The sequence below is a fragment of the Camelina sativa genome, chromosome 14, assembly GCF_030686135.1.
Source record: "Camelina sativa cultivar CO46 ecotype springtype chromosome 14, ASM3068613v1".
NCBI lineage: Eukaryota > Viridiplantae > Streptophyta > Magnoliopsida > Brassicales > Brassicaceae > Camelina > Camelina sativa.
Window position 1 is genome coordinate 15,996,156 of NC_141893.1, and position 69,332 is coordinate 16,065,487.

At 36.6% G+C, this 69,332-nt stretch overlaps 7 protein-coding genes, 2 long non-coding RNA genes and 3 pseudogenes across 13 annotated transcripts in view; 5 read left to right on the plus strand and 7 right to left on the minus strand.

Annotated features, from left to right (window-relative positions):
- The first annotated feature begins 1,182 nt into the window (after positions 1–1,182).
- LOC147928285 (calcium-permeable cation-selective channel WeiTsing pseudogene) lies at positions 1,183–1,626 on the plus strand (annotated as a pseudogene).
- A 3,940-nt stretch (positions 1,627–5,566) lies between these two features.
- Positions 5,567–7,837, minus strand: LOC104741799 (uncharacterized). Of its 2 annotated transcripts, XR_015579493.1 has the most exons (6): positions 7,406–7,837; positions 6,721–7,303; positions 6,554–6,614; positions 6,334–6,454; positions 6,156–6,231; positions 5,567–6,046 (listed from the first exon to the last, which is right to left on the minus strand). It is a non-coding gene; the product is annotated as an uncharacterized LOC104741799 (long non-coding RNA). The 2 variants fall into 2 exon arrangements; XR_015579494.1 differs by lacking the exon at positions 7,406–7,837 and having other exon boundaries at positions 6,554–6,609; positions 6,721–6,851.
- A 5,033-nt stretch (positions 7,838–12,870) lies between these two features.
- Positions 12,871–15,869, plus strand: LOC104741800 (secretory carrier-associated membrane protein 4). The gene is made up of 12 exons (XM_010462722.3): positions 12,871–13,150; positions 13,661–13,753; positions 13,836–13,898; positions 14,001–14,034; positions 14,159–14,281; positions 14,381–14,443; positions 14,543–14,636; positions 14,754–14,799; positions 14,897–14,964; positions 15,259–15,307; positions 15,387–15,452; positions 15,556–15,869. Exons 1-12 carry the CDS (start codon positions 13,085–13,087, stop codon positions 15,586–15,588), a joined length of 798 nt encoding a protein of 265 aa, XP_010461024.1. The 5' UTR covers positions 12,871–13,084; the 3' UTR covers positions 15,589–15,869.
- Positions 15,870–16,907: 1,038 nt separating this feature from the next.
- Positions 16,908–19,570, plus strand: LOC147928286 (uncharacterized; annotated as a pseudogene).
- Positions 19,571–22,622: 3,052 nt separating this feature from the next.
- LOC104743714 (phosphoribulokinase, chloroplastic) lies at positions 22,623–25,351 on the plus strand. The gene is made up of 5 exons (XM_010464760.2): positions 22,623–23,753; positions 24,018–24,102; positions 24,186–24,270; positions 24,353–24,597; positions 24,865–25,351. Exons 1-5 carry the CDS (start codon positions 23,230–23,232, stop codon positions 25,114–25,116), a joined length of 1,191 nt encoding a protein of 396 aa, XP_010463062.2. The 5' UTR covers positions 22,623–23,229; the 3' UTR covers positions 25,117–25,351.
- Positions 25,352–25,431: 80 nt separating this feature from the next.
- LOC104741802 (GCN5-related N-acetyltransferase 2, chloroplastic-like) lies at positions 25,432–27,160 on the minus strand. 4 transcript variants are annotated; one of them, XR_015580478.1, is made up of 8 exons: positions 27,010–27,160; positions 26,832–26,923; positions 26,652–26,712; positions 26,372–26,561; positions 26,167–26,284; positions 25,931–26,074; positions 25,749–25,842; positions 25,432–25,669 (listed from the first exon to the last, which is right to left on the minus strand). XR_015580478.1 is itself a non-coding variant. In XM_087485560.1 (8 exons), exons 1-8 carry the CDS (start codon positions 27,042–27,044, stop codon positions 25,593–25,595), a joined length of 780 nt encoding a protein of 259 aa, XP_087341686.1. In that variant the 5' UTR covers positions 27,045–27,160; the 3' UTR covers positions 25,432–25,592. The 4 variants fall into 4 exon arrangements, 2 of the variants coding, with proteins under 2 accessions (XP_087341686.1, XP_087341685.1); XR_015580479.1 differs by having other exon boundaries at positions 25,931–26,059; positions 27,010–27,159; XM_087485560.1 differs by having other exon boundaries at positions 25,931–26,043.
- Positions 27,161–29,126: 1,966 nt separating this feature from the next.
- Positions 29,127–31,795, minus strand: LOC104741803 (plastidal glycolate/glycerate translocator 1, chloroplastic). Its single transcript, XM_010462725.3, has 8 exons — positions 31,298–31,795; positions 30,888–31,203; positions 30,474–30,735; positions 30,270–30,385; positions 30,070–30,179; positions 29,813–29,990; positions 29,598–29,727; positions 29,127–29,480 (listed from the first exon to the last, which is right to left on the minus strand). Exons 1-8 carry the CDS (start codon positions 31,571–31,573, stop codon positions 29,330–29,332), a joined length of 1,539 nt encoding a protein of 512 aa, XP_010461027.2. The 5' UTR covers positions 31,574–31,795; the 3' UTR covers positions 29,127–29,329.
- A 1,142-nt stretch (positions 31,796–32,937) lies between these two features.
- On the plus strand, positions 32,938–33,453 carry LOC147928287 (putative FBD-associated F-box protein At3g50710 pseudogene; annotated as a pseudogene).
- A 229-nt stretch (positions 33,454–33,682) lies between these two features.
- Positions 33,683–37,973, minus strand: LOC104741804 (hyperosmolality-gated Ca2+ permeable channel 1.8). The gene is made up of 11 exons (XM_010462726.3): positions 37,507–37,973; positions 36,791–36,943; positions 36,576–36,711; positions 36,388–36,489; positions 36,160–36,276; positions 35,991–36,071; positions 35,552–35,892; positions 35,224–35,469; positions 34,801–35,125; positions 34,484–34,717; positions 33,683–34,390 (listed from the first exon to the last, which is right to left on the minus strand). The coding sequence occupies exons 1-11, from the start codon at positions 37,821–37,823 to the stop codon at positions 33,995–33,997; spliced, it is 2,448 nt and encodes an 815-aa protein (XP_010461028.1). The 5' UTR covers positions 37,824–37,973; the 3' UTR covers positions 33,683–33,994.
- Positions 37,974–44,145: 6,172 nt separating this feature from the next.
- On the minus strand, positions 44,146–47,217 carry LOC147928288 (uncharacterized). Its single transcript, XM_087486574.1, has 2 exons — positions 46,044–47,217; positions 44,146–45,884 (listed from the first exon to the last, which is right to left on the minus strand). The coding sequence occupies exons 1-2, from the start codon at positions 47,052–47,054 to the stop codon at positions 45,690–45,692; spliced, it is 1,206 nt and encodes a 401-aa protein (XP_087342700.1). The 5' UTR covers positions 47,055–47,217; the 3' UTR covers positions 44,146–45,689.
- A 2,974-nt stretch (positions 47,218–50,191) lies between these two features.
- On the minus strand, positions 50,192–51,924 carry LOC104741806 (pinoresinol reductase 1). The gene is made up of 4 exons (XM_010462727.3): positions 51,388–51,924; positions 50,853–51,093; positions 50,557–50,760; positions 50,192–50,411 (listed from the first exon to the last, which is right to left on the minus strand). Exons 1-4 carry the CDS (start codon positions 51,790–51,792, stop codon positions 50,251–50,253), a joined length of 1,011 nt encoding a protein of 336 aa, XP_010461029.1. The 5' UTR covers positions 51,793–51,924; the 3' UTR covers positions 50,192–50,250.
- Positions 51,925–62,292: 10,368 nt separating this feature from the next.
- The window catches only part of LOC147928289 (uncharacterized), a 13,003-nt gene continuing 5,963 nt past the window's right edge, over positions 62,293–69,332 (minus strand). Inside the window, exon 2 of the long non-coding RNA XR_015580481.1 lies at positions 62,293–62,546. This is a non-coding gene — a long non-coding RNA (uncharacterized LOC147928289). The remainder of the gene's footprint in view (positions 62,547–69,332) is intronic.

A 69,332-nucleotide genomic window follows, 5' to 3' on the forward strand; every position in this document is an offset into this window, starting at 1 on the left:
AAGCGGCCACCAGAATATGGAGACGATAGATATAATTTTGATATCAAGTGTGCCAGTTGTCCTCACGCGATCACATTTAGTATTTGTAAAAATTTAGGTTTTCATTCTCACTAAACGAAACTTTCACATTTATATGAAACGGGTAAACACACTCTAAAATGAAACAAAACGAGCTCGACATTGAAAAAGTACCGCAAAAAGAGAGAGAGACTTGATATGAAATTTGCTTGCAGAAATCAAATATGAAATTTGCTTGCTAGCTAAGAGATCTTTGGGGAAAAAGAAAAAAATGATTGACGATAGGGATCCACTTGACTTTGACCAAATGTATAAAAAATATATAATATGACTTAGTAACTGTAAAACATGTATCGTGTGTGGCTGTGTGCTATGTATTATGAGTATAGGTAAATATATATATATTCATTTAATGAAATTTATGATAGATTCAGAAAACATAAAATCATCTCTTTCCAATCATAATACTATTACTCGAGTTCAAGAACACTAGAACTTTGCTTACCGCTTCAGCTAACCAAGTTTTGCTTAGAGGTTTTAGTTGTGATTAATCTTTACCATCAATTAATTTATAGGATAAAATATCATAATTTGGATTACAGAAAATCTAATTGCTTACGTTGTTCTGTGTGTGTCTGAACTGAAACTATATGAGAACGACAATTCAAAGCATATTCTAGTCTCGATCGGCACATGGGTGTCTGTGCCCCACATCAGATTATAGAGTGATTGACAAACCAATACGAAATAGGGCACACATTAACACATCACATTTTAAAATAATAACATTATTAAAGTGTATAATCAATTTAATATTAAAATACGTGAACAGAATTATCAACTTTATAAAAACTTATGAAATTTATAGATGTATTATATTGGAGATGAGCTGAATAGCTGATGACTGGGACTCGAACCCAGTTCTGCAACAACCCCTGTTCCTGTCCTTTCTTTGTATTGTTGATCAAGTAACCAAATCGGTTTTATCTTGAATTAGAAAGATATTCTACAATACCATTATTGAAATATAGATTTCTTTTACTTTGAAATTAGTGAAAAGAACGATATTATTCACTAGATTCCAATACCTGTTCATGATATATTGATATACTGTACTATTTATATCTACGTGGACCGCATTATTTCTTTCAGTAACCATTAGTGATGTCTTTTCAAATCACACAGTACCGGAGTTCTGATAATGAGATCAGGGAAAAGGAGGAGGTGGATGACGGTGCTTACTCCTCCACCGTACACAAGCTTATCATCCTTATCAATGGCGGAGCTTTAGGGTTGCTTCAGGTGGGCACAAACCAATCATCAATCAACGCAGAAGACCGTAGAGCCATAATCTTCTGTTTCTTGGTCATCACTCTTATCTACACCATCCTTCGTGTCTGCGAAGTAAAGCTTCGAAGCAAACCTGATATCGGTAACTTTGTTGGGCACATCAGCCATCTCTTTGGGGCTCTCGCAGCTCTCCTACTCATTTTTCTTATTTCGCCAACTTTCACTTTGATCGTGGTTCCTCTCTGGCTTGTTTGGTTCTTCGTTGTTATGTATGTCTCTCTCTCTCCAGAGGATACCGCCGGAGATAAACCGGTTTAAAGTAATATCAAGTAGATCGAGTTCAGATCTCCAACTCCCGCCACCGGGTAGCTAAGTATCTCGATCTTTATATGTGTTTGTATTTCTCACTACTATGGTCGGGTATCTGATTTAAGAGCTCCAAATAAAATAAGATTTTATGTTTTTGCGTTCGGACATATTTGTTGAATTGGTTCTTTTGGAAAATTTCGATTATTAAATGCTCTACCACAAACTCTATTATCAGTTACTTGCGTTCCTTTTGTTGACCAAATATATGTCCTATATAAGATCTCTTAGGTTTTGTTTTCTTTCTATTTTTATAGTTTCATTCGATTTTTCAGCTGCGGAAGGATTAGATTATTCGGGAATTCGTTGTTTACCAGACAAAAAAACACTCTGTTACTTGTTTCCCAGACAAAGAAATACTCTGTTACTTGTTTGCCAGACAAAGAAAACACCATTTTTTCGTTTACGAATTATATTATCTTTGAGTTTAACAAGTCAGGGGTTTTATTTTTCTTTTCTCAAAAAAGCCAATATATATGAGAAGCTGTATAAGGGTAGCTAAACAAGATTTTTGATACACGCTTATTTTTTTTCTTTAATCCACCACGTCTGTTAATGGCTACTATCAGTAAAAAACGGATTATATAAAATAATTGGTACCTTTTTCTAATAGCAAGAAAGAAAAAGAATAAGATCAAACAGAATTTCTACAGTTGTATTGTATGGTGTCTTCAAGGCTTGCATGCTCTCCCACATTACATCGTGTGAAGTTTGGTTCGACTGTCATAGTGTCATGCAGCGGTAGCAGCTATAGAGAATCTTCTGACTCCTCTCAATCCACGGGTCTCGTTGTTCTACATGTACTTGTTGTTCTTTCTGTTTTCTTTTGTTCTTTTATTCTTTTGTTAGGAATTTCTTTATAAATTTTATTTTCTAGCGAGAGCTTTGATGATTTTTTAAAACTCTCGAACAATTTGTTTCTAAATTGAGTCAGAATTAGTTACAGGCATACATTAGCTCGATATTTCGTATTTGTAATTATATATTGATTTAATTTATTTTGTTTTGCATATTCGAGATTATATATATATTTAAATTTAAATTAAACTTAAGAAAAAAAAAATGAAATTGTCTTTCGAATTATCATGTAATTAAATGTGAACACCGAGCAGCGACCCCACCTAATCAGCTATCATGGAGAAGGTGTATGCCCTACAAAAGCTTTTAATTTTTAAGCACCTATGTAACATTCATGTTCTATTGGCCATAATCACTAGACTTTTACTATGACTCCAATTTCGAAATTCTCCAATCCCCACCTGACTTAATTTGGTTCGATCCTATACAAGCATGCTGCATCCTCACCACATTGGAGTATCCCTACCTAACTTTTCGCCATGAGTCTATGGCTATATTGCCAATATAAAATAATATAATAGCTAGTGTGATCAACGTGAGATATTTCTTTTTGTTAACAAATCAACTCTAAGAATTTAAAAATCTACAAAAAAATACTTGATGGTTTTCTCGGAGGCAAACTCCGGGCGTCGTTTCAAGTAACACGTGTGATTTGTTCTTTCCTTTAAACTAAAAACTAGGATATGATCGTGCTAGAGCACGAGTTTAAATTCCTTTCTTTTGTTTATTTGGTAATTTTTATTTAAAACATTTTTATATGTGATTATTCATTATTTTATTTGTTTTAAAAGATTTTTTTTGGATGGAATACTAGGTCTGGGCAAAATACCCGACCCGGAATATCCGTATTAAAACCGAACCGAAAAACTCTAGTTCAGATCGGGTATGGATCTTCCCAAATATATTAGTTGGATCTTAATTGTAAATACTCTTGGGTATCGGGTATTATCTGATCTGAACCGATACCTAATTAGTACCATGTATATCCGACCCTATGTTGTTTATCATTTCACATATGTAATCCTTATGTATGTTTATCAGTTGAAATTGCATTGAAGAAGAAGAATCATATATATCAGTTTGTCTCCACTCTCCATTACCTATATGGCTATACCTGCAAAAGATTTGATTTTCTTTGTAAATCTATAACCCTAATCCATAATTTGAATCTGGATTCTTTAATTTTTTTTCGCTTTTTCTCCTGAATCTCCTCTTTCAGAGACGTTAAAGACTCATTCAAAGGTAAATCCCATTGCTTAGTGAATTTAGTTCATCAATTGACACTTATATTGTATATAGAGTTAACAACGAGAGTTTGATGCATTTAACCACGAGTGTTTGGTACTTTAGTTCATCGATTGATTCTTTAGACTGTATATAGAATTGGTTTAGTTATTTTGGTATGATTTTTTTAGTTATAGCTTCATGAAATTTGATATAGTTATTCAATTTATATATAGGGTATTTTAGCTATATATAGGTATTTTGGTTCTAAATGGGTAAAAAATACTTATACCGAACCGAACCTAAAACATATCAGAAATATTTTGGTATTCCAAAAAAATATCCAAACCGACCCGAACCCAAAAAATCCGAACCGAACCCGAACCAAAATTTCCATAATACCTATATGATTCTATAAATTATAAACCCGAATTACCCGAAACCCAAATTACCCGAACCAATACCCAAATGCCCACCACTATGGAATACTATGAAATGAAATCATATACTGAATATGACTTATGAAAATAACATCTATTCTCTAGAAGTATATTCTAGTATATCTAGATTTTGACCTGCGATATAAAGTGAATTAAGTTGTGTGATGAAAAAATTAATTTTTGTTTGTTAATTTTATTTGATTTGTTTAGTGTTTAAAATTATATATTGTATTTTGATTGTTAATTATATGATTTAACCTATAGTATAGCGCATATTAATTTTAGGACCAAATATGTAACATATGTTTGTCAAAATCATCGTGACCGAAATAGCTTACCAAACAACATTATTCCAAACTTAAATTTAATCCGAGAAATCATATTTTTGAAATTTTAACCCGTGCTCTAGCAAGAAATCATATTTATTGAATTTTTTCATATTATAGTGACATATTATTGACCCGTGCTATAACAAATCAAATTAGAGTGCTTCTAATTTTTAACTTTTTGATCTATCATATATTTATGATATTCTTAAAACTATCAAATTAAACTATTTTTAAAGATTCCAAATTAAATTCTTTAAAAAGTTTATTATAGTATATAAAACTATATAATTTAACAAAAGAAATATATGAAATGAATTTAAATATTCAAATTTTGACCCGATAAAGTTAGGTAAGATTTTATTAATTTACGGAAGAGTGATTAATTTCTATTAATTTCTGAGGTTTTTTTGTCTATATATGGTTAGTTAAATATTCTTTGAGATTTTATTTTATTCTTTGGAATATCTTCTTTAAGAAGATCATAATCCTAAATCTATATAACCTATCAAACAATTAATCCATATAACCTACCAAATAATAAATTTTAGTTATAGTTTATATTAATATTATCTGGTCTACCAATTTGAAATCGTGTACTTCGGTTTTGTTAAAAAAGGATGTTTACAAAGTACGTAGTTTCACAAATATTTTATGTGGACATATGAATTTTTAAAAAGTTTTAAGGAGGGGAACTCTTGAGAACAATTGTACATATTTATTTTAACAGGGCTGATTAATTTTTCTTTTAGATGTAGAAAAAAACAAAAACTACAAATGTTATTAACAAAAAGCCAAACTTGTTCATTTTTAAATGATATTAATATTCTTAGCAAAAAAAAATACTACAAATGTTGACCTTGACTTACTTTTAAGCTTGAGAGACTATATGTACATCCATATGTATATTATATCGATCCAGTCTTTTTTTGAATAAAATGTTCAAAACTAGATTTATTAATTAATCTTTTTTTTGGAAAAAACTAGGTTTATTAATTAATCTCTAATGTAATTTTAATCCCAAATCTTCATATAGACACGTGATGTTTTGATTTTTTTCTTTATGTCTAAAACGTGATACTTTTGATACAAAGAGTTAGTGAGAAATGGACACATGACATAGTTTATGTAACTTAGGTATTTATAAAGAGGGTGGAAAACTCTGCCAGGTACAGTTCCAAAGGACTAAGATGCAAGCCTTTAACCAAATCTCACTTACTCTTTTTTGCTAAAAAAGGTAGCATATACTGGTCTTTATCCAACCGTTAGAAATTTATTTAATGGTTTCTTCGTTCCATCCTCTTACTCAAACCTTCAAACCCTGCTTCCGCCCCTGAAGAACAACAAGATTAATTTCCTTTGTAATTCCGTTCAACCATCTCTACTGTTAGCTACCTTTCTCTTATGTTTGCGACGCCAGAACCTACTCTCACATATTTGGCTCCTTCTCTCTGCATCTTTAACTCCCCACCCTTGCCTTTAATTTGTCTAACCAATACCCTGAAAGTATGAACAACAGAATCCCTACGTACCAGAAAGGTAAAGGAAAAGCACGAGGTTACTCCCCACCACCAAGAAAGAAATAAGCCCCTGAACTCGATTGTTCTGCCCTAATCGAAGAGAAGTTGCTCACCCTCATTGGGCGCCTCACAAATCCATCTGGACAACATCTATGGGCCATCCTGCCTTTCCTGGTGAACCGCTGGAATCTAAAAGGAAAAGCGAGAGGCTCAGACCTAGGATATGGTGTTTTTCAGTTCCGCTTTAACTATGAGGAAGATCTCCAAAAAGTTTTAGAAGAGAGACCATACCACTTTAACCAGTGGATAGTCATTCTGCAAAGGTGGGAAACAGTTATCTCCGAAGCCTTCCTATCAAAAATCCCTTTATGGGTGCAGGTTCAGGGTCTTCCCAAGCATTTCTGGCAGCCGACTATGCTTCAAACAATAGGAGAAGATTTAGGTGAGGTCATGGAGATGGATATCTCCCCGAACTATGCAAATATTAGAGTCATGCTAGATGGGCTCCAACCTTTAATCAAAGAGTCAGTGGTAGAGTTTTCTACTGGCTCGGAGACCCTTGTCTACCTGAACTACAAAAAGTTGAAAAACCATTGCCAATATTGCTTAAGGCTTACCCATGAAAATAAGAATTGTCCAGGTTTAAGAATCCAGAGGAGCCGCAAGGAGGCTCACTACCTGCTCAGTCTGCCTCAAACCCTGTCTCCCATGGTACTGTTAAAAATTACTATACTCCGGAAGATACCCAAGAGCTCAATCTCACAGCCCTGCAAGAAGTATCAACTCTCATAGAAGCTCAATCCCACAGAAGAGACCCTATGAGAGAATGGAATTTGAATCCAACTGTAGAAATGAAGATGATAACCGTAGGAACTACTTACCCCCCCCCCCCCCCGAAAAATTTCTCTAGATCCCAGGCTTCATTCTGAAGATCCTCCAATAAGGGTCAATACAACGGGCATCGCAATAGAGAGAGAATTCCCACAGAAGCCCAACCAAGGAACTTGTAGTGGAGAGAAAGATCCCACTCCTCCCTACACCCCCTAAATGAGAACTCTGAATCATCTATGCCTCGATAACCACCACTCGAACAAAACCAAAGAGATTATAATCTCTCACAACCTCCTTCCCTTTCAAAGTCCCTGAGGTGAGGAAAATCTTGACTACCAATGTTGAAAGAACCCCACCTTCTATGGTCCCAACCAGAGACCAGGTGACTTGAGGGAGATTACCGTTCAATACAATTCCTGTGTAAATCCTACTGAAAGCGCAGATCGTAAACTCAGAGTCATCCAAGGCGAATCAAAAAACTTAATGGAGGAGACGACTGCAAGAATCATTGCCTCTACACTTAAAAATGCACCTGATTCCACCCCCAACCGTAGATGGTTGAGAACCCCCGCATATCGAGTCAAGTCCCCACCGATGTTCTCCCTATTTTGGGTATTGAAGCTGGATTGTGTGTTAAACGAGGAAGAGGGCACCCCCACTACATAAAACAGGAGAATATCAACCTTATCAGTACCAGGTGCTAAATTACAGAAAATAAATCTTACAGAATGGTCTCCTAAAAAAATAAACTTAGGAAAAGATACTCTTGCAAGAGATAGTTCAAGCAAAACCAGAGCCTCTAAATCTGCTTCCTCACCCTCCATCCCCTAATATTAGTTTGATACCTTCATTAAAGAACAAGAGAGTGGATTTTCATAATCCACTACCCCCTCTTCCTTAAGAATGGTGAGCTGAAACTGTTGTGGGCTGGAGAACCCCATAAAAGTACAGAGAGTAAAGGAACATAAAGAAAAAGATTTTTCCTGGCCTGATTTTCCTTATGGAGAAAAAAAACCTTATTGAGTTTGTCCTAAATAAATTGCAGCGTTTTGGAGTATCCAAAAAGCTTCTTAGTTCCCCCTCTATTCCCAGCTTCTCGTAGGTTAGCACTATTGTGGAAAGATAACCTAGAGATAGAGATCATCAACTATTGTCAAAATTACATCAAAGCCAAGATTAAAGCAAAAGGAAAACAATTTTTTGCTATCTTTGTTTATGGAGAACCAAATAGAACCAAAAGAACAAAGATTTGAAACTCTTTACACGCTCAAGCAGAAGATAGAGATGAACAATGGATCCTAATGGGCGATTTAAACGACATCATCCATAGAGATGAAAAGCAGGTGGACCGTCTAGGTCAGTAGAATCTTTCTCTGACCTTAGATCCTTCATGTCAGCATGTGACCTCTATGACCTGAAGCATACATGTAACTTCCTATCTTGGAGAGGCAAGAGATACACGCACCTTGTTAAGTGTAGACTTGATAGAGTTATGGCAAATAGTGCATGGGCCATAGCTTATCCGACGGGACGTAGTGAGTACCTCAAGTTTGAAGGGTCAGATCATAGACCGGTGGTAACCTCCTTTGAACCTATCAAAAAGAAAAGGAGATGTTTATTTAGATACGACAAGCGCTTAAGGGATAATGAGGAGGTTAAAAGTTTGATAGTCTAGGTTTGGAACTCCCTCCCAAATGCAAAGGTTGAAGAGAGACTTTGTTAGCGCCGCCTAGCCATCATCAACTAGTCTAAACAACATCACAATAACAGTCAAGCTATTATACTGGAACTGATAGAACAACTGGAGGAAGCAATGAGTGATTCTACCTGTAGATAAGATGAAATTGACTCCATAAATCATATTTTGATCCAGGCATACCAAAAAGAGGAAGAGTTTTGGAAGCAGTGAAGTTGTCAACTATAAATAGCCCTGCGAGACAAAAATATCAGCTATTTCCACGCTGCAACCAAAGGACAAAGAGGAATAAACAACATTTCTATTATTGAAAAAGAACATGACCAACCTGTGTTCGAGCAAAAAGAGATAGTATCACTTATATCCTCTTATTTCCAGGACATTTTCACCTCCACCTATGGAAAAAGAACCCCTACAGTCTATGAAGCCATGAATTCGTGTGTCATACCTGAAATGAATGAACATCTTATCAAAATGCCTATCCCAAGCAAAATCAAACATGCGTGCTTCTCCATTCATCCGGATAAAGCACCGAGCCCATATGGCTTTTCTGCCAGTTTCTTTCAATCTAATTGGGTTTCAGTGACTGATAAAGTTTTTGCGGAAGTTCAAGCTTTCTTTATCTCTGGCACCCTTCCTCGGAATATAAACCATACCCATGTAAGGCACATACAAAATATTACTAGCCCCAAAAAAGTCTCTGATTATAGACCCATTGCGCTTTGCTCCATCTACTACAAGATCATTGCAAAGCTCTTGGCAAACCGTCTCCAACTGATCCTGTCAGCGTGTATATCAGAAAATCAGTCAGCTTTTGTCCCTCAAAGGCCAGTATCAGACAATGTACTGATTACACATGAAGCCCTTTCTTGTTTAAAGACATCGGATGCAAAATTATGGCAGTCAAAAATGACTGAGCAAGGCTTATGACATATTAGAATGAGACTTTACTAAAGCTGCCTTTGACAGAATGGACTTTCATCACCAACAGATTCATTGATCATGAAATGCATAACTACAGTGTCATATTCATACCTTCTCAATGGGCAGGCTAAGGGTTTGGTGAATCCCTAACGGAGTATTCGGCAAGGCGATCCACTCTCTCCATACATCTTCATAATCTGCAGTGAGGTCCTTTCTGGTCTCTGCAATAACGCGCAAGCTCACGGGAGCCTAGTGGGTTTGCATGTCTCTAAAAGAAGTCCCCGGGTGAATCACCTCCTATTTGCGGATGACATTATGTTCTTTTATCATTGGCATCAACAAAGTTGCAGGCCCCTGATAAATATTCTAAAGAGGTATGAGGAGGCGTCTGGTCAACAGATAAACCATGCTAAATCCTCTATAGCTTTCTCCTCCAATACTGGTAATGAAGTGAGAAGTAGAGTAAAAAGGGAACTCTGTATATCAAAAGAGGGAGGTCAAGGCAAATACCTAGGTCTACCGGAGCTTTTTGGGCGCAAGAAAAAAGATATGTTAAGTGGCATAGTAGAAAATATCAAACATAGAGCACTCACTTGGTCCTCTAGATTCCTCTCCTCGTCTGGCAAGTTAACTTCACTCAAGTCTGTGTTGGTTGCTCATATACCATGTCCTGCTTCAAGCTCCCCAATTCATTATAGAAACGCTTTCAATCCGCACTAACTCGCTTATGGTGAGATTCTATAGATGGGAAAAAGAAAATGTGTTGGTTATCTTGGAAAAAATGACTAAATCGTTCAAAGATGGAGGTTTAGGATTTAGAGATATCCAAATCTTTAATGATGCTATGTTGGCTAAGAACAGTCAGAAACTCCTTTCTACCCCAACATGCCTCTTGGCTTGAGTTCTTCTAGGCAAATATTGTAGAAATACCCTCTATATGGATTACTCCGCCCCAGCCTCTGCTTCCCATGTTTGGCGAAGCATCTGTATTGAAAGGGACCTGCTTAAACCCCACTTGGGACGCCTGATAGGGAGTGGAGTATCCATACCATTATGGAGGACCCCATGGATGTCCATCTCACTAGCTTTATCATCGATTAGCCCACCCATTGAAGCTCACCAGAACCTCACTGTCTCAATTTTTTTACTACCAAATTCTACGACCTGGAACAGAGATCTTCTACGTCAGGTCCTTCCTCAATATAAGGTAGATATCTTAAAACTAAGACCAAGTAGGAACTGGGGAACATATAGTTGGGGCTGGTTATCTTCAAATGACGGACAATACTCTACTAAGTCAAGATACTATGAAGCCCTGCTTTTGAAGAAGCAAGTTGAGAAAAAGGAGGATGACTCTGACTGTCCTGATCAACCCCAACAAATCTCAACTGAGCCATTCATGTTGAAATCCAGCATCTGGTCCACCTAGTGCTCCCCCAAGGCAAAACTCCTCCTGTGGAAAGCATCACAGAACGCCCTTTCTATGGGTGAGAATCTCTTGGATAGACAAATTAATGATTCATTTAAGTGCCCACATTGTGGGAACTCAGAGACTGTACTTCACCTCTTCTTCCATTGCCCTTTTGCCTCTTAGATTTGGAAACTAGCACCATTTAAAGAACCTCTCCATCCTGAGCTCATCCAGAGTGTTAAAACGGGAAATACATTCGGATCTAAGCTGATTAGCCTCCCACCTACTGGTGTGGGTCAAGGCCCTTTATTCCCTTGGATCTTTTGGACTATATGGACCGCTCGTAATCGCTTGATTTTTAGCAAGCAACAAATCCAGGCAGATGAAGCAATCCTATTAGCAATTACCAAAGCTAAAGAGTGGCAGAAAGCTCAAGTAAAAGAAAATCGAACAAGTACCTCTTACCTTGGTGAGGATCGAGAACCACTGCACCCACACACACAGTTTTTTGCTACACGCATGCTGCTTGGACGGTGAACTCAGAGGCGGGGTTTGGATGGATCTTCAGAGACCAAGCTGATCTCCCGTTTAGTTAAGGCTCATTGTCTTCCTACCATGTCAGTTCCCCTTGATAGTCGAAGCAATATCAACTCTCACAGCTGTTGGAGTTGCGATTGAATCGGGTTTTACCCATCGAAGCAATAACAACTCTCACAGTAGTTGGAGCAATTCTCACAACAGTTGGAGTTGCGATTGAATCAGACTTGCAAACAATGATCAAAGCTCTCAATTTGAAGATCCATTCTAAGGAACTTCACAAGATTATACTAGATATCCTTCATTTACCTCTTTGCTCTCTGTTTGTACCTTTAATTTGTCCCTAAGAGACAGGAGTCGCACCGCCGATGCTGTTGCAAAAAGGGCACTTCTGCTTTGTAATGAACCCTAATCACATTTTTAACGAAAGTAGTTGGTTGTTAAAAAAAAAAGGTAGTGAGGTTGTTTGACAAGAAAAACAAAAAGAGTTCGTGAAGTTTTTACAAAATTAGAAATTTTAAAAGTTTGAAACAAAAACAATTAAGGTAATCATACACTGATACACGCATTATAATTTGATCATAATTTTTATGGAAAAAAAAATTATACCCAAAATTTTTTGTAGTCCCCTAATTATACTGCTTCTAGCCTCCATACTATGCACAAGTTTGTCTAGTTCGGTCCGTACATACGTTCGGAAGATAAAATGTAGAACCAACCAGTCAATTACTCAATAGAAAAGAAAAAGATAGAATTCACCAATATGCATGTAAAGTACCACAGGACAGTGGCAGATCCAAGATATACATATGATAAAAATATGCTACAAAAAGATACAAAAAGATTAAAAAAAACGGTTAACAGGAAGCATCAAACACTACACCTGCCCTTTAAACTACTAATCATTATTACCAACTGATCCAACAGATATTTATTGTGCATAATTACTAAATGAAACATAATAATTAGTGTGTGGCACGTGCCCCACCTACTTACACTGTGGATCTGCCATACCCACAGGGTGGCATCCGGCCTACATTACTTTTTATAAAATAAGTTTTACGATGACAAAAAAAATATTTGTTTGATTATGTGGATAATAGAGTGAGGTGTATATAATATGTTTGGTAATAAAGATAATATAGACATTTTTATTTTTATTCTTTAATAATTTCATGATATTTTAAAATTTATTATTGTATTTTAAAGATTTATTTTCTTTTTCTAATAAAAATTTCAATTCTTTATAATATATAAAAGATTACTTATGTATGTGACTGATGATATTTTGTTTTAACTCTCTCTCTCTCTCTACTAGACCTAATACTGAAAATTGTGAAAATAATATAGCGATATAAGAAGATAATGAGTTGGGCCTACTAAATAAAATCCAGAACAAATAACCTAAACGGCCCAGGGGTAGTTTCGTAAGTAGCAATAGTTCCAAATCCCGCGTTTCATAATGTATGTAGTATGTGAGAGAAAAGAGAAAAGTAAAAAAAGCGGTCCATCCATATCAGTTCGCTTCACAGTCGGTGCTCATCTTTCTTTTTCTTCTTTCTTAACTCCTCGCCGGATCTCGGCGATCTTATCGGAAACAAAGCTACCAGATTCGTAAATCTAGAGAGGATCTCTAACTAACAATGAATCGCCACCACGATCCCAACCCTTTCGATGAGGAAGAAGAAGAAATCGTCAATCCTTTTTCGGTAAATGCCTACTTCTCTCTCTCTCTCTCTCTTTCTCCTTCTTTTTCTCCCCCTGAATCTTCGTTTTCTATTTTCTATTTGTCGGTTTTGGGATTTTATTTTGCGTTCGCGACGATATAGGAATCTAGATCTCTCGCTTATCTCGTGTATTTTTTTTTAGTTCGTGCATATCGAATCTAGTAGAAACTGAGGACTGTGTAATGTCAGTTTGATTACGGAAGGCTCATTTCTATCTCAATAACAGTGTTTAGGTTATGGATCTCTCAATGTTTCTTCGGGATACTGGCCTATATTTATTGGATCTGGAACTAGGTTTACTATTTTCCAGAAATGAGTAGTGTTAGCTAGTAATTTGTTTCGGGTGGTTTTTACAAATCAGTGATGCTTGTGTGACTCACTCGTTTAGTTTTTGGAGAATCAAACTCTATGTTGGCTGATTCTTTGTGTTATTTTGGTACTTGACATTTGATAGTTTACTGATTTTTGTAATTTTTTTGATTAATTTTGCAGAAAGGGGGTGGAAGGGTTCCTGCTGCATCTAGGCCAGTTGGATTTGGCCAAAGCCTTGATGCTACTGTTGACATCCCATTGGATAATATGAATGTAATGACGTTTATATGTCTACGAAACTCATGAACCTTTTTCTCACTTGGATTCATCTTATATGGGTGTTTGACTGATGCAGGACTCTTCACAGAAACAGAGAAAGCTTGCTGACTGGGAATCAGAGCTTAGGAAGAAAGAAATGGTTAGTATCACCACACATTGTTATGAATTCGTTCAGACATATCTTCACCGTGGTTCTTAAAATTTTTGCTTATTGATGTTCTTTTGCATAATGTTCACTCAGGATATCAAGCGAAGAGAGGAAGCTATTGCTAAATGTAAGCAGATGGCAACTTGATGATGATATTATTCATTAGTTTTGGCTTGTTTCCGAACGATATATCTTGGTAAATATGTCTTGGTGGATGATAACTAACCATAGTAATTAAATTTGTGTTGCAGCTGGTGTGCAGATAGATGATAAAAACTGGCCACCGTTTTTCCCAATCATGCACCATGACATTGCTAACGAGATACCAGTTCATGCTCAAAAGCTGCAGTATCTGGCGTTTGCTAGTTGGTTAGGTATGTCTAATATAGTTCTTCTGTATTTTTTTTATGACACGTACCGAATGTGTTGAATTGAAGGGTTTGTATTTGACTGTTGGAGTTTTAAAATTTCAGGTATAGTTCTGTGTCTGGTATTCAATGTCATTGCAACGATGGTCTGCTGGATTAAAGGCGGAGGTGAGCCTACACTATATTATAATATATTACGTAATTGTTATTATGAAGCTCTGATCGGTTTTGGTTGAACTAACACTGATTTTGAAATATTAATGATAGGTGTCAAAATCTTTTTCCTTGCCACGATATATGCCTTGATCGGATGTCCACTTTCCTATGTTCTATGGTACAGGCCTCTCTACCGAGCCATGAGGTAACACTCCTATTAACTGTTATCTTCCAATGGTTGTATTACATTTGTAGTTCAGTTTGTCACTGTGCATTGATACTACTTCAACAAGACATTGAAATGCTTTTTATGACCTTGTAGGACTGACAGCGCTTTGAAGTTTGGTTGGTTTTTCTTCACCTACTTGGTGAGTTTATAAGAAAAATTTTCAGATTTAATTTATATCTTACCTTTGAGCAGATAGACTTCCCAATTTCCATATGATTGACCTTGGCTCTTTTCAGATTCACATTGGCTTCTGTATCGTTGCCGCCATTGCCCCTCCGATCTTTTTCCATGGAAAGTCATTAACGTAAGCCTTCCAACCATAGCCCATGATATTCTGGTACTTCATATGTAGCTCGGTAGTCTGGTGAGGGCTTCACTGGGATAGTTCTAAATTGTTTTGATAGGTTTATTAATATTGACTTGCAACTTAAGAACGATATGATAACCAGTATAAGTGAGAATTAGCTGTGTTTCACCTCTGTACAAATTTTTGAGACAGTTAAACCTGACAGCCTTGTTAAATAATGCTCTATATTGATCTATATTTTCTTGGCTTGAGATTGATTGACATTGTTACCATTCTCTTTTTGATCAACAGGGGTGTGCTTGCAGCAATTGATGTCATGTCAGACAGTTTATTAGCCGGGGTATGAGCTGGACATTCGTTTTATATTTACGAAGCCTACAATATAATTCAATGTGTCTGACCCTAATGAATGATCGCAGATCTTCTACTTTATCGGCTTCGGTCTATTCTGCTTGGAGTCCCTTCTGAGTCTATGGGTTCTTCAGGTAAGCCTCTGATCATACTTTTCATGGTTTCTTCAAAAACTGTTGACGTTGATTAAACCGGTAAACATATGAACTGATCTGGTTTCTCATTTTGGCTCTGCAGAAAATTTACCTCTACTTTAGGGGAAACAAGTGAAAAGGAGAGAAGAGAGGAGGATGATGGTAATTTTTCCCTTGCGATAAAAAAGGTTTGAAATATGTGTATCTCGTATGAATGTAATTACCATTTTACCATTGGATGCGTTGTGTTGATTGAGGTATATTTTTAGTAACTATAGTAAGCATGAGAGAGTGATTTCGGCCATTTCTTTAGGTTTTTTTTTACTCTGTTCTTCTCTGGTCTGTAATACCTTTAGTAACAGTATCGTCTCCGAACGTTTGGGATTTTTTCGACGAAAAGTATTACTAGCGACTAAATGTGTTTTGGTATACATAGTCAATGTAACGTTAGCAACCCTTAATATTTTTCACGGTTGAAATTGAAACGTATGGTGGATTACTACTTTCACTTTCTGTCCAAGAATATGCAAAAAGTGCCGATGCTAACGCGGTCGATAAAGTATAAACCATGATTTTACAATCCCGATGTCATCTCTTGTAATAAATGCAATTTTGTTACGTGTAATATAATAGCCGTACGGTGAATAAAAGTTTGGAGTCTTAACTAATTTGGTTGCTCAAGGCTTGAAGCCCATTGACCATTGTTAAGGGAAGCGAAAGAAAAAAAATACTATAAATGCAAGAAAAGGTCAAGTGGTTCGGGAAAAATGTTATTTTATGTCTGTACATTTCCCGAAAGTGTACATTTCATGAATTGGTGCATGTATAAATAATGGGTGTTAATTTAGACATGTATTCTAATATATTTTAAATATTCACAAAATTAAGCTAATTGCACAGTCCATAGTAACGGATTTAAGTCAACCGTTAAAGATGCTGACTCAGAATCCACATGTGTATTGACGTGTCATCGAAAATGCAAAACGACGTCGTTTTGTTATGTTTTCTTTCCAGAAAAATGTCGAAAATCCATAATCCAGTGGTTCAAACTCAAAACCTCACATGTGTTTAGCGTAGGACGTAACCAGTTGATCCAACAACAATTCTCTATAGTATCCTACAAATGTATTCATATAAACCTAAGGTGGCATCCATCGAAATCGAAAAAAATTGTGGGAAATCCACACTCCCGTGGATCGAACCCGCATGCTTAGATATAATTAGCGTAGGACGTAATCAATTGATCCCACAACAATTCTCGATAGTATCATACAAATTTATCTTTATAAACCTAAAAAGATCTAAGTCCCAATTAAATGAAACGTCGTCGTTTTGAATTGGGGAAAAATTAAAAATCTTAGGGTTTTTCTTCTTCTTCTTCTTCTTCTCTCAAATCCCGATTTTGTGTTTCTTCCTTCTACTTCTCCGGAATCGGCGACGAGAGAACCGACGGAGATGGACGAAGAAGGTGATCAATTCGAATGGAGAGAGGAAAGAATGAGACGAAACGAAGAGATAAGGTAAATGGAAGTAGATTTCAAAGTTTGATTTCAATTTAGCTTTTATTTTAAGGTTTTGATCTTAGATTTCATGATGTAGTGATACCAAAGTGAAATTCAATGTCTACAAGGGAGGATACTGGGCTAAGGATTATAGAGGTGACATTGCTTATCTCGAAGGTTTAGAGTCGATAACTATAACATGTAATCCGGAAGAGTTCTTTTTTAAGGTGTCAAATGAGTTTAAAGGGGAAGGAATTTATGGGCAGATGTTGTGGTATAAGTTTCCATTTGAGGAACATAAGGAACGGAAGAGGTTGTGTAATTCGGATATGAGTTTTACAAAGATGTGTGATGCGGCCAGCTGGGTTGGAGTCGTTGATGTATTTATGGTTAAGTCATCAGAGCATCCTCATGATGTGGAGATTACTGAGCCCTGTGATGCAGAGATTCGAGTTGAGAGGAATGTAGCCTCTTTTCTTGATGAAGACCCGAATTTTGACTACCATGACACACCTCCAAACTTGGATGATGAAGGTGGGGGAGAGAAGTTTGTAAGATTCAAAAAAGGTAGTGGTCAGCTACAGTTCAAACAAGTGTTTGACACTCTAGAAGATTTCAAAGAGTGTTTGATAGATTATGCTCTGAAGGGAGGATACAATATTAAGCTTGATAGATGGGGAAAAGAAAAAAATGGAGTTGTTTGTTCAATGGATGGTTGTCATTGGAGGTGTTACTGTTTATTTCATAACCCCATTGGCAAGTGGGTTCTTAAGACATATGAAAATGATCACAATTGCACTTTTGATGGGTATTGTTGGTTACTTAAGTCGGTTGTGGTGGCAAAGATGTTTATTGATGAGATAAGGTGTAATCATGATTATTCACCAAAAGCTATACAATATGAGGTCCAAAAGAGATTCAATATTATGATCACTCCTGGTGTATGCAAGAAGGCGAAGAAAAAAGTAATAGAGATGATTCACGGTGACCATTTAGAGCAGTTCTCTAGGCTTAGAGATTACAAAGATGCAATACTTGCGTAAGTTATTTTTTTTTATGATTGTGTCCATATTCTAACAAATGTTTATGATTGTTTCCATATTCTAACACATTTTTATATTTTTGTAGGACTAATCCTAACTCCACTGTGGAGTTAGACACTATCATTGGTGATGATGGATCAGAAATATTTCGAAGGTTCTATGTATGTGTTGATGTGATCCGCAGGTTATGGTCAATGTGGTGTCGACCCATATTTGGTATAGATGGCTGTTTTCTCAAGTCTACATTTAAAGGGCAATTGTTAGCTGCTGTTAGAAGGGACGCTAATAATGGCTTGTATCCCATTGCTTGGGCTGTTGTTGATGTTGAGAATGAGGAGAACTGGACATGGTTCATAAGTAAGCTAAAAGATGATTTTCATCTACAAGAGGGTCAAGGATTCACAGTTATTTCTGATAGACAAAAGGTAAGTTATTGTTCTAATTTCATTTACATTTTATTGGCCTATGATATTTGAATGTGATCTAATCTGTTACTTTTCATTTGTAGGGCTTGTTAAATGCAGTAGACAAGGTGTTGATTCATATTGAACATAGGATGTGTGCTAGGCACATCTATGGTAACTTGAAGAAGGTTTTCCCTAATCAAAATGAAGTGAAGACTCTGTTTTGGCGAGTTGCAGAAAGCTACACGGTGGTTGAATATGAAGCAAATTTGGAAAATTCAAGGAACTATGATATCTGATTGTATGATGCCATTATGCAGAGAAATCCGAAGAATTGCAGCTTAACTTTCTGTTCACCTACAACCAAATGTGTTGATGTTCACAACAACATATCAGAGTCGTTCAACAATGCCATAGATCCAGCAAGATACATACCAATGGTTGAGATGTTGGAGACTATTAGGAGAAGAACCATGGTGCGTATTGATTTGAGGAAGACTGCGGCCAGTCAGTATACAGGTCGAATCACTGAGAGGGCAAAAGAGATCTTAGAAGAAGAAGCTAAGAACATAAAGTACTGCTCATTTGTCCCAGGTGGAGAAGGTAGATTCGATGTTCGTGAGTGTGGTGTAAGCTATAGTGTGAATCTTAGGCTGAGGACATGTGTTTGTAGAAGATGGGATATGAGTGGAATTCCATGTCGCCATGCTCTACGTGTGATCACCGAGAAGAAGCTTAATCGTGAAGATTACATTATCGACTAGTATTTGAACTCGAGACAGCAATGTATTTATAGTGACTCGATTGCACCCGTTAATGGTATGTTGTTTTGGCATAGATCTGGTTCTGTTGTGGTGCCACCTGCTGCTTTAGTTGAACAGATTGAAAACAGGAAAGGTAAGAAACCAAAGCTGAAGAGGAAGAAAGCAACGCATGAGTCTCCTACAAAAAAGAAGAAGAAGCTTAGTAGAGAGAATAGGATCATGCATTGTAGTCTATGTGATTACCCTGGACACAACAAATTAAAGTGTCCTAATGCTGGAGTCGAGAGATACAAACCACCAAGGAAGACACCAAGGAAGAAGAAAAAGCCATCAATTGCAACTCAAGGACCTCAAGGAAGTCAAGCAAGTGAAGGAAGTCAAGCAACACAAGCAACACAAGACTAACTTATAATTTGTAAGCTTTTATGCTTGTTATGGGACTTATGGTCTGTTTTTTGTTTTTCTTTTTTTATGCCTTGTTATGGAGATTTCTTAAAACTTGGTTTAAGACAAGATTATTAACATGTTTTCATCAATGCCATATGTCTTATGAGCTTTTTTTTAAAATAAAGCTATATGATCATTCATTCAAACAACATCATACATCATTCATTCACTACAACACATAAGTCCTTACATCATACATCCACTAAAACCAAATTCAAAAGATAAAGGAAAAAATATGCCTAGCTACATGAAGTATCGTACAATGTATGGTCACACATGTCAAGTATACTATTGTATAATCAACTACACGAAATATATGCATTACATGACCACATGCATGAACTATACGACGTTATGCAGTCAACACCATAAACATATAATCCAGTACACCGGTTGACTGACTCCGGCGAAGACCGACGTTGACTCCAGCGTTGACCAACACTGAGAAAAAAAAAAAAAAATTAAAAGTTTAAAATTTAAAATAATAAATTATTATACTCAATCAATTATGGGTTTTCATGATTAATAGACATATTCTATTCAATATCTAAATATTTTTATATAACTCTAATATATTCATTTGTATAATTAGTTACTTTTTATTTTTCAAGCTAAAGTAAATAGTTAAATAAAAAATTTTATAATTATTTTCAAGATAGAAAAAATCATTTATAATTATTTTCAATATATAAAATTCATTTATAATTATTTTCAATAAATAAAAATCATTTATAATTATTTTTCATATCTCTGATAATCAGATTATTTAAATACTACAAAAACAATAAAATCAAATTCAACTACTTTCATTAGAAAATAATATGCAAAAGATTGAGTATATGATTCTTTACTCTAAATTTTGCATAGTAAATGTTATACAAAATTTTAGATACTCTTTACTTTAAAATTTACATACTCAAAATAACATATAAACAACAAAAACAAAATTCACTGTATTTACTTTTAATATATAAAAGATAAATATACAAAAAATTCATTTTAGCAAAACAATATATTTGATTTACGGGTATGTTTGCAAAAGGGTATAGAATAAGAGTACATGTGGCCATGTAATACATATACTTCATGTAGTTGAGTATACAATAGTATACTTGGTATGTGTGACCATGTATTCACATATACTTCATGTAGCTAGCCATCTTTCTAAAGAAGAAAATCATCACCAAAGCAAACACTACGATGTTCTTCAAGCTACGAAGCTGCATTTTCAACTCTCTAACCTCCTTCTCAACCACAGCCTCACATACACAAGTATACATTGTCAAAATGCCAATTTCTGATTCACAAACATTGAAGTCTTTTTCCATTTTCATCGAAGCTCCTTCAAGCTTATTAACTTTCTCTATCAAGTCTTCAATCTCTTGAACCATACATGTATCCGTCCACTTGAACACATGACCCATGTTGTCCTGTAACATTTATCTAAAGCTTATAGACATAACCACAACCAAATGTGAAATTGACAAAACCACAACAATATGCGAAAATGACAAAACCACAACTAGGCCTGGGCATTCGGGTACCCGTTCGGGTCCGGATCGGGTATTTCGGATTTTCGGGTTTAGAGATATAAGACCCGTTCGGATATTTCTAGATTTTGGGTTCGAATCGGGCTCGGTTTGGGTATTTCCGGTTCGGATTCGGATTACCCGAAGTTCACAAAACTCAAAATTTTAGTATCTAATTTAATCTAAATTATTCAATAATATGCAATATATCTGAAAATTTAGAGTATTTTTTACCCAAATATACTAATAAACAGTTTAAATACTTCAAATTATCTAAAATATCTAAAAAACTGAATATTTTGAACACTTATGTTATTAAAATTATAAATATTACTAATATATTATTACTATATATTAATAATATGGGTATATTCGAATATCCGTTCGGATTTCGGTTCGGATCAGGTTTGGGTTCAGGTTTTCGGATTTAGAGATTTAGAACCCGTTCGGGTATTTTACAATTTCGGATACGGATTCGGATCGGGTTTTTCGGATCGGATCTTCGGATCCAGGTATTTTGCCCAGGCTGGTCCATAACAATATCCAAAATTGAAAAAACACACTTACATGTTCTCCAAATGGACAAACCGTGTTTAATGTCTTCATCACTACACTTTCTCCACACCTGACACTTCTTAAGAAATCCTCTGAATCGCTCATCCACTCTCAATCACTGTAACTCGGTATCAGAGAAGAAGAAAAAGAATATTATTTAGGTTTATCGAACCCAATTACAGAGAAGAAGAAGGAAAAAAACCCCATATAAACCACAAATCAGGATTTGAGAGGAGAAGAAGAAGAAGAAGAAGAAGATCGATTGTTGTGGGATCAATTGGTTACGTCCTACGCTAATTATATCTAAGCATGCGGGTCGATCCATGGGAGTGTGAATTTCCCACAATTTTTTTCGATTTCGATGGATGCCACCATAGGTTTATATGAATACATTTGTAGGATACTATCGAGAATTGTTGTGGGATCAACTGGTTACGTCCTACGCTAAACACATGTGAGGTTTTGACTCCGAACCACCTGATTGTGGATTTTCAACATTTTTTTGGGAAGAAAACATAACAAAACGACGTCGTTTTGCATTTTCTATGGCACGTCAATACACACGTGGATTCTGAGTCAGCATCTCTAACGGTTGACTTAAATCTGTTAACGTGGACTGTGCAATTGGTTCAATTTTGTAAGTACAAATATGAAATTTGAAATGTATTAGAGTATATATCTAAATTAACACTCATTAATTATACATGCAGCAATTCACACTTTTGGAGATATAGGGGTATGAAATGGCTCTTTTCCCATGCAAAGACCATAAAGATTCGAAGCCTAAAAGGGGATATACGACGACGTGTCAATGTGACCCACATCACACTCTCCTTCATCTTCAGACCTTAAACACCTAATCCCCATCACTCCAATTAGAATCTCCCACGTGTCAATTCAAATATCCAAAACGCCCAAAAAAAGATAATCAAACAACCACCAAGCAAGCGTCTTCCTCCATGCCCTGTTAGTTTTATCACTTCATCGGCAACTCCACCACTCCTCCTCTCCCAAACTCAAATTTTTCCCAATCATCTTTTTAGCCTTATATTTTACCACTTCATATAGTAATTAGAATATGTTGCTTGGTTTCTATTGGCTAGAAATGTTTCATTATCCTCTTATCTTATCAACAATTATCTTAAACATAGAGAGACTAAACAACATTACAAAGTAATTTTTACCTCAAGAGACCAAACACATGAGCCACTCATCACACAACCAAAACAAAACTCATTTTCTTCTTTGCAAATTGACATCTGTTTTTCTTATAGACCCATTGTCCTCCTCTCATTTCTCTCTTTCCCCATCATAATAAGAAAAGAAAAGAAAATATATATTTCCATTATTTATAAAAAAAACCACATCTTTACATCACCACACAAAAACCCATAAAATCAAAAATCGTTACCCACATTTCTTTCATTCTATCCTAAATCCTCATCACTCAACCTGAGCTCACAAATACACTAAAACAAAAAGAGAGAGAGCTTAAGGCGGAGAAGAAGAGGAACCAAACGAAAACAAACAACAATGGCTGTCTCAACCATCTACTCAACACAAGCCCTCAATTCAACTCATTTCTTAACCTCTTCATCCTCCTCCAAACAAGTCTTCCTCTACCGTCGTCAACCTCAAACCAACCGTAGATTCAACACTCTCATCACTTGCTCACAAGAAACCATCGTGATCGGGCTCGCTGCCGACTCTGGCTGCGGCAAGAGTACCTTTATGCGGAGGCTCACCAGCGTCTTCGGTGGTGCTGCCAAGCCACCGAAAGGCGGGAACCCTGACTCCAACACACTCATCAGCGACACCACCACCGTGATCTGTCTTGACGATTACCATTCCTTGGACAGGTACGGTCGCAAAGAGCAAAAGGTCACCGCTCTGGACCCACGCGCCAATGACTTTGATCTCATGTATGAGCAAGTCAAGGCTCTTAAGAGTGGTGTCGCCGTCGAGAAACCGATATACAACCATGTCACTGGACTTCTTGACCCACCTGAGCTTATCCAGCCTCCTAAGATTCTTGTCATCGAAGGTCTTCACCCAATGTAAGCCACACACATACTCTGTTTTGTCTCTCAGACAAACTCATATTTTCGAGTTTGGAAGTCTCTTATCTTGTCGGAATTTGGATGATTGAGAATCTTGGACTTAGATTTTATTTACGAATCAATATCAGAATATTAAAAGATGGATCTTCGAACCTATGCATGTAGTGTGACACCGTTTAATTCGAATAATTAAGTATATAGTTTTGGGTAGTTGTAATGTTTTATAAAATTTAATAATAATATTTATCTCTACTTGTGAAGGTTTGATGAGAGAGTAAGAGACTTACTTGACTTCAGTATCTACTTAGACATCAGCAACGAAGTCAAATTCGCTTGGAAAATTCAGGTGCGTGTCTTTGAATAATTCACCTACATTTGTACCAGCTATTCGAACGTTTTTGATTCATTGTATAATCCGAATGATCACAGAGGGACATGGCTGAAAGAGGTCACAGTTTGGAGAGCATCAAAGCGAGTATCGAAGCACGAAAGCCCGACTTCGATGCATTCATCGGTAAAAACTCTACTTTCTTGGTGTAATCCCCATGTCATTTTCTTTTTGATCGGGTTTACCAAATCATCAATGGCTTATACAGACCCGCAAAAGCAGTACGCGGATGCGGTCATCGAAGTGCTTCCTACGCAGTTGATTCCAGATGACAATGAAGGGAAAGTGTTGAGAGTGAGATTGATAATGAAGGAAGGTGTGAAATACTTTAGCCCGGTTTACCTATTTGATGAAGGTTCAACCATCTCTTGGATCCCTTGCGGCCGCAAACTCACCTGCTCGTACCCTGGCATCAAGTTCAACTACGAACCTGACTCCTACTTTGACCATGAGGTACACATTGCATAATGACATATATATTGTGAGAAATCAATGAAAATGCATGTAATTGTCCCTAATCTTGCGGAGTAACCAAAAGTAAACCGTGTGACCGCATAAATATTATATAAATGCATATAGAATCACATAGTCATTCAGTTCTCATTCTCTAACCATAGGTTATGTTGTTCATGTTTTATATTTCATTTCATGAGTTACCAACTAGACTATTTGCATATGGTCTTGTTTCTTAGCTCTGGTCTCTCGTTTTCTTTTTCTCAGGTATCAGTTTTGGAGATGGATGGGCAATTCGATAGACTGGACGAGCTGATTTACGTGGAGAGTCATCTGAGCAACCTGTCAACCAAATTCTATGGAGAAGTCACTCAACAAATGCTCAAGCATGCTGATTTCCCTGGTAGCAACAACGGGACTGGTCTATTCCAAACCATTGTTGGATTGAAGATCAGAGATCTTTACGAGCAGCTCATTGCCAACAAAGCCACTGCTCGTGCTGAAGCTGCTAAAGCCTAAAAATACAAACAAAGAGATGCCAAATAGAACGCGTCGATAAATCCATCCGCAGTTTCTTCTTTTCTTATTTCTTTCTCTCTTTCTTTCTTTCTTAATCGGTTGTTTACCGCGGATTTTCATATGGCGAAAAGGACGGTCTTTGCTTGTTTGTAATTTGTGTGGGAGATAAAAAAAAGAAAAGCATGTACTGTAGAGAAGTTAAATAGCAGAGCAAATAACAGTTCAGTTTATAGAACTCCCTTTATCTATCCAACAAAGTTTTATATATTTTACAACATCAAAGTAGATTGAAACCAAGAATCAAACCTAACCAAAGAAGGGAAAGTTTCATCATATATTGAATCTCAAATAGATAAAATTGAGTTTGAGTTACAAATTACACAGTTTTAAACTTCCTTATAGATTTATATAAGAAAGCACAAAAGATATACACACAAATAATAATAATCCCATTCTCTTGCAATCACCAAGAACTACTACTTTGGGTACCAAAACATGCCTTTGATGCCTTCTGGATCAGCTTCAAACCCCAAGTTCTGATAGAAATCCACAACTGCAACAAAGGGACACATACTCAACAACTAAGAAAGAACAAATCCAGATACTTTGATTATACAATCGATATTTGTTACCTTGACTATCTGCAAAAAGAGATATGTTACCAATATCTCTCTGAAGTAGAGCCCTTACAAGTTTTTCAACAAGAGCTTTACCTAGCCCTTGACCCTGAGAACAAACAAAAACACTACTAATTAAAAATCAAACACAAAGCAATTCACAGCTTCAAAGCAAAAACCATTTCCTAAAAGGTTACCTGATATTCAGGATCAACAAGAACATCCCAGATTGTAGCGTTAAAGGCATGATCCGACGTCGCACGTGCCATACCAATAAGCTTCTTCTCCTGCTGCTGCTCGCCATTATCGCCTTCTGTGTCAAATAACTTCTCCAAAATCCGCTAAGATGTTCATCAAAACATCCTCTTGGTATATATATATGTATACGTTGCTTATAGTGACTGAAGAAAAAGTGTTACTTAGTAATAAGCACCTGATGAACCTGAATCTGAAACTGATGATGACTTCATAACAGAATGCAATGTAGCAACCATATAACTATTCTTCAAAGCAGCAGCTAGTTTCACTAACGGTCTCCGTGGCCATCCTACCTTTTTTTTTAATATATATCCATCAGGTGAGAGATTGTTCAAGTAAAAGTAGTAACACCAATAAAAAGAGTAGTGTTTTATAACTACCTTGTCACAAAGACCTTGAAGATCATACACATCAATTTCACCACCTGAAGAAAATATAATCTCTTCAATCAACCCATCTTGAAGAGTCCTCTCAACTAAAGTAAACTCCACAGGCAACAATGGTTCTTCTTCATCATCGACTATAGAAGGTGGTTCAACAAGTTGGGTACTATTGTTATTCTTCACAAACCTACACGAATTAATCAATCAATCAATGGTTTTGTTGTTGTATCAGCTCTAGTTCTCATAAGATCAAAAAAGTATGAAACTTTGGTAATACCCAGATCGGATTGACTCCCAGAAATTGGCTCTGAGCCGTAAAGTCTTCAACTTTCTACTTCCTGAAGAACAGAATTGTAATCTCAGCTTGGATGTACTCAAAGAGAAAGACCCAAATCACAGTTTTTTGAATTCGAAGTAGTGAAAACTGAAAAATTCAACAGATTGAAGGATAGGGTACCATGAGGAATCGGGTAACTGAGATTGGAGAGGAACAGAGAGTGATGATTCGACGAATATGAAGAAGTAGAATTGAAGAAAGATTGAGGAAGGCTATACAACAAAGGAGTAGAGGGATGTTAGTAACAACAATCATTTAAAAGACGAGAATTTGAATATTGCAAAGGTGGAACACTTACACAGACGAAGACGAAGAAATTGGGATTAGTAACATTTTTGATTTTTGTGGTTGAGAGTGGAGAAATCAGACACAGAAGAGAAGAATTTTGAGTTTAGTTTAACGCCTTCCAATTGCAGCTTTTGGCTCTTGGTGTCCTCCTCTTTTTCTTATTTACGCTTTTACCCCTTTTTATACTTTTGTTGGATACATTTTTATTTGACCAATTTGTTTGTAATAGTGGTTAGTTTGTATGATTTTTCTAGTATTTTTTTGCCATTATGTTATAATGAATGGAATCGATTCCGGTAAATGTTAACTTTGTTCATGATCTTTTCACCGATTCTGGTTGCATCAGCTGCAACAAAAAAAATTTTCAAATACCATATAAAACCATAAAACCATGAGATTTAGAGGGTGTATTCAAGTTGACATTATATGTAATTTATGTAAAATTTACAAATTTTATGTTATTCAATCATTTTTTTTTAAATCCACTGTTATTCAAAACAGTTTGTGTATTTTGATTTTAATAATTTTTAGAGATTCTGAAGTATTTGAGATAATTTGTTTAGTTAAAAATACAGAAATCTAATTTCATGGTTTTAGGTGAGATCTGAAAGAATTTTATAATAAATCATATTAATTTCCCGAAAATCATCAAAATCATTTAAAATCTCATGAAAACTCTAATCACTTGGAATATTAGATTGAATACACCCCCTAAAATCAAAATTCACAAATTGTTTTGAATAACAGTGGATTTTAAAATATATTTTTAAATCATTAGTTCAATAACATTGAATCTCATTAAAAAATTTAAAATCTATGATTGAGTAAGACATGATTTGTAAATTTTACACAAATCATTTAAAATGTCAATTTGAATACACCCCTAACTTAATATACTATTTTGGGAGTGGAGTTAACTTTTTGATATGAATGAGAATGACAAACAGTTTATGTTGAGCTTGAAATTAACTGTATAAAAACTTGTTAATTTTAGGAAAGATTCCTAAAAAGAAAGAGAAAATGTAACAAAAAAAGCCAATAAATGTAAAAATATAAAGTGCAGACCTTGTACTTTACAATCGTTTGATTCTCTTACATACATGTTTATGCATGATTTAAATAATTGTTTAATTTGATAAAATTTAATACTTCCTTCTTCTAATACTTGTGTACTTCTTATGTCTCTTGAAATGATTTTGACATAGTATTATAATTTTTGATAACAAATTAAGGGATTAGTATAAATAAAGTATTTATATATTATAGGTAGAATTTTCTCAATATTACACATATGTAAACACTTAAAATATTTTTGAAAATAATTCAAATTTTATGAATATACCAGTTTTTACCTAAAAGTTTTAAATATTATTTTTTATTTAGGAGAACGTTAAATATGTGTATTTTATTGTGAGTTAAAATATCAGATCAAAAATTTAAAAGATAATAATTTAAAAACTCTTGTTGTGGAGTTATAAATATCAGATCAAAAGTTTCAAAAATAATATAAGGATAGCATCCAAGACCGTCATTGACGTGAGAAGGTTATTATGTTCTTACTTGTATGTAAAGAATAGCTTGGATGTAATGCTTTCAGACGATTTAGATTTTTAATCTCTTTTTCTAAACATCCATGTAATTTTTTTTGGACGGTCTTAGTCTTTTCAAATATTGAAAGATCTTGCGCAAAATAATAATAATAATAATAATTTAAGAATTTGATTTTTATATCAAGTTAGTGTGTTGGTATCCCCTTACTTGTATTTTGTAACTTGATATTTCAACTCCATTTTTTTTTCTATTTCATATGTATTTTAATTTAAGAAAGATGCAACAAAATAAAAAATAAAAGAATAATTATAGAATGGTAAATATATACACTGTTGAATTGATTGATACCATTTAGCTCATGATCACATATATTATCTGCAGTGCACGTAGTTTAGAAATACTGTAACAAAATATTTCAATTTTTCTTAATATAAATAGTTATTATGCAGCGAAACTAATCTAGCTAGTATGATTACTTGGAACTATTTAGGATATCTAAGTCTAGCTTTGTTTTGAGTGTTTTGCCCAAAATTTTTTAAAATATATATATATATATATATATATATATATATTTAGTTTTTCTTCTCAATTGATATATTAAATTTACATACTTTGTTTCCACTACAAATTGACAACATTTACAAACAAAATAAAAATACAAGCATTTTACAATCATTTTTCTTTTTGCTTTATCTTACATCGAAATAAACTGCTCCCACATTTAAATAACTCCCCGGCTTCTGAGACCACCAATCGTGTAATCGCCACGTCATTACTCCTCAGCCGACGACAGCCAGCAAACTCTGCCGGACGGCAGGAACAGAACACAATAATGATCCGAAGATTCCGGTGAGAGCATAAGCAATTGCACAGAAGGGAAGAGCCTCTGGCTCCTTAGCCGACAAAGCTGCTGTTCCAAGTCCATGAGCACTGCCCATAAAAATAAGAAAGTTCATGTCTTTTGATCCTAAATGGCATCAATGGCTACTCAAAGAATGTTAACAGATGTTAATTCAAAATATGAAAGATCATTTGTAAAGGAGTCACCTTGAAGCAGTTGCAATGCCCCGAGCAATTGGATCACGTAAACGCAGTTTGTCAAGAACAACTTGTACAAAGTTAGCTCCAATAAGACCAGTCACAACGACTACAGCTGCTGTAAGAGACGAATTGGTTCCTGAAAATTGTCCAAGAGAGTCGTTAGGAATGTTCTTTTAATGTTTTCAGCGGGAGAAGAGTAAGAATAAGAATAGCATTCATACCTTCAAAGAGTGATACAATGCTAAGGGCTAATGCAACCGTGATGCAGCGAGGTAAGATAGATACCGTTAAAGATGGTTCTAATCCGACCAAACGTCCAACAAGAGCAGTGGAGTAGAGCGAGAATACTGTCGAAACGATCACAGATGTGAAGATCTCAGCTGCGTGCCTCTTGACAAGCTGAAGAAAGATGAGATGAGACAACAAATTAAAACAAAACAGATCACGGAAGCTGAGAAGCCTTTGTAATTTGTTGTACCTTTCTCTGTTTGAACATGGAGAAAGCGAAAGAGAGAATGACAGAGCCAAGAAATCCCATTAAGATGTCACCAGCACCCGGATCCGATGCTACTTTGGTAAGGTAGTTTCCTGTATCGCCATTTAAAGAATAGTGAACATCAAAGGCTTTTACTTTCTGTTTTTACGTCTCAATACTTTGTTTCATAAAGGTGACTTTACCTAAAACAGGATCAAGTCCAGATCCTGAAGCATACCCAAAAGCTAGAGCAGCAAGAACTGCAGATAACGCACAACATATGATCGGATGGAAAACTTTCTTGATAGCTGATGGCAACCTGGAACAAGAAAGATCGACAATGAGAATAAAACCTCGGAGAGTGAAGACTTGAATATTGAAGTGGAGCAAGAGGTTTTGATGTTTACCCCGTACCAACAATGTAACCAAGAACAGTTGAAGAAAGAAGGAAAGGGAGACAAGTTCTTGCACTTGTTCCCAATGAATTAGGGTAAAACAGAGCACCAACAAACGACACAACAAAGATCCCACTCCAACTCCACAGCTCAAGTGTTGAAAACGGGGATGGTTTTGCCATAGGCTCAGCTTCCGTCATTTCAGTTTTCACCATTTTCCTCACTGCAATAGCTGTGAACCCTGCTACACAAAGAGACGCCAACCATCCACCAGCTGTACAAACATTCGAATTGAACATTAACATCGATAGTATCAGTATCGAATAGAAACAAAAACAGAGCAATTACACACAATAAATTACCATACAAGCTACCAATAAACCAAGTTTGAACTTTTAAGTGAAGATCAAGTATCTATATATATACCTACAATGTAGCAGATTTTGACTCCTGAAGCAGCTGGAATGTCTCTGACGGAAAGAGGAAGAACGACAAGAGAAGGAACATAGAACAAAGGAAGCCATCTCTGTATAAACAGAAAAGCAGGCTCGAAGAAATTCATCAAACCATTCGCAGCAGCGGGAACGATCGAATCGAATATCATAAGAACAGAGAATATACAGAACATCCCAAACAGAGCACTTGGGAACTTAATAGACGCTGCTAAAAACGCCTGCTTCAAGAAATAGTCAGCAGCAAGTATGATCCCAAGTGAGACCAACAAGTGCGTTATCGCAAACACCTGGTGTGCAACAAAGAAAAATTCAAAGTCTTTTAGTAGCAAATAGATTTTAAAGAAACTAAAACAATCGTAAGATCTTCATCGTGAAGCTTACGTTACGAGAGAGCGTTGATGATGTGGTTCCTGTCCCAGTACCATCATCCATAGCTTGAACTGAGAGTTTTCTCTCAAAGTTCATCTCTTTGGAAGAACCCATTTGAAGAAACCTCCTACTTTGCGAAAATTTTGATAGGTTCAGTTTCTGGGCACCATTAGAATTGAGAATTCTCCCATTTTTGGACCCGAATCGGATCTTGGAGCAAGAAAGGCGGGTTCTTGCTGGAGAAAATGGTAAAGGAGAGAAGAGAGGAGTGGCTAAAAGAGTAGACATGGGTATGGAGACGACGACGTGGATGTGATTCTGAGACAAGGCACATCGTAGTCTTCTCCATCTTCGATTAATGATGATGTTGTGATTGGATTTTGTATGGACAAGAAAGAAAGTTTTATCAACAAAGATGAGCGGCCTTTGTCTCTCTCTCCGTACTTAATGTTTTTTTTCTTTCCATAGTTAGGTTTTTCTGTTATGAAACGTATCTACTTTTAAGGGGCTGTATTGAATCGAAGATTTTAGGATATTTGATGGGATTTTAATATTTCAGAATTTTGGGAGATTTGAGTGTAATTTTAAGAGATTTGATTAGAATTAGACTTTAAAATTTGGGTTTTGGGATTTGGTAAGATTTGATTATAGAATTTTAGGTGATTTGGGCTTTGAGAGGAACTTGATTCAACATCATGTGAAGAAGCTTGATCTCTTGGTTCAGTTGTCCGCACCTTCTACAAGCTCCTCCAACTGATTCTTCCGCAAGATGTGTAATTGTAAACAGAAACACTTTGCTTTGGACTCTGAATAACTTTTCTATAATTCATTACGAAAACAAGACCATGGCTTATATAGCCTTACAATAGCAGTTCTTAAAAAGACTCAATAAAAATAGAACAACTACTTACTACATGACTCAATCAAACCACTAAGCACTACCATAAGACTCGGAATTACATTGACTCAACACCAACTAAGACACACGACTGCTTCAATACTCATCTCCTTTTGTTTTCGGTCTGATTTGCTCCAACAATATGAGGCATATAAAAAAAGGCAGTTGCCTCAGGCCACAAAAAAATTACATAAATAATAGGCCACAGTTTTTCCTAAATTAGGCTAAACATTCATTTATATATGATGTTATAGGACTTTTTTTTGGAAACAAAACAAGACTCATATAGTTTACATTATGGAAATTTTGTTTGTTTTTCCTTTCCATTAGCTACCAAATCTTGCTTTTTAGGAATATGTTTTGAAAATGAACAATATATCCTTTTTTATACTAAAAATAAAATAAAATTTCTCTCAAAAATAGAATATGAGAAGCTACATTTTTTTTTTTACCTTAGGCCTCTATTGACCTTGGCACGGCACTGAATATGATGATGAGAAAGCCATGTATGAGAACTTGGATTTTATAATAAAGAGCTGTTTAGCCCTAAAAAGAAGAGTCTCGAAACCTATTGCTTATAGACGTCACGTTTCGACGCTCAAAGCAAGATCATAACTTGTATTCTAGTTCTCGTCGAGATCTTGAGTTCTCTTTGTTTGTTCATTTAGCTTCCGCTTTCCGTCACATCTCCGGGTAGATCTGAGAGGTCGTCGTCTTTGAGTTGAAAGATTTTGATTTAGGGTTCCATATGGACATGATTAGTAACCTGTCCGATGATTTGGTCTTGAAGATTTTGTCATCACTTCCTGCCAGAGATATGGTCGGAACAATGCTTTTGTCGAAGCGATGGAAGTTTCTGTGGACTATGGTTCCAAAACTTAATTTTGACGATAGTTTTAAGGATTATTACTATGGTGAGGATGACGATTATGTCACCGACGGTGAGAATCATCTTCCATACAGGAGTTTTCGGCAATATGTTGACAAGTTTATGATATTGCACAAGTCTTATGTTCTTGAAACTTTGACGTTTGAACTTGGTCTCGTATCCAGAACTGATGATTTGGCAACATGGATCAGGATTTCAATTGCTCGCCAAGTGCGTGAACTTGAAATTCACCGTTCTAATGCGGATAAAAATGATTACTCATTTACATTGCCATTGGATATGTATACGTATGATAAGCTTGTGGTTTTAGAACTTTGTGGATCAATTGTTCTGGATGTCCCTTTGGTGGTTTGGCTTTCGTCCCTAAAACAGATATTTTAAAATTTCACATTTAAAGGTGTGATTTTGTAAGACATCATTTTTAACTAAAAGTGTTAGAAAAGTCGTCTAGAATCACATTCTGAAGATTTTATTTAAATTTTGTGATTTTTTGAATAACAGTAGATTTGAGCTGAGATTTATAAATTATTGATTGAATAACAAAAGATTGTAAATGATTTTTAAAAAAATTTAGATAATTTTAAAAAATAACTAATTGAATAACAGCGGATTTAAAAATACCCCAAAATCTCTAAAAATCGTCACTTCAATACACCCCCTAAATATTATTTTGCTGACAAAACAAATATGAGACGTATCTACTTTAATTAAATATTATTTTGCTGATAAAACAAATTTAACCATACAAGTGAACATTACTAACACCAATTTGTCTAATCCTAAAGCCAAAATCTGAAAATCAGAATTAGCTATAAAATACACACCTAAACCTAGACGAAAGACTTTTAATTAAATTTTAAACGAGTAGTTTAAGTTAAACACTAAGAAGCCACCTTTATAGACATAGTTACATGTCTAGAGATCAGTTGTAACGGTACTCATGCTCCTCGTACTGATGAGTATTGTAGTGGTATTCATACTGAGACGATGACTGCTCATAAGCTGAAGCGTAGTGAGAAGATGGGGACGTGGCATAATTGTAGACTTGATGGTGATGGGAAGGAGTGCCGAGCTCGATCACAGGACTAGACGAGTGTGTTTCATATTTATCAACTCTTACCTCCGCTGTCTCTTCTTGGTGAGTCTTTGCTTCTGATGATGAGGATGATGATGATGATGATGATGATGATGATGATGGTAATGGTACTTCTTTCTCGAATGAGTGGAAAATTGGGTGCAAGTAAGCATCTGCAAGGTCAGCTTTTATGTTCAACTCCGGTTCTGTTTCCTTCTCCAACTTGTCTTTCGCCATTGCTTCCTGCAATAGGACCAAAACACACAGGTTTTTGCTAAGAGAACTCTAAGCTTTTTCTATGTAATGATGTGCCCTTGAAAAAGATGATTTCTTTACCTCAAGAGGGTATTGTCGGAAGGCAGGTTCGAAGCGGTGTTTGCAGTACTTGTGGAAAGAAAGTGTGAGAATGGGCAAGATGATAAGCAATGGCGTTGAGTCAGCTGCCTCTTTAGAAGTCAAAAGCCCCATAAGCAGAAGCTGAGATATCAACAAGCTCGCGATTATACGACCATGAACGTGCGGCCAAAACGCTCCACAGCTCTCATATTGTTGATTGTAAACATTGATTATCTGCGGTATAAACCAAGAAAAAACCATTAAGAAACACCCAAAAAATTTAGTCGAGAGTTAGATATATGAGTCTTGAAACGAACCTGATGGCGATAGACCAAGTAAGCAAAGGCAAAGAATATGAGAATGAAGGGAAGAAGAATGGGAGTAACAGCGGTGTAGACAATTCCCAAGAGGAAGTAGAGCTGAAGAGATGGGATTGTCTCCTTGAAATCGACAAAACCAGGGTCCATTGCTCTCACTCTATCTTCTTCAGTCTTCACAATAAACATGTTCTTCAAGTGAAAAATCACTAGCGGCTTTAACCGGAGAATCTCACCAGCAATACCAGCCCACCCGTCAACCATTATGTATGTGATAAAAAACGTAGCTTTCATCGGTATGGAGACCCCAATCGTTCGAGGAATCCTGTATAAAGAACAATAACAAGAGCATTTAAAAAATTTGGGTTTCAATTCAAAGTTGGAATCTTATGAGAGTTAAAAAAGAGATTAAAGATTGTTTACTGAGTTGGTGATTGGTGAAGGAAAGAATCCAGCTGCTCAAACGCGGTTCCAGCAATGATACTTCCCAAGAACACATTTACTAACATGAAGTAATAGTATTTTGCTGCAGCTCTACGCTCAAGGGTCGATATAGCAATGTATCCCTCAATCTTTGACATAACCAGTAGAATTGTTGGGAGAATCCACAAGAAAATCTTCAAAGCAAGACCCGGGAGAAAACCCTGTAAGAATGACTTGATGAAATCCCTGCAACAAAAAAAACAAGGAGATGGAGTCAACGGCCTAACATAGCAAGAAGTGAAAAACCAAGATAGATGAACAAACTTACAATCTAGTGACAGGTCTGAGGAAAGGTGCAACTCTTTCAAGACCTTCTAAATTGGCAAGAGATTGCACGAAAGCAATTGGAATCATGTAGAAGAAGACCAAGGCAAAGACTGAGATACCAATTACGAGTTTTCGAATGGTCAAAGAGATAAAAGGGATAGCAAGGTTTTTCCAATAGATATCACGAGGCTCTGGAGCGCTACTCGTTAACCACAATGTCGGATTCTTGCTCTGCTGCGTCTGTGCACAAACAGCAGCACCCCATCGTGAATCAAACGACACAAATGCAACAGGAAGCATCAGTTTGGAGTCCTTGAGAACTTTTTGCCGCTCCAAAGACATCTGTAGCAACAAGTGAATTCAACAAAGATGAAATGAGGTTTAAAGTTTCAACCTTTTTTTTTGTTTCAGCAGTACTTTAAAGTAACGGAATGGCTTACATTGTGGTCAAACTCCTTGATTTGTTGTTTGTAGTACTCAATGGAATCAACCCTTTTACCCCAAAGACCAAGAAAACCTATCTGAAAAAAACCAAAGCCGATCATCGCGATCAACATCATTTCATCTCAAAAAGCTAGAAGAAATGGAGTGGTTTGTGGAGAGACTTACTTTGCAAGTAGGATTCTTTTGCGATCGTTGATGCTTCAGCACATAGTAGTCAAACCAACGTTGCAGCTTCGCTCTTTGCTTCACCAGCTTTGCAAACTTGTTCGCGTTATAAACTGCCTGAAACACGAAAGTCCGATCCATCAATCACACTTCACACACAGTAATACATTCTATATATCAATTCAACTGACAATAACCAAAGTGCGTGGTCAAGGACAAGCAAATTACCTGATGACAGAGGTAATGCTCAGGGTGATTCGTCTTAAAGAACTGATCCACTGTATCTGGAATCGAGTGTCCGGGGATGTCAGGGACGTTTCTAACAACAACCTGTAAACAAAAAAAACTCAGTGGTACTTATAAAAACCAATGTAGCTAACACTTATACATGTTTGGTATTTGAAGCTTTCACTTACAGTGAACTGCTCTGGACGCCTACGCTGTGAAGCTAAATACTGCAGACGCATAATGGCCACATTATTGTATTCTCTGTAGAGCATGAAACACGCCCAGAACGTGAAAAGATACTCCACTCCAATGTGGAAGAAGAACCTAAACACACAGAAATGTTAATCTCAGCCACATAAAAACCATCCATCTTTCATTAGTAAAACTTCATTTTTAAGCTCACTTTGAAGATTTGGGTTGAACATTAGATATGGAGAGCTTATCGATATTGCTGACTACGAGCTCCTTCTTCAAGAAGAAAAGTGTTCCACTTGATACATTTACTGGAACAAGAACAACAAGCGCTAATACCATTACTGGTCCGAAGATCTTCAATCTGCCAATAAAAAAGAGCAGATTCTCTCATTATTACAGTAACTTTCCCGGGAAAAAAAAAAGGAAAAAGATATCTAAAAAAGTGACTTTTGTCACAGGAAACAAACACGAAACTTCTATTGCTTTGTGGAATACAGAGAAGACAAATCTGAAACTTAGCTGTACTCTTTTGTTAGAGAATAAAGTACAATAATTCTGACGAGTTTAAAGATTCTTAAAACCGTGTCACTCAGGAAAAAAAAAAATCGTTCTTCAAGATTACAAATGAAGTACAGAAACGGTTAACCCAGAGAAACAACAACACAAACAAGAACAAGAACCAAAAAAAAAACATAAATTTTCTCGAAAGTTTCAATTTTTGTTTCACGAGAGTTTAACAGTAAAGTACCAAATCTTAATTTTAAAATCGTAATAATCGAAAAAAATCGGTTTAGTAATAAAAAAGTTTCGATTTTTTTTAATCCTTTCATTTTCTCGAGAAATTGACATCTCAAGACTCCAAAAAAAAAAAAGTTTGGATTTTTTTTGTCAAATTGCGAGAGGAAGAAGAAGAAGAAGTTATACCCGAGAGTGTAAATCCTGAGGAAGATAGCAGAATCAAGACCAGCGTGACGAATAATCTCTGATTCACTCATCTTCATAGCTTGAGGCATCCAATTAAGGAAAGTGAAATAAGTTTTGTAGTTGAGGTTCACGAATTTTCCGACGAGTGTTCCGTCGGAGCGACGGGGGCTGTTTCTTTCTCCGGAAAGGTACCATTTGGGGAAGTAGACTCTGTCGTTGATGGGTTGGATTCTCAAGACGGCGAATGCTATGAGAAACAAGAAGGCACCGAAGAGGTTGATCAGAGCTGAGACTCCTATATCTTGTAGAGTCGCCATTGTTGATAGAAAGAGAAGGGAAGAGGAGGAGAGTAGCGTAAAGGAGAAAAGAGTACAGAAAGTATCAAACTCTCTCTCTATGTGTTTCTCTAATTATTTTTTTGAGGGTTTTTTCAATTATCCATTCCTATATTTAAATACTTTTACTTTATCAAAGATTTTTTAAAATCACAATTTATCATATGTTTGTTTTCATTTTTTAGTCCTCTATCTTATTTATCAAAAAAAAAATTCTTCACAATTTGGGTTGTTTTTTTAATTTAATTTTGTGCTATCTATACTACTATTTTTGCAGCAGTTTTTGCTCAAAAATACTTTTTAGAAAGTTTTTACATATAAATACATTGACTTTAATATTAGTTATTAAAAATTTTAAAATTAATTATAGATAAGATTTAAAAAATAAAGAAATATTTCTACCTCATTCAAACATAAATATATGATTCTCTTTCATTTTTATTTGAATTTATATTTAAATTATCATAAATTATTCTATAATACAATTAGTTAATAAAAATTGTGATTTTTTTCCTGCATATAATGTAATACAAATTTTTAAAAACGGACATATATTACTCAATAGATGAATAAAAAAATACGGATACAATATCCCATATCGCCCAAAAAAATTGGGCAATAGTTCAAAGTCATAATATAAAAGAGACCAAAATGATTCATAATAGAAATGAGTAGAAAGATTGATTTATCAGGCATTCAAACTTTAAAAACTTTTATTTGATTTATTTCGGTTCTTTCTTTTAAATATTATAAATATTTAAAACTTTTAAAAAGTTAAATATTATAAATATTTTATATTTTTTTTGAAATTTAAACTTTATAAAATGTTAAAAATATTAATAATATTTAAACGTTTATGAAGTTTCAAATATTATAAATATTTAAACTTTATAAGAAGTTTAAATATTATAAATATTTCAACTTTTTAAAAAAGTTAGAAGACCTTTAAAATATTAATAATATATTTAAACTTTTACAAAACTTCAAATATGAGAAATACTCAACCGTTTTAAGAATTCCAAGTATTATAAATATTTAAACTTTATAAAAAGCGCCAATCTTATAAAATGTAAATGGTTACAACCTTAATAAATAACATATCAACTCAGTCTAATATTTATAATAAAAAACAATAAATATTAAAAATTAAGATTATATAGTGCGAGTTAAAATATCTCGAGACAGAGTTATATAGCGGGACGGGTTTTGTCGATATTTATATAAAATTAAAATATCATTAATTTGGTGTTAAACGGGTAAAACATCATTTTATTATTTTGTTAACACTATCGGTATCCGAGAATAGACATATCTAATTAAATTGATTAATAAATATTATGTAAAAAAAAATATATTACAGTATTATATGATATAAACTTTAAACCATAAAATTATTAATTATTATATAATTATAACATATTTAACCACAAATACAAGTTATAATTTAAATGTTTTAGTTATAAATAATTTGTGTCGCGGTGTACTGCGGATCCTAATCTAGTAGATGATATAAAACAGATGAAAAAATAATAAAAGATAAATTAATATCATAAATTTGTAAAATTTAAAGATAGTAACAAATAATTGTCATGGGTAAAATATTTGAATGGAAAGTACCCAACTGTAATCAAACTGAAAAAAATGAACTGAACTAAACTTTTTTTTTTTCGTCTGAATGATTTGATAAAAACTTCAAGGAGAAATACAAAGCCCGACAAGGAAATTAATTCTTCCGGAGACTTAAGCCGGCGAGTACAAGAACACTCCCGGAGACTAAAGGGGAAACAACTCGGACAGACAAATTACACAACATACAATCACTACTTCCCGGAACAGAATCAAGAGATCCAAAAAAAAGAAAATTAAAACCTAAAGCTTATGAAGACAATTAAAAACAAATTTGTGATAAGAAAAAACACACAACGGGTTAACTTGCATGAATCTCTTTTACCACTAGTTAGAACCGATTTAGCATGCCGTGCGACCCTTTATGTTACTTCAAGGAGGAGCTACCGGGGGCGGTGAGACACTAGCAAAGTCTAGAGACCACTCAGGAAGAATGACTCATTAGAAAGAGGAAAGAGATCTCGATCTGTGTTGGTGAAGATTCTTCATCAGAGGCAGTGAAGTTGCAGTTGGAGACTGCCTCAGTCATGAAACGGCTAGATCTGAAGCTAAACTTGACAGAGAAAACAAAAGCCAAGAAGCTGAACCCAAAGTTACGAGATCTAAGCTTTAAAAATCTAGATCTGTTGTCGTTGAAAAAAAAAGACATGGATATGCCGATAAAAAAAAGGAAGCAAAGATAAAATAAATAAAGAAACCAGACTCCGGTGCTGAAGAAGCCACCGGAGCCGGTCAACCTGAATGGCGGCAGTTTTTTGGCTAGAAAGAAGACAGAAGGACTTTAGGGATTTTTTTTGAAGAGGAACTGAACTAAACTAAAACAAACAAAATAATCAAATAGATTCTAAATTTATAAAGCCAAACTAATACTGATACGACATGTATCTGAAAAAAAAATCAAAATATAATAATATATTCAAAATAATAATTATAATTAAACTTGATATAATCCAATTATAAATTTGTAAACTTTTAGATATATTTATAACAATTATATAGGAGTTTCACCAAAAGTCAAACCGCATAATTGTCGTGTAAAAGTTCCCTGTTTACTTTTCAGCTGCTGATTTCACTTTGTCTAGTGGTCCTGTTAGAAGTAGCTTCATTGCTCTTCTACAATGGCTCTCATTCTCCTCGTTTCACCAAAACTCAGACTGCATAATTCTCGTCTACAAAACATTAGCTATTCTCTTTATTATATGTTGAAAATATCTTTAAGACTCCTTTTAGATGTTTTGTATTCTCATTTTCAATTGTGTTTTTAATTGGAATAGATCCAAAGCCAAGAGATATATCTCTTGAATATTTCACTATATTTTTTTAATTTCTTGAATAATTCATTTTTTGTATTTCTTACGATATCTTTTTTTTTTGTAGTAAAGGGAATTGGTGAGAATTGAGAAATGCTCATATCGTTAGTGTGCCAAGTGCCAACTATCAAAGTAGAGCTAGCACGCGTGAAATCATCAAATCATGGAGTTAATTCCGTTTTTTCGTTGTTTTTTTTTTGGTATGCTCTAAATTAAATAAGGTTGGATATATAAACAAGATACACTCTTTTATTGCCTTTATGAGTTTCTGTATTAACTTTTCAAATAAAGGCAAAATGATAATAATGTATCATTAATAACCACAAAAAAAAAACAAATCATGATGAAATTATATATCTTCGTATTATATGATGTACTTATATGATGAAAACAAATCATTCGCAGAATTAATATATATTTTTATATTTTAATATAAAATTTTGAGTCTTTTTAGCTATGTTTAAAATATTGACGAACACTTAGGGTCCGAATGGTAACAACGTATTTGGTTGTGCGGGAAAAGCGGTTGAATAGTGCGGTACGGTTCAACTGCGGTACGTGCGGGATAAAATAATTTGCGGAACAAGTGCAGTTTATATAGAATAACTAATATGAAATCATGTATGATTGGTAAAAAAACTACTAGCGGTATTGTTAATAAGATTTTTTCAGTTGTTAATAATTTTCTTTTAAAACATATATTTTCTTTTAAAAACAATATATTCAGTTATATACATATATATATATATAGAAAATTTAACAATGATATGAAATTGTAAAAACTAAAATTTATTGTGAATTGATTAGGTTAATTTTATTTAGTAAAATAGTGAAGAAATACCTCTCATTTTAAAAAATAACTGTTGTAATGAAAACTATAATTTCCTTAAAATCTTTTGAAATTTAGTTGAAATATATATTATACAGTTTATATGATATAACCAAACCATAAATAAGACTTTTTTATTTTACTTATTTTTTATAAATAAGACTTTTTTATTTTACTAAAAGTAATTATTTTTAACTTAGAAAAAATAATGAAGTAAATCATACATGAGATTTAATAATTTAAATTAAAGAAAATCTTTAGCATATAATTACTTATTAAAATATGTGTTGATTGTTTAGCTTTCTTTTATTTAACATAAATTAAATATTAAAAAAAAAAGATTTTGCTTTTGGATGTGCGGTATTTGAAATACGCTGGGTAATAGGTAAGTTAAACAAATATTGCGGTCCATGTGTTAATATCTCACCTAAGAAACTGCAATCAGAGTTATTTTTCTTTTTTCTTAAAAACGCAAATTAACCAAAACTATGTTGATTGGTGTATAAAGTGAATTTTAGAATAACATACTTTGAAAACCGCATTATTAATGTCACCATTCAAGTCACCATTCAAGACCTTAATTTGAAACTTAGGAAAAAGCAACGATTTGTAAAGAATTTTTTTGACGAATAAGTATGGACTCAGACTTTAAAATAAGTAGGAGAAAGTTTTGACAAAAAAGGACAAAAGATTTTAAAGTACATATATTATAACAGCAAAGCCGAACAATTTGATAAAAAAGAAACAAGTTGAACCATAGTTAGAACTTAGAACTATAGTATATATTTATTGAAAACAAAAGCATGAAAAAAATAACAAATGTTTTGTGTTTTCTACATATATATTTTATTTTGCCCCTTTATCCATTTTTTTTGTTATCCTATATGCAATTTTATTTGTTTCATTGTGACTCAAAGGAAAAATTCAATTATCAATACCTTTTTTTCTACATCATTGTGGGTAGAATATTTATGTAAATACGGTAAGAGAAATTTCGTAGAATAAACTGCGTATCATATTTCTGCATAGATAATTGGGATTAAAAAAACATATTAAGAAATTATTAAGCGTAATTAAGGGGTATTATTAAAAGTGTATGATCTGTGTGTACTTGTAGGTTGCCACGGAACGGAAGTGGTTAACTAGGAAAAGGACATTATCATTCCTAATTGATGTTTTAGTTTAAATCATCACATGTCTTCATATCATGTATAGTCATCATGGCTAATTAATTAATCTACATTTCCATCTACGACAAATAGATTTACATGAATAACAAATTTAGGTATTAATGTTTGACCAATCTATTATATGACTAGAGATAATTTTTAAATGCTAAGGTGTTATACAATTCTATACGGTTGATCAGTTATATTCAGTCATTTTAGGAGAAAATGTTTTTTTTATGTCAGAGTGTATCTTGATAAATACAGTAAAAAAAAGTTATAATTGCTTTCACTTAATGTTTTGGGATTAGTAACATGTCTTGATGCGCTCATCCACGTTTATCCATTCGTTGGCAATACACATTATGCGACATCTATCCATTACGTGCATTGCTTGTAATGACATTCTTATGCGTTAAAGAAATATAAATACTCAATTTGACTTTACGACTTACTGATTAGTCCGTGTGAAATTGCAATTATAAGAAAACATGTGACGTAGTAGTGTATAACATAGTAGCAGTAATTAGTAAAGATTTCGTAAACCAACGGAAACTAATATTATTTGTGTCCATTCGACAATATGCAGTCGCAATAATTATTATCAAGCATTTGAGTTTTTTTTATTATTGTTTTGAGTATAATGACGGCAATCGGTCGAGCTTGAAATAAACATTTGTAATATCCATCAAAAGAAAATTAATAATTTGTGAATAGAGAGGTGTCGAACTCTCGTGATTCAATGTTGACACTCCAAAGTCCATATATGTACACATACAATTCTCAAACCTTTTTTTTTTCTTCTTTATCTTGTCGTTTGCGCTGTCTTTTGTTCCCTCAAAAATGTTCTAGTCTCGTGTGTTGTTGTCCACAAAAGATTACAATACTTTATACTGTACTATTACTTATCTTTTGACGGCGATTACAATAGTTTAGTACAAAGCTCCATTTTAATTGCCAATTACAAAGTTCCAACTTACAATTTAAGAATTCAACATTTTGTAAAGAACGTAACTATAGGGCTTACATGTGGGTTTTATTGCTTTAACAAATAAAAACTTAAGGTCTTTGATATTTATATTTTCTCGTTTTACTGTGTTTCTCATTTTAAAACTTGAAAGATTTATGGTGTTTTTGTTGTGTGATACAGCCAAAATTCAAGGATCACTCAGCCGGATTAGAAAGGATAGAAACTCACCAAAGTGCAAGGTGCAATAAGGGAGATTTGATGGATTGAGGGGTCGCACAGCAGTTGCGGAAAACAGCTGATATTCCCAACTCCAATCGCTGCTAGATATGACACACTAGTCCAGCAAGAGGAGGTTATTGCTTGGATATTATAGACCAAGAAACAAGGAAGTGTTCTAGACAAAGAACAAAAAGATAGACTCTTAAAATGAAAAGGAAAATTGATTGATTATTCTCAAATGAGATTACATGTATTTATATAGGGATTAAAAACTTGGTAACAAGGCCAAATATTAATTGTTCTTGAAACTAAAAGAAAATAAATATAGGTAGTTGAATGGAGACCTAACTCTTGGTGCATGCTTCCCTTCCCAAGGTGTCCTTCCCAAGGTGAGTTGAACTCCATTTTCGTCATCCCTCTTTGACCACAAAAGAAAGTGATTATTTTGGGCTTTCTTGGACTTGAATTAGGCTCAAAGTGGGCTGGACTTGATAGGTATCATCCCCAATAGATTTTCCCATGCTCTCTTTGGCCGTAATCTCTTGAGTAAGCCCATGAAGTGCATTCCTTAGCTTCCTAGCTTTTGCTCTAGTCATTGGTCCTTCAGGTACAAACAATGGTTCCTCAGCTACAAGCTCCTCTGATTCAAGCTCAGCTACATATTCCTCAAGTTCAAGCTCAGCTACAAGCACATCCTCATTAGCTCCATCCATGATCACATCATCCCCCTCCTCTTGAAAAGAATTTAACCTCAAATCTGGATCATCTGCCACAAAAGGAACTAAATCAGAAATATTAGAGCTTGAACTCACATTGTACTTACCTTGAAGATCAAGTTAGTAGGCATTGTCATTGATCTTTCTTTTGATCTCTAAGGGTCCATCAATTCTAGGCGTGAGGTTTGATTTCCTTTCAGCTGGAAACCATTCTTTCCTCAAGTGAACCCACACTTGGTCTTCGGTTTGAATACCATCTTGCGCCTTCCTTTGTTAGCTTCTTTTGCATATTGCTTTGTCTTCTCCTCAATGTTTATTCTAGCTTTCTCATGGATCTGTTTGTCAAGGTCAGCTTTCTTTTTCCCATCCAAGCTAGCTCTTTCACTCAAAGGTAGAGGGGTTAGATCCAATGGAGATAAAGGATTAAAGCCATAAACGATTTGGAACGGAGAAAACTTAGTTGAAGAATGAACTGATTGATTGTATGCAAGATCAACATGTGGTAAACAATCTCCCCAAGTTTTAATGTTCTTTTGTTCAAAGCGCGCAAGAGAGTAGACAAATTTTCTATTAACTACTTCAGTTTGTCCATCAGTTTGCGGATGACAAGTAGAGGAGAATAGCAACTTAGTCCCTAGTTTAGACCAAAGTGTTTTTCAGAAGTAACTCAAAAACATTATATCCCTATCAGATGCAATTGACCTAGGCACTCCATGCAAATGAACAATTTCCTTGAAGAACAACTCAGAAACATGCAAAGCATTATCAGTTTTGTGACAAGGTATGAAATGCGCCATTTTTGAAAATCGTTCAATGACCACAAAAACTGAATCTTTACCAGTCCTAGTTATAGGCAAACCAAGCATAGAATCCATAGAAATATCATGCCAAGGCTGAATAGGAGTAGGATGTCGATACTTTACTGTGATGTTGTTGATGGCATGATAATCTACACACATGCGCCAAGAGCCATCCTTCTTAGGCACAAGGAGAACAAGTAAAGCACATGGGCTTAGGCTCTCCCTGATGTAACATTTTTTAAGAAGCTCTCTAATCTGCTTTTGAAGTTCCTTTTTTCCAGTGGATTGATTCGATAAGCCGACCGGTTTGGAAGTGACGCACCTAGGACGAAGTCAATTTGGTGTTCTATACCTCTTATTGGCGGTAAACCGTTAGGGTTCTCTTTTGGAAAGATATCTGAGAATTCCTGCAAAACATCTATCAAATCACTCGGGAGCTCGGATGCAAGGTCAGAAAATCCTATTAGTGTTTCTTTATACACAAGCAAAAACAATGGCTGTTGAGAGTACACAGATTTCCTTACTTGACTTTCTTTGACAAAGAAGTTGGAGTTCTTAGGAGATACCTCAGGTTTTGCTGGTTTAATTTTTTTGTCTCGGCTATTCTTCAACTGGACCTGGTCTTGATGGACCTCCAATGGAGTTAAAAGAACTAGAGTGATCTTTTTTCCTTTATTCTCAAAGGAATGCCGGTTGGTGTAGCCATCATGTATCGCCCTCATGTCAAACTGCCAAGGTCGTCCTAGAAGGATATGGCTTGCATCCATGGGAAAGACATTGCACATGATCTCATCTTCATATCGGTCGATGGTAAGAGGAACCGTGACTTGTTCCTTGACATATTGTTCGCCCGTTTCATTCAACCATTCCAGTTTAAAAGGCTGCGGATGAGGTCTGGTCTCAAGTCCAAGCTTCCTAACAAGAGTATCACTAGCAACGTTAGTACAGCTTCCACCATCAATAATTAAAGAACAAACTTTATTTTGAACTAAACATCTTGAGTGAAAAAGATTCTTCCTTTGTTCCCGGTCATTGGAATTAGGCTGAACGCTCAATGATCTCCTAGTGACCAGAAGTGTCCCTTGAGTTGGATATTCAAACTGCTCTTCCTCTTCGTCAAAGATTGGACCGAGATCTTCCTCTTTTTCTTTATCGTCCTCGGACTCCACGTCACCGTTGTCTAGGATGATCATTACCTTTTGATTTGGACATTTTTTGGCATAATGTCCAAGTCCTTGACATTTAAAACACCGGATATCTCTTGTCTGATTGTTGGTCTCGACTGCTTTTCCTTTATCAAGACGAGTAGGAACATTAGTCTTAAAAACTGAATTTGATGGGGTTTGAGACTTACCTTTTTCTTGATAACTTGGTTTTGGAGCAAAGGAAGGTTTAGAGAAACCATTTCTCTTGGTTTGTTGTTCGATTAGAATCGCCTTGTGCAACATTTCCTCCAAGCCTTCATATTCTTGAAGCTCCATTCTGTCCTGAATGTCCCGGTTGAGGCCTGCAAGGAATCTGGCCATGGTAGCTTCTAAGGTTTCATCTACATCCGCCTTGATCATTAAGCTTTCCATTTCCTGGAAATAGTCCTCCACAGATTTGGTTCCTTAAAGCAAGCGTCTGAGTTTTTGGTGGAGATCTCTGTGGTAATGAACCGGCACAAACCGTTTCCTCATCAAGGTAGTGAGTTCATCCCATGAAGCTATTGGTCTTCTACATGTCCTTCTCCTGTGAGTCAAAACTTGATCATCTATCTTAACATTTTTGAAGTACATTTTTGTGTCATCCTCTCTTATCTTTGTATCCAAACAAGTCCAAAACTAAATTCTCTACAATCTTTACAATCAAACACAATCATTTCCTTATTTGATAATATTAATTTCCTAAAATATATCTATCTAATTTAAATCAATATGTTAGATTAAAATATAACTCTCCTTTCATTTTTATTTAATCTTATATTTAATTATTTTAATTACTATTTAATACATAAAGTTAATAAAATTTTAGATTTTTTTCAGCATATAATGTGATTTGAATTTTTATGAACAGATATATATTAAAAATTGTCTTAGGATATTTGTAACCAAACAAGTATATCCACATATAGAGCTCGGAATACTTTTTTGGAGTACAATAGGGTACCAGCTCGGAATGCATTTTTGGAGTACAATAGGGTGCAATCATTTTTTGCCAACTTCGGGTCGGGTTTTAACTAAAATTATAACCGATTCAATTATCTGGATCCTCCTTAAGATTGCCGAATATTTTAGGTCGTTTTTTAATCCATAGCATACTTATTTACATCCAATTAATACCAATTAATGCCCATTGTATCTTAGGAAAGATCTAATTTGCATGCCGAATTTTTAGGGCCGAGTTTGACAAAAAGAATTGATAACACAAATTATTTAATCACATCCTCTTAATCACATTCTTATAATATAGTAACTAATTCAAGATGAATACATCTTAGGAAATATCTAATTTGCATTTAAAAAACAATTACATATTTGGTAAGATCTTATTAGCTTTAAATGTACACTATTAATCCAATAATATCAATTGAGAATCATAATAAGAATATGTCAGATCATTCATTCCTAAATCATAACTAACAAATCGTAAAATGTATATTTTCAATTTGCGAATCAAGAGTTTCTACAAAACTCTACCTACAACCGTTAACAATATATATATATATATATAGATGCAATTCATCATCGACTACAAGCACCTCTAAACTATTACAATATCATATCAACCAAATAATAGACCCGTGGTGTACCATGGGATAAAACCTAGTACCAGTTAATAGCATAGCCTATAAACTCAGTTGCTGCTAACCTAACTTTCTTGAGTTCAGAAATTTTTTGACAATCGAACATTAACTTCATTTTCCTTTCCCATTCTAGGTAAACATCCGGATCATTTTTACCTTCAAAGGTTGGAATTTTAAGTTTTAAACCACCTAAATTGTCATTTCTTGTACCAAAAGGATTAACATCACCTTGATCACGGTTTTTATGATTTCGTATAGGTCGGTTGATGGATTGATCATCTTCTTCATAGAACTCTTCTTCTTCAATTTCCTCCTCGGACCGGTAAGTCCTCCTTGAACGTTATCTCCTAGCTGCAGGTCTAGAACGAGTTTGTTGGCTATTCTGAATCTCGTCGAGCCTCTGGTGTAGTTCTTCTAGACATGTATTCATAAGGTTAGTAATTGTGTCATTCAATGCCCTCATTTGCAAGTTAGATAGCCAGGCGACAGAATTTCCTGGCCGATCTCTTTCTCCATCACTTTCCATGGTTTCCTGAAAACTTAACACCAAAAATTAGCAGATAAAAATTCTTCACACACAAAAGTGTTTCTCTTAATTTTGGTAGGTCACTCAAGAGCTTTCTCCCTAAGTTCTAAGAGAATAAATCCAAGCAACCCATTGGAATTCCCAAGCAACAAGGGAAGAAAGAAGATATAAAGACAAGAGAATTTTGTGAAATCTGTTTTAACCACTCCAAGACTGGATTTCTCCTCAGCCAGCAAGATTTCTCTTCCACCACCCAGCCAAATGCAAATCTTTATCTTTTTTTTATATTTGGTTTTTTTTTTTTCCTTTTTTTTTTTAAATAGAGATGGCCTAGGTAAGGAGATGACCCAAATTTAAGATAGAAAGAAGAAGAAGTATTTAGAAATGGAAGATGAGAAGATGAACAGACAAATACCGGTTGAGTGGCTCTGATCCCACTTGATACGCCCAAAATTCGAGATTCACTCAGCCGGATTAGAAAGGATAGAAACTCGCCAAGGTGCAAGGTGCAACAAGGGAGATTTAATGGATTGAGGGGTCGCACAACAGTTGCGGAAGGCTGTTGATATTCCCAACTCCAATCGCTGCTAGATATGACACACTAGTCCAGCAAGAGGAGGTTGTTGCTTGGATATTACACACCAAGAAACAAGGAAGTGTTCTAGACAAAGAACAAAGAGATAGACTCTTAAAATAAAAAGGAAAATTGATTGATTATTCTTAAATGAGATTACATGTGTTTATATAGGGATAAAAAACTTGGTAACAAGGCCAAGTATTAATTGTTCTTGAAACTAAAAGAAAATAAATATAGGTAGTTGAATGGAGACCCAACTCTTGGTGCATGCTTCCCTTCCCAATGTGTCCTTCTCAAGGGGAGTTGAACTCCATTTTCGTCATCCCTCTTTGACCACAAAAGAAAGTGATTATTTTGGGTTTTCTTGGACTTGAATTAGGCTCAAAGTGGGCTGGACTTCATAGGTATCATCCCTAATAGATTTTTTCATGCTCTCTTTGGCCATAATCTCTTGAGTAAGCCCATGAAGTGCATTCCTTAGCTTCCTAGCTTTTGCTCTAGTCATTGGTCCTTCAGGTACAAACAATGGTTCCTCAACTACAAGCTCCCCAGATTCAAGCTCAGCTATATATTCCTCAAGTTCAAACTCAGCTACAAGCTCATCCTCGTTAGCTCCGTCGATGATCAAATCATTGTGTGTTTTTCTATTTTGTAATTAACAGGTTTCGAGCCACACAAGATTTCCTCTCGGACCACGGGAGAAGTTTTTTTTGTTTGTTTGGTAATTTCCACGGGAGAATTAGGTTCAATGATTAATGAATAGGGTTATGAACCCTATGTGTTGGTTGTTCTTTGTATTGGTTGTTACTTGTTAAACGAAAAGAAATATATCAACTATCTCTCTATCATTATTTTTGCATTCTATGTATTGAAAAATCAAAATAATTACAGGTACATTCGTAAGTAATCATCCATGCGTTTGTACTGCACGTCCGGATAAAGACAAGAAGCTTCTTCGTCTTCTCCGACTTCGTGATCAGTGAGACATCCTTCGTAGAAGATGTGATAGAAATGTCCTATCGCCGCTTGGTGTGAAATCTCCATTTCTACATACACACATGTAAAGGAAATCAAATAAAATTTATTGGCTTTATTTAATATATGAATATAAAGCCTGGCCCATTAATGTCTATATTGCCGAAAATGGTGTAAACTAGTTAAACTACGTTACACTATGAATAGAGGACTTACGTTCAATGTTGGCAAGGAAGTCTTGTGCAGCAATATTGGTTTTCTCCAATTCATTTCCGGTTAGCTTTTCCCATATCTGAACTAATTCGAGCTGCGTGAGAACATTGTCGGGAGGTCTGATACTCACCGTTTTGTTTAATGTCCGTGGATCGTTTAACGTCTTTGCGGTATATTTTGCGATATCATCTTCATCCGCGTACACCACTATGAAATAAAACGCTTAAAATTGATTGGTTTAAAACTACAATGAGGGAGAAAAGTTTGAACGAGAGTACACATTTTTTTTTTTTTTTTACCTTTAACATTTCCATCACCATAAATATTAATTTTTTTCTTTGGAGGAAGTAAAGCTACCATCTGACACAATCCCCCGGCCATGTAACCGGCAAAGCAAGCACCCACAACGTAAGTGTATTGGATTCCGGCAGCCTCTATAGCCTTACGCACTTCCATTTTTTGGTCGAATGTTTCTCTTCCAGGCGGTAGTGCATGTCCCATACGTGGTGGATCCATACCAAATTCAGATGGTAAAAACCGCTGAAAATAAATTATAATATAAAAAATACGACACCTTGATAGATCGATTTCGATTAATCAAGGTTAATTTTTTTTTTGTGGACAAAAATCAAGGTTAATTAATCTTTCAATTTCTATAAGTTAGATTAGATAAAATCTAGATGATTTTGGGAATTAGACTTCATGATAGAAATTATAAAATTTAAGCTAGATTGACCTCACAAGTTTCCAATTAAACCAGTATAATCTTAGATTGACCTCACAAGTTTCCAATTAAACCAGTATAATCTTAACCTCTAGCTACTCTATTTATACCTTAACGTTACCAGCCTCTTTGATGGCTTCGACGAGCTTAAGCTGGAAAAGGATGCTATGGCTACGGATGTGAACGCCGGACATGGCGGAGACAACGACGTCAACAAGTTTCACGGCGGAGACGAGGCTCTGGTGGTCGGAGAAAGAAGCTTCCACGATACGTGCGCCGAGTTTCTTAAAAGAGAGAAGGAGTTGGACTTTCTCGACGTCGACACCAATCTCCGGCCGCTGTAATACGTAAGTCTCATGACCTTCAGCCAAACAAGCCCTTACTATACTCTTCCCTATGTACCCAGTCGCTCCCACCACCAAAACACGCGTTTTCTCACCCTGTTTGCTCTCTGATCCCATTTTGTTTGTTTTCGGATCCATATGTTTTTTTGTGTAGAAAGAGCCTCGCTTCATTAATTGTGTATTTATATATGCAGGGAGTCACGAGTCTATATATATATGTGACTATCTACATAAAATGAGTGATTGAGTGTGTGTGTGTGTGTGTGTGTGTACACGTAATGCATTTGAAGTAAAGATATCGACAGTTGTATTTTATTTTTTCTCAATACTTTTTCAGTTAAATTTGCTCATCGTTGCATATATAATGTTTACCAACTCTAAATGTAAATGGTTCGTCACAAAATCTTGACAAAAATTCTTGCTAGAGAGAATGTTCTCCATATTACAAATGTAGCTAGATCAGTACTAAACTACAATTGACTCCGGTTCATATATACACGACAATCTATACGAATTTCCGGTCAAATGTATATAATAATGGGTAAGAATAATTGGAATCAAATGAAAATGTGTAAAATTAAAAACGGGCATTTTTTTTCCGAAGCGAGGCTGTGGACTACAAAAACAGAAGATAATGGGGATGAAAAAGTATATATATTTCTGTAAGAATATTTGGAATCAAATGGAAATGTGTGGATGAGAAACATGAGATTACATAAAAAGAAGATAGTGGGAGAAAGTAAAATTATGAAATATCAATAAAAGAAGGATGTACTGGGTCAGTGAATGCGATCCTTCGTGCATACTGGTCTAATGTTCCATCAAGGCATCAAGGCAAGAAACATGTTAAATGGTTATATTACTCGACAGAGATATTTTGATTTTCAAAATCTTAAGTATTGCCGTAATAATTAGTTTCATCGATATTTTCTTCACCCACTTTTTTACCACATTCAAGTGGACAGAGATATTTTGATTTTCAAAATCTTAAAAAAAAACATATTACCCTAATAATTAGTAGTAATTCATCGATATTTTCTTCACCAAATATTTTACCACATTCGAATATTTTACAAGTCAAACATTTTTATTTACGAATTAATTACAAATATAAATAAATGTTTATTTTATTACATGATTCGTTTTGATTTTTTATACATAATAATTTATTTAAATACATTTTTATAAACAAAGTAATTACAAATATAAATAAATTTTTATTTTATTACATGATTTGTTTTGATTTTTTATACATAATAATTTATTTAAATCGCTTCATCCCGCGCACTATGTGTTTGTTATTATCTAATTTTGTGTGTTTATGAAGTAATCATTCTTTGTAATGATAACTTTCTTTTTAAAATTTGTAAGATGAAGGAGGTGAAACATGAGATTTAGGTGAACTTAATTGGAGAAGAAATGTGGTGCTAGCTTGTGGATGGAAAGACATGATGAACTTATGGTTTTGAGGTTCTTGCGTATCGTTTTCCCCAATTGTGCTGATGTGTTGTTGAGAAGCTTTTTCCGGCTGCGATTCAGCTTGCTCAGGGAGTTAGGTTGGCTATGGCTGTTTTAGCTAGGATTTATCGCGATATTGGTGTCTTGAAAGAGCATCTCGCTGGTAGTAGGGAAAAAGAGACCGTGGTGGTGAAAGTCTCCGTTTCAGTTTGTGAAGGTTTGGGCTTTAGAGAGAATCATGGAGTTTCAACCACCAGGCCAGTCAAGTCAGTTAGAGCCCTTTGAACCTCATATAGCACGCTGACACCAACATACTGATCATGGTGGCGGTCAGGATGTGTCCTTGAAGATATTAGAGCGGTTGTGAACTCGGCCAAAGAAAGCTTTGAGTTTTGACTATAGCCCCTGTGAATAACTTCAAATTCCAAAGGTTTAAGTGGAATATGACCGTTGGATTCGTGTAATAAGACCTGAGAGACCACTGTAGGCTTTGGTCGGTGTTTGAGGTTCGCAAAACTGGTTGCGTTTTTTTTTTTTTTTTCCATATATTAAAAGGCAGGGTTCAATCAATAGAGTTATCATCTCCATGTATTGTTGTTCTTGTATTGGTTGTTACTTGTTAATTATAACAAAAAGAAATATACTAACCACTTTTTATCTTTATGTTTGCATTCTACTGATAAATCAATTTTAATTAGAAAAATAGGGAGGATATATTTTTATTGCATGAATAATATATATTTTCAATTTTTGCATATAACAAAAGAAATATGAATATAAAACACCCTCAAACTTTTGATATTAACAGACTATAACAAACTCTAGATTGAGCTGAGTGAACAAGATTCTAATTCTCATTAATTGTAAACTGTACAGTGTTCTCTGTTTATATACAACATAAGGTTAAGCTAACATGAGCCTAATAATAGCTTAACCTACACCTATCATTCTATCCTGCACAAGAGAGTAGTTATACTCATTATACGCCCCCGCAAGCCTTAGAAACCGAATTATGTGAAGGATGAAAAAGGCTTGAGAGTGACATTCGTCCAAGGAAAGAATGAAAAAGTCCCGGGTGAAGTGGCTTGGTCAGAATGTCTGCAATCTGAGCCTTACCGGGAACATGAATGGCCTTGAGAGTACCAAGCTTCAATTGGTCACGCACAGTATGACAGTCAATTTCCACATGCTTGGTTCTCTCGTGGAAAACAGGGTTCGTCGCCAAGTACACCGCCGATTTGTTATCACAAAACAACTTGGCTGTGTGAACCTCTTTGATCCGGAAAGCAGTAAGAAGTTGCTGTAGCCAAATGACTTCTGTGGTAGCATCAGCTAAGCTACGGTACTCTGCTTCCGTACTACTTCGACTAGCCGTCTTCTGCTTCTTGGACTTCCAAGAGATCAATGAAGTTCCCAAGAAAACACAGTAACCCGAAACAGAGCGTCGAGAATCACGACAAGCGCCCCAGCTAGCATCTGCAAATGCATTTAAGCAATTCTCTGTTGTTGCAGAGTAAAACAAACCAAGTCCCGGATTACCTTTGATGTACTTCAGGATTCTTTGTGCTGCATGGAAATGAACATCAGTAGGAGCCTGAAGAAACTGACTGAGCTTATGTACAGCATAAGTAATATCCGGTCGCGTGAGTGTCAAATAAAGGAGTTGACCAATCAGCTCACGATAGGAAGTCGCAGACGCCAAAGGTACACCAGTCTCCTGAGTAAGATTGACATAAGGATCCATCGGAACATCAGCTGGTTTGCAAGCAAGAAGACCTGTATTATCCAACAAGTCCAATGCATATTTCCGCTGACAAACAGAGATGCCTTTAGAGGAGCGAGCAATCTCTAAACCAAGGAAAAATCTCAATTGACCAAGGTCCTTGATCTTGAAAGCGCTATGCAACACAGTCTTGATAGCAGCTAAATCTTCATGATTGCTACTTGCGATAGCAATATCATCAACATAAACAAGGAGAACAGTAATTCCTCTCTTGGTAAACTTGATGAATAAAGCCGTATCAGATGGACATTGTAGAAATCCATCACTAAGCAACACAGAGGTTATCAACTTGTTCCATTGCCTAGACGCTTGTTTTAATCCATATATAGATTTACGAAGTCTGCAAACAGGGTTAGGAGGAAGAACCTCATCAGGACCTGGAGTATAGCCTTGAGGAAGGCTCATATATATCTCTTCCTCCAAGTCGCTGTGTAAAAATGCATTCGAGACGTCCATTTGAGCTAGTGACCATCCTTCTTTAGCTGCTAAGCCCAACATCAGTTTCACACTAGTCAGCTTAACAACAGGGGAAAACGTCTCAATATAATCAACACCTTCGACCTGTGTGTAGCCCTTCGCTACCAAACACCCTTTATAACGCTCAACAGAGCCATCAGAATGGTACTTAATAGTCCAAACCCACTTACAACCAACTACATTCTTACCAGGGGGAAGAGAAACGACGTCCCAAGTATGATTCTGTTTCATAGCCGTAAGCTCCGCATTCGCAGCACCAGTCCATTTCTCAGAAGCCATGGCTTGTTGAAACGTTTTTGGTTCTGTCTCTTGAGAATATGTAAGGATATTGGCACAAAAATGGGTGGAAATTGTATCGTAGGTCAAGACTGAAGAAAGAGGATAGGGTGTGGTGTGTTTCGGAGGTAAAGATGGAGAATTTGTGCAAGTGCACAGTGATACTCGGATAAGTAACTAGGAGCTTTAGGCTGACGCTGTGAACGCCTAGACTGATGTGATGGTAATGCTCCAACAGACACAACAGGATTACTTTGCCGAGTAGTAGAATGAGATGATGCATGAGGTGAAGACAATAAGGATGGATCAGAGGATGATGAATGAATAGGAGATGGCAAAGACAAAGAATTATCATGAATAGGGGAAGGATCAGGAGATGGAACAGGCAAGACAGTATGCTTGAAAAAATCAGGAATGATCGAAGATGCAGTTTTATATGGAAAAACATTTTCATGGAAGATGACATTCCTAGTAATCGAGATGCGATTAGTATCCAAATCTAGTACTTTGTAACCCTTATAACCTGGTGGATAGCCTAAGAAAACAGAAGAAGTAGCCCTAGGAGTGAATTTATGTCTATCCTTTTGTAAAGTACTAACATAACACAAGCAACCAAAAGTCCTAAGCAAAGAATAATCTGGTCTTTTATTCATCAATTTCTCATAAGGTGTCTGATTATTTAACAATGGAGAAGGTGTCCTATTGATTAGAAACACAGCAGTACTCACACAATCACTCCAATAAGCAAGAGGTACATTCGATTGAAATAATAAAGCTCGAGCAACATTTAAAACATGTTGGTGTTTCCTCTCGACTACTGAATTCTGTTGTGGTGTATATGCACAAGAGAAGTAATGTATCATACCAGTTTCTTTAACCAATTCATCAAATAAAAGTTCAGGTGCATTATCACTACGAATAGCTTTTATTCTTTTCTGATATTGAGTAAAAACATGCTGTAAAAACTGTGGAAAAATAGTTGAAACATCACTTTTATTTCTTAAGAAGTAAACCCATGTTGTTCTAGTACAATCATCTACTAAGGTAAGAAAATATCTATAACCGTCAACAGATTCTGTAGAAAATGGTCCCCATATATCTAAATGGACAAGATCAAATGGATGAGAGGACATATGATTATGAAAAGGAAAAGATAAGCGTTTTTGTTTAGCAAGAGGACATACAGGGCAATGACTATCATGTGATATCCTAAGCTTCGGTATAGACAATGCATCAGAAAGAACTTGTAACTTGGCACTTGATGGATGTCCTAGGCGATGATGCCAGAGAGTCGCATCAGATGACAAGGATCCACAAAAGAACTCAGAAGAAGAAGACTCAGGAACGTCGAGAGATGATAGGGATTGTAAATCTAGAATGTAAAGATGATGCATGAGATGACCCCTACCAATCATCGAGTCCTGAGAAAACCCCTGAAGAAAACAGAAAGTAGGATAAAAATGAGCAGAACATTGATTGTGATGAAGTAAACTACTTACACTAATCAGGTTAAAATGAAATTCAGGGACGTGTAAAACATCATAAAGAATCAATGATGCAGAAAAATGTATATTTCCAGAATGATGAATGGGCATTTTATACCATTTGGCAAAGTAACTGTTATGCCTGATATAACACGAACATCCCTAAATCTAGACAAATCACAGCAAACATGACTTGTTGCCCCACTGTCAATTATCCAAAAACCACTAGGCAAAGCAGTTTGTAGTGATGAAAGACAATGATGATGGAAAGTAAGCAAATGATTCTCATATCTCAAGTTAGAAGAAATAGAAAAGACATTACCGGAAGTCAAATTAACAGCCATGACACCTTTTTCAGAGATTGAACTGGAAGACTGAGGAACCGGAGCTATAGGCTCTGAGGCAGCTACTTGAGCAGACATCTGATTCAATTGGTGAATAAGCCCCTGGACCTGAGACTGAGAGAGTTTAATAACATCCAAGCTCATTGGAGAAACTGGTGGAGGAGGATAATATGGAAACTGCTCAGTCGGTGTTCCAGCGAACACATTAGCAACAGTCCGTTGCATATTAGTCTCAGATGGTTTAGACATGGATCTTGGAGCTGTGTAACTCTGACCGCGAGGAGCAAAATAATTAGTAGGTCGATAAGCAGAGTTATTACCACCATTATTAGTGCCACCATTGTTACGATTATAATGCTTGTAGCCAGGAGGATAACCATGGAGACGATAACACTTCTGGATCGTGTGTCCCATCTGACCACAGTGAGTACACAATGGCCTATTACTCCTTGGTCGATACGAACTGTAAGCACCAACAAACTCACCAGACTCATACATTGCTCCATCATAAGATCCAGTCGTCTGAAACACTACATTCTCAGCCTTGACAATCGGCTTGACATTCAGCTGTCGTTCATCTTGTTGAACCATGTTGAAAACTTCATCAATACTCGGGATAGGCTTGAGCATCAATATATGTCGCCTTGTTTGATCAAAACCATCGTTAAGACCCATCAAAAACTTGGTAACCTTACTTCGTTGCTGCAATCTCTCCCATAAAACCGCTGCATTACACTCACAACGCCCACAAGTACAAACAGGAATCTCGATATAATTGGTATATTCCTCCCACAATGTGACTAACTCAGTATAATAGCCACTAACATCCATTGAGCCCTGTTGTAATGATCCTAGACGTTGTTCTATCTCAAACACACGCGGAGCATCATCCTGCTTAAAGCGAGAAATAATACTCCTCCAAATTGCAGCAGCAGTAGGCATATACAATAAACTCGCACCTATCTTCTTAGAAACGGATCCCATTAACCAAGTGCTAACCATATCATTGCATCTTGACCAAGAACCATACGAAGGATGATCAGAAGAAGGTTGAGTAATAGTACCGTCAATGAATCCAAGTTTGTTTCGCACATTCAAAGCCATGCAAACAGATCGTCGCCAAGAATGAAACTCCGCTCCAGTATTGAGGCGATCAGTGACTATCTGGAGCCCAGCATGATCAGTACTGTGAAGATACAACGGATTCTCATAAAGATTGTTACACAAAGACGAATTCGTCACCGGAGCCGCCGTTGTAGTATTCGGAATCGCGGAAGATGAATGAGACGCCATATCGTGTATAGAATCAAAGAATTAACAAAGAGATCGAGTCGAATAAGAGAAATAACAAGAACCGAGCTCGATTAGGTCAAAGAAAAACGAAAAATTCAGATCAAGAGAGATGCAAACACAAAACGAATTGTTGCGAAGAAGATGACGAAACAGAAATTAGCAAAATCCAAAAGAAATTGAATGAGAACGAGATCAATACAAGAGGCACTCATGATCGGAGAGCTCTGATACCATAACAGACTATAACAAACTCTAGATTGAGCTGAGTGAACAAGATTCTAATTTTCATTAATTGTAAACTGTACAGTCTTCTCTGTTTATATACAACATAAGGTTAAGCTAACATGAGCCTAATAATAGCTTAACCTACACCTATCATTCTATCCTGCACAAGAGAGTAGTTATACTCATTATAGATATTTGTATCTAGAATAGCTAGATATAATTTGATCAAGTCAATCAGAGAAACATTCTTAAGTAATCAACCATGCGTTTGTACTTCACGTCCGGATAAAGACAAGAAGCTTCTTCGTCTTCTCCGACTTCGTGATCAGTGAGACATCCTTCGTAGAAGATGTGATAGAAATGTCCTATCCCCGCTTGGTGTGGAATCTCCATTTCTACATACACACATGTAAAGGAAATAAAATAAAATTATGTTACAAGGAAACAATTTTGTTTTTTTATATGTAGTCTTTATTTTCCAGATGGACCTTAACCTGCCCATTAAGTTACATATATATGTTACACTATGATTAGACTTATGTAACCTTAACCTTGCCAACATGATTAAACAATGTTGGCAAGGAAGTCTTTGGCAGAAATATTGGTTTTGTCCAGTTCATTTCCTGTAAGCTTTTCCCATATCTGAACTAATTCGTGAGAACGTTGTTGGGAGGTCTGATGTTCACGGTTTTGTTTAGTGTCCGCGGATCATTTAGTGTCTTTGCAGTATATTTTGCGATATCATCCTCATCCGCAAACACCACTATGCAATAAAACGGTTAAAAATTGATTGGTATAAAATCTAATATTGAAAGAGAGAGAGAAAGAGAAACTTTCTTATTTACCTTTAACATTTCCATCACCGTAAATATTAACTTTTTCCTTTGGTGGAAGTAAAGTTACCATCTAAGAGTATAAGACTATCAAAATAGAAAGAATGCATACTTAGAAACTAAAAACTTACATAAAATTTTCTAAGCATGCATTCTTTCTATTTTGATAGTCTTATCAAAAATATTATTTTTTCTATGTCACTTTTCAAAAATACTCTTTCATAGTTTCTATTTTCAAAAATATCCCTTTTTAATACTCCCTCCGTTTCAAAATATGAGATGTTTAAGCCAAAGCACGCATAATAAGAAATGTTTACTTTTAAAAAGTTTCACCAATCAAAAACAAGACTGCATAAAATAAATAATAAGAAAATATAAAATTAGTCTAAAAGTTGCCTCAAAAATTGAAAACATCTTATATTATGAAACAAACAAAAACTTCTAAAACATCCTATATTATGAAACGGAAGGAGTATATATAATGACTAACTTGTAAAACCTAAACCCCAAATACTAAACCGTACCTCCTATAAACTATAATTTAAATGTAAAATAGAGAACATAAACCTAAAACAATTCTAAAAATTAGTTTAACATATTGTAATTGTGTAAAAGAGAGCAAAAATAAAAAGTTAAAAAAAAAGAGGTATCTTGAAAAAAAGAAGAAGTATTTTTGAAAAAAAAATATCTCAAAAAAGACATTTCTAACAAATAATCTCTACAGTTGAAGTCGTTAATTATAAATCTGAATTCATCTATTGTCTTTGTAATTTTTATTTTTTTTAAAAGATTGTTCCAAATATTGAAAAAAACAAGTCCACCATCCAAAACACTAGTCTTATTTTTATAAATGAACTCAATTCGTATTTTCTGAAATTTTAACAGTTAACTAAAACAAACCTAGCTCTTTGTAAATTACTCCCTCCGTTTCAAAATATAAGATGTTTTGAATGAAAACACGTAGATTAAAAAATAACCACTTTAAAAAAGTTCAACCAATCATAAACAAGACTGCATAAAATAAATAATAAGAAAATATAAAAATAATCTAAAAATTACTTAAAAAGTTGAAAGCATCTTATATTATGAAACAAAGAAAAACTTCTAAAACATTCTATATTATGAAAGGGAGGGAGTATAATTTATAAACACATGATATTGTAGGTGGAAACCTAAGTCTCTCAATAATTTGACTAATTATATTTATAACTAATGGTCTCACGACACCTGATGATTCCAATAGACCTTTCTGACAGCGATTATGGTTCTAACTCGCGACATGTTTTGGTGGGTATTCGCTAATACTTTAAACAGAGATTAATTAGCCGGGTTTAATTTTTACTTTTAGCATACTTTTGACAAAAACAGTTTAAACTATTTATGACATTAACTGTCTTGACTTTAGAAAAAACAATTCACCAACTCTTCTCTACTGGGAATTTGACAACAACTAAGCGTGAGCAGATTTTTCTCTCCATAATTTATTTCTTACCAGTAAAAAAAAAGAAAAGAAGCCTATTTATGCATGCATTCATTTACAAACCATTCGTTTGAAATTCTAGCTATATTTATTCAATTCTAATAGTCACAAATAATCCCCTAATCTTGTATATCATTCGTACATACAAATTGGTATTTTGTTGTTGTTGTTACGCTTCGATAATCCGGCATATATATATACACACACGAATTTGTTAAAGGTATGTATAGATTAAAAACAATAGATTATTCGAAGGTGTACTAGTTTTGTAAATCTCTAAATGCTCCGAAGTTGGTGAACTGTCGGTGTTATAGATTATGATCCACACGCGGTGCAATCTTGTGAGTCCCATCCAAGTATTTAACCTTATTTTGTGATGTGTAACTTACAAGTGATCATCTGGCCTTTTTACACAATTTCTTCAGATTCAAGCTTTTGACTATTGGTTTTTATATTGTTCTTGGCAATGAAGTTATAGTCCTTATTTGTTCACCTATTCTCGACATTCATCGTATGAAAGATGAAAAATTAAATTGTGAAGGATGAAAAATTAAACTATATAGACAACGAAATAATAAGGAACTTAAGAATTAAACCTCCACTACAAAAAAATAACTGTTTAACATCATTTATTTTATATATTTGTATCAGATTTAAATGATATAAAAATTATTTACATCAATTTAACAAATGATTTACATTTTGTTGATGCAAATAATTTGCATCGGTTTACTGAAACTGATGTTAATATACAAAATATTTACATCGATTTTCTTAAATGATGTTAACATGTATCAGTTACAAAAAGTGATCTAAATTTTGCATCGGTTATTATAAATAACGTGAGTATGTGTTACGGTTATAATAAATGATGTTAAATATTTCTATTAATTATTTAAAATTAATTTTGGTTTGTTATTTGATTTTAATAAATCGATGTTAAAATTAATTTCAATTTTTATAAATAAATTTGGTAATTGAGTCATTTACATAAATAATTAAAAATAAAATAGAATACTTTTCGTCTAAATTAAAATAACTGAAGAAATTGTGGTACAAATGTACAATTACAAAAATAATAATTAAATTACAATAGTTGACCAAAACAACAAAATTACTTAATAAAAAAAATTAGAGAGGATAATAAAAGAGATTACGGCAACTCAAGCGGCCAAAATCTTAACTCCGGCCAGAATCTTAAGCCCAGCCATAACAACCACTGCTTCCGCGCTCCGCGGTCAAGAAACTACACCTCTCAACAAGCCACCGTCCCTAATTGTTTGTACCGAGGATTATGCAGTTTAAACAAATAAAGAGTTTGTGGGAAAGAGCGAGCGAGTCCTTTATTAATCGGGGAAAACGTGAGATCGTCACTTAAACAAATCGTGCTAGAGCTTGTTAGTCCACAGACGAACTAGTAAGCTTAAAATGACGAACTGAAAACAAGACGAGTTATACGAAAGATAATAGCAGTTTTCGATGCAAAGTATTGCTCTGGGGGTATTGTCCGCGGGTCAGGATGATGATCCCAATAAATGCCTTCTCCTTTTATAGGAGACTGTTGACCTAGGAGAGTTTAGGGTTTCCTCTACGAATTCCCGAGATTGCCCTTCTGCGGGAATTAATGACCTGCATCCAATCTTGCTGGGCCGAGAATGCAACTAATGAGTGTCGTTGGGCCGAGTGGCATATTGGGCGTAGCCCATATCCAACAATAGTCCCCCCCTTAGTCCGGAGAGTGGCAGTCTTTCTGCGATCGGCGGGCATGCTTAAATTGTCCGTAATATGCCTGCTCGGCACAGATTGTCTCGGTTTGCCTTTAGGGAAGAAATTGCTGTAGTAGCTCTTTTTGTAGATGCCAGGCTCGTCTTTCGAGAAATTCCGTGCATATCCAACGGTCCTTACTTTGAGCGCGGTATTCGATGAATTTCCGGAAATGGGGCATGTCGCAGATCGAGGTGACGGATTACGACAGTAAAATTTCCGTTTTATTTACTTATTTATGTCTCTCCTTCTCCTCCTTTTTCTTCACTTCCTCTTCTCCATAAAAAGGTAACTTTCTCTCTCTATCTTTTTATTTTTTTTTTATGCTTTCACTTCTTTCTCTCTCTACTTTTCTCTCCCCTTTGTTTGGTCACATTCCCTTGGAAACCTAGCATCCGCCGCCGAGCTTCCCATCGTGAGATCGCCGATGGTCGGCTCAATACCGTCGGATTATTTGGATCGGCAATGGTCGGCCGCCACCGTGGATCGTTCAGCTCGGCCTTGTGGGATTGGTCATTCCTCGTCGAAGCACGCATCCGTCGAGGGGGACTACGCCAAATGGAGCTCGGCGCCGCCTCTCGACTCCATCATACAAAGCTCGGCGCCGGCACTCGATTCCGCCGACTGCGAGGTCGGCCGCGAAGATGATTTCGCTAAACGGAGCTCGACCGCCACTGTGGATCGTTCAGCTCGGCCTTGTGAGATCGGCCGTTCCTCGTCGGAGCACGCATCCGTCGAGGGTGACTCCGCCAAATGGAGCTCGGCGCCTCCCCTTAGTTCCGCCGTACGAAGCTCGGCGCTGTCCCTCGATAATGCCGGCTGCGCGGTCGGCAACCGTGAGGCGAGGTTGGGCAATGCCGGCATAGATCCTCCCGATGGTGGAGATCTCCGAGGTCGGCTGGTCGAGGGTGAGCTCGGCAGATCGCATGAGTGGGCGATGGGATCCGTCGGTCGCAAATCTAGTGAGGTCGGCGCGTTTTTGATTGGTTCCAATGGCGAGGAAGGAGATCGGCCGGTTGGTTTTGAGCTCGGCGCGAGCAGTGGGGATCGATCTGACAGAGGAGGAGGTTGCGTTTGGGCAGAGCCGAGGTTGGCGTAGAGGCCTCCGTAGGTCGATTTGATGGTTTCAATAACGGTTGTTGTGCGAACGACGCCGACTCTGATGACGGCGATCCCGATCTTATGATGGGAGGTCGCGAGGTCGGCGTGTCTCACAGGAAAGATTGCCGTCCTCCGACGAGCTGCCGATTGCCAACGCACGCGCGTGGTAAAACTCTTGCGGGAATCCGACGCGCTTTCTCCCAAGAATACGGGGTTTATAAAGATGTTTTCGATGACGTTGGTATCGACATTGGAGCAGAGTGTGGAGATCTCGACAGTCTGGCCAACGAGTACAGTTTCGCTGATATTCTCGATTTCAGCGGGGATAGCGATAGTGGTTCTGGTGGGAGTCCTATGGATGTTGTTCCGGCCGAGGATACTGATCCTCGTTCGGCTGTTTTGGGTCTCAGTGCTACGTCGATTGGTGCCGATCTTTCAATCGGTCCGGCCGATCACGGTCCTTCGTTGTGCACATCGGATAGTATTGCCGAGATGGCGCGGTGGTGTAAGATGCCCGAGGGATTGGTTTTCCGGGTTCCTGAGTCTCACGAACGTCCTTGGACGCCTCCGACAGGTTTCATCGCGCTTTTTGAGCATTACTTTACTGAATGCGGTCTTTGGTTCCCTTTGTCGGAGTTTTTGATACGCTATTGTGCGAGGCGTAGGATCGCCATTTCTCAGCTTTCTGTGGGGGGTATCCGTAATGCGGTCGGTTTGGCGATACTTGATACCAACTGTGGTATAGAGGTTGACGTGCATTTTCTGGAAGAGGCGACCAAGTTCACAAAAGTTAGAGGTAGTCCGGGATACTTCTACACCAGTGCTAGATCGGGTCATCAGATAATCGTCGGGGCCGAGAAAAAGATTCGTCGTTGGCAACGTTATTTTTTCTTTGTCAAGCGGGACGAGATTTCGTTTGACGATCTTGATGTGTTTTGTGCTACTGAGTGGAATATGTTTTCCGGTAGCTTCATAGTTTCTTACTCGTACTTGTTTGACTGTCACCCGACTGGCTTCTGACCCTTTCCTTGTTTTTGTTGGTGTTTGCAGAGCCTGTCGTCCGTTTGCGCGCTCATCCTCCAGGTTTTTTCGATAATCTTAGACAGATTCGAACACTAGGGGCACTTCAATTGCCTTCGATTACTCAGAGATCTCGTGAGTTTCCTCCTCATTTTGTTGTATCGATTGTTGCTTTCCTTAATGGTTATTGGATTGTTATACTTTTGTTTTCCTTTTTAGGCCTACCGCGCTTAGGGATGGGAAAAGTTAACACTCGTCTTCCTCGATACGTCGATCAGTTCAAGAAGGCCGTTGAAGCTGGGTCTTCTTTGCGTGCTGCAGACACTGAAGTTGCCGACCCGTCGCCGGGTGGAGGTGCCGATCCGCGAGTTGCAGGGGATCTGAGGTCGGCGGAGGTTGGCGCCACCCGTGCTGACAAAAGGGCTGCCAAGGTTCCTGCTGTCGTTCCGCGTGGGCAGAAGTCACGTGGCGAGGCTTCTGATGCTCTAGCGATCGTTGTCGCTGATTCTGGGCGTCCTACTCCATCGAGGAAGAGGGCTTCTCATGGTGAGGTGGTTGTTCCCGAGCCCGAATCGTCCAAGAGATCTAGGAGGGATGGTATTCCGCGCGACACCACTGAGATTGATGATTCATTCTCCTTTTCTTACAAGACGAAGGATGAGTTGTTCATCAACAACGCTGTTGCTTGTGGTGAGCTCGCTAGCAAGGTTCGCGGGTCGTTTGACCCGCTCCCCTCTGTGGGTTCTCTCTACGATCCCGAGCTGTATAGATCGTGGGCTCGGAAACACTTCCAGGTTGGCATTTGTCTTTATTTTTTGATTGAATTTTCTCAATTATTATCTTAATTCTTTATTCCTCGCATTTCTGGATGGTGGTGGCGTGAACCGCATGGTCGTCTCGTACGAGCGTCGCATTGCCGAGCTGGAGAAGCAACTTGCTGATTCTCGTACTTCTGAACCATCGAGGAGATCGGCTGAGGAGCTTCGTCAGGATCTCGATAAAGAGCGAGGGGTTTCTACTGTTCTCACGAAGCAAAATGCCGGTTTCAGGAAGCAAGTAGCCGATCTCAAGGCTTCTCTTGACGCTTCTCGCTCTCGTCTCGAGCAGTTCGAGGTTGATCACGCGTTTCAGAAGGCGCAGTTGCAGCAGCTGCAAGCGGAGCGGCATGGCATCGACGTCGAGGTTGCTGGCTACAGGTCTCGTATTGAGAGGATGAGGAAGCATATTCTTGATAACAGAGCCGCGCAGGAGTCCCTTCTGACCTTGAGCCAGGTGAGCGGCACCTATGATTGTCTTCAGGAGTTGGCGAATAGTGGTACGATCGTTCCGTCGAAGACTTTGCTCGGCTTGGAGGCTGATGCGAAGATGTGGGAGGACAAGGTTCTTGGTTTCGATATCGCCGACGTTCTGGACAGCGACCTCGAGGCTCTCCCAGAGACTGCGATCGTTCCTACGAACCTTCAGGCGGCGGAGGTTCCCGTGATCGTAGGAGAGGAGGTCGTCATGGCAGGGGCACCTGCGGGATCGGACGCTCAGGTTGCTGCTGAGCAGTGACTTGCTTTTATCTTGTTCTATTAGGACCTATTCCCGTTTGGTAACGGATGTTGGGCCGTTTAGGCGATGTATTTTTCTTTTTGAACCTTTGCATTATGATTGGACTTGTTTTATGTGTTGTCTGCTGATTTTATGATATGTGTCCATCGTTCTATGGATGTGTTCTTCGAGAATTGCGGTATTGATTGCTTTGCCTCGAAAATTGCACTATTTGTTCTATAAATTGGCCTTCAAGTTGCTCATTTCTCATCATCCTCCTTTCTTGTTTTAAAGATAAATCTCTCCTTTTGAAGGGTAGTTGAGATCGGTAATATGCCTGTGAAAACGAGGTCGGCGTGGCTGAGGAGGGCGCGAGAGCGGCTCTCCGTGAGGTCCGACGACGTAATTCGTTCCGAGATGGAGTTTTATCGTGCTCAGATCCAGAGGTTGAGAGCTTACATTCTTGCTACGCGTCGAAAGTTCGAGCGTCATTTCTGGTTTCATCGTGTTGACGGAGTTATCGGATATCTTGAAACTATGATCGACGAGGGATTTTTGGTCCCGAAATGGAGGTGGGATCGTTTGTTAGAGGAGCGCTCTCGTCGTGAGGAGTCAATGGCTGAGGTGGAGATTCCCGTCCTTGAACCGGACGATCTCGATCCTATTGGGAGCAGGCCCTTTGAAGGTCGGCCCGAGCTCGATGCATGCCGGACTCGGGTCAACATATTGCGTCGTTATATTATTCAGTTAGAGTGCACGGACCATTTCTTCGTTGAAAGCAACCGTGCTGAGGGGATTCGCTCGTATCTCGAGGAGATGGCTGCTAGGGGTGCGAATGTCCCGATGGACACGCTGGAAAGTCTGCGGAGGGAGTGCCAGGTCTGGCATGTGAAATTTCCGAGCTCGAGTTTGATAAACCCTCCGATGCCGATCTGGGATTTGAAGACTAAGTTTGCACTTTGAGACTTGTTCGTTTTGTTAGTTTTGTTTGCCGAATGTGGCTTTTCGTGTTTGGCTTTCGTTGCCTTGTCTTTTGTGTTTTTTTTTTTTGAAATAAGGATGTTTATTGAATGAAAATGTTTTTGTGTATTTCCTATCTTTGGTATCGAGTTGTATTTTACGGTGCAAGACGTCTCCTGGCTTATCCTGTTACGTGTTTCGAATACCAAATGTTTAGGGTGGTAGTTGAGATGAGCTCGTCGTACCTTTTAGGTGCGGCTCTGGTGTCCGGCTTACCCTGTGTGTGCCACGAGGTCGGCAAGAGAGTGCAAGTAAGAACTTTGCTTATACAAACTTAACCGCCTGCTAGCTGAATGCGATCTGGGTCGGCTTATTTATGCAGATTATTTCACTGCTGCATCCATGAGGAACGCGTTTTAAATCGTTCCCTTGGCCAGAGGGTCGATGTAAGAGCTGGACATCTCGCGGAGACGGACTCGTTCGAGAGAGCTCGTGTGTTTTGATAGGTTGAAACTTTTATTTTTAATTTTTTGGTATAGCTGTGCCGTGTGACGGGCTGCCTACGTACCCTTAGAAAAGGGATCAAGCCATTCGTAGTTCGTATTACAAAGGGAGAGCTCGGTAGTACGAGCGTTCTTTTTTTTTTTTTTTTTTTTTTTTTTTTTTTGTAAGCGAGTTCTAATGGTAATAGCGTTTAAGGTTGCCGGAATTCCATGAGCGAGGGATTGGTGTGCCGTCCATGGCGAGCAGCTGGTAGACGCCGGGGGTGACGACCTTGGAAATCAGGTATGGGCCTTCCCAATGAGCGCCCATTTTTCCTGCGTTGAGCTCGGCCGTGTTCTCGAAGACTTTTCGGAGGACGAGGTCGCCTTCGTCGAAGTGGCGTGGCTTCACCTTCTTGTTGTAATATTTAGCGGCTTGCTGTTGATAGTTCTGAATTCGAAGAAGAGCCTTGTCGCGTTCTTCTTAAAGGGTGTCGAGGGTATCAAGCATCATCTTAGTATTGAGAGTGGGATCGTGCACGAGCATTGAGCGTCGTAAGCTAGGTACGCCGATTTCCTCTGGTGCGAGGGCTTCCATTCCATGCGCAAGGGAGAACGGTGTCCTTCCCGTTGATCGGCGCGGGGAAGTTCGGTGCGACCATAGAACGCCATCGAGCTCGTCGGCCCAGAGACCTTTCTTATCTTCGAGTCGTTTCTTTAGTCCGTCAATGATGGTCTTATTGGTCGCTTCGGCCTGTCCGTTGCCTTGTGGGTAGCGGGGGGTCGACTTGCTCAAACGGATTCTCCACTTCGCGCAAAAACCTTCGAATTGGAGCGAAGTGAATTGCGCGCCGTTGTCGGTGACGATCTCATACGGAATTCCGTGCCTGCAGATGATGTTCTTCCACACAAATTTCTGGACTTCGTTTGTTGACGGGACGCAGGGAGAGGTCCAACGATATCCATTGCCCATCGCATAAAAGGATATGGTGGAGAGGTCGTTCTCAACAGTTCGGTTGGCGCGTGGATGATCGGAGCGTGGCGCTGGCATTTCTCGCATCTAGCGACGAACTTATCGCAATCGTCGTTCATTGTTGGCCAATAATGACCATTGTTGCGTATGCGTTGTGCGAGCGCGCGACCTCCTGAGTGATTACCGCCGGAACCTTCATGAACCTCTCTCATTACATCGTTGATT

What these genes read in the sequence shown, in the direction of transcription:
- LOC104741800 (XM_010462722.3), top strand. Translation starts at nt 13,085, where the DNA reads ATGAATCGCCACCACGATCCCAACCCTTTCGATGAGGAAGAAGAAGAA. An exon ending in GGCGTTTGCTAGTTGGTTAG is followed by an intron (nt 14,282 to 14,380) that starts GTATGTCTAATA and finishes TTAAAATTTCAG; the next exon opens with GTATAGTTCTGTGTCTGGTA. An exon ending in CAGACAGTTTATTAGCCGGG is followed by an intron (nt 15,308 to 15,386) that starts GTATGAGCTGGA and finishes GAATGATCGCAG; the next exon opens with ATCTTCTACTTTATCGGCTT.
- LOC104743714 (XM_010464760.2), top strand. Translation starts at nt 23,230, where the DNA reads ATGGCTGTCTCAACCATCTACTCAACACAAGCCCTCAATTCAACTCAT. An exon ending in AATTCGCTTGGAAAATTCAG is followed by an intron (nt 24,103 to 24,185) that starts GTGCGTGTCTTT and finishes GAATGATCACAG; the next exon opens with AGGGACATGGCTGAAAGAGG. An exon ending in CGACTTCGATGCATTCATCG is followed by an intron (nt 24,271 to 24,352) that starts GTAAAAACTCTA and finishes TGGCTTATACAG; the next exon opens with ACCCGCAAAAGCAGTACGCG.
- LOC104741802 (XM_087485559.1), bottom strand. Translation starts at nt 27,044, where the DNA reads ATGTTACTAATCCCAATTTCTTCGTCTTCGTCTGT. An exon ending in ATTTCTTCGTCTTCGTCTGT is followed by an intron (nt 26,924 to 27,009) that starts GTAAGTGTTCCA and finishes TTTGTTGTATAG; the next exon opens with CCTTCCTCAATCTTTCTTCA. An exon ending in TTGTTGATCCTGAATATCAG is followed by an intron (nt 25,843 to 25,930) that starts GTAACCTTTTAG and finishes GTTTGTTCTCAG; the next exon opens with GGTCAAGGGCTAGGTAAAGC.
- LOC104741803 (XM_010462725.3), bottom strand. Translation starts at nt 31,573, where the DNA reads ATGTCTACTCTTTTAGCCACTCCTCTCTTCTCTCCTTTACCATTTTCT. An exon ending in CAAAATCTGCTACATTGTAG is followed by an intron (nt 30,736 to 30,887) that starts GTATATATATAG and finishes ATGTTTGTACAG; the next exon opens with CTGGTGGATGGTTGGCGTCT. An exon ending in GGCATTGCAACTGCTTCAAG is followed by an intron (nt 29,481 to 29,597) that starts GTGACTCCTTTA and finishes TTTTATGGGCAG; the next exon opens with TGCTCATGGACTTGGAACAG.
- LOC104741804 (XM_010462726.3), bottom strand. Translation starts at nt 37,823, where the DNA reads ATGGCGACTCTACAAGATATAGGAGTCTCAGCTCTGATCAACCTCTTC. An exon ending in AGCATTACCTCTGTCATCAG is followed by an intron (nt 36,277 to 36,387) that starts GTAATTTGCTTG and finishes TTCGTGTTTCAG; the next exon opens with GCAGTTTATAACGCGAACAA. An exon ending in TCAAGGAGTTTGACCACAAT is followed by an intron (nt 35,893 to 35,990) that starts GTAAGCCATTCC and finishes TTGTTGCTACAG; the next exon opens with ATGTCTTTGGAGCGGCAAAA.
- LOC147928288 (XM_087486574.1), bottom strand. Translation starts at nt 47,054, where the DNA reads ATGGAAAGCTTAATGATCAAGGCGGATGTAGATGAAACCTTAGAAGCT. An exon ending in TTAAACCAGCAAAACCTGAG is followed by an intron (nt 45,885 to 46,043) that starts GTATCTCCTAAG and finishes GATGTTTTGCAG; the next exon opens with GAATTCTCAGATATCTTTCC.
- LOC104741806 (XM_010462727.3), bottom strand. Translation starts at nt 51,792, where the DNA reads ATGAAGCGAGGCTCTTTCTACACAAAAAAACATATGGATCCGAAAACA. An exon ending in AAGAGGCTGGTAACGTTAAG is followed by an intron (nt 51,094 to 51,387) that starts GTATAAATAGAG and finishes ATTTATTTTCAG; the next exon opens with CGGTTTTTACCATCTGAATT. An exon ending in CTTCCTTGCCAACATTGAAC is followed by an intron (nt 50,412 to 50,556) that starts GTAAGTCCTCTA and finishes GTGTGTATGTAG; the next exon opens with AAATGGAGATTTCACACCAA.